Raw genomic sequence first — 72,089 nt, 5'->3', positions numbered from 1 at the left:
ATTTTCATGTTTGCATGTGTTTTGCCATTATGCAAATAGGATTGTGAAGTTTCCTTCAATTATTGATGATCTCTCATCTTTGTTGCATGGGCCAACAATTTTATTTTATCTTGTTTGAATTAGTTTAATCACTATTGTGAGTTTTCTCTATTGTGTAGTTATTGTGGCTATGTTTGATTTGCTATTGGAATTGAACACATTTATTTGACTTATTATTGGTAATATTTTTTCTTTCTTTCAATATTTATGATCTTTGGTAGTTTAGTGAAACTCTTGCTATTTTTAAATGTTGCCTTCTTTGTTGTGATGTGATTCCTCACCAAGATCGACGTAGATAACCTAGGATGAGTGTATATAAGGAATCAAACATTGGGAAAATTTGAGGATAGGGGTAAGTGTTTGTTGTATGGGTAGCTACGATCCACTTGTACATTCTTAGTGATTATTGACGGCTATGTCTTGGAGGCTAATCCCAATAAACAAACAAGGGGGAAGTCATACATAATCGTATGGATCCTCCCTAGTTGTGTGTGGATTCAAGACCATCATTTCATATGGTTACTTTGTGAGACCATGGCATCCTCTTAGACCAATATTTGAGCCTTGTATTGTTATCCCTGCAATGTGGATGAATAAGTGTATGTTAAAATAAATGCTTTGCTTAGAATACTCAAAAATGTCTCTCAGAAAGTTTGCAATAGGCAAACTTTTAGTAAGAATTTGCAGACACAATGCTCAGAAATTCACACAATCAGCTACATTAAATGCGTTCTCTATTAAGTTCAATGTTTTAAGATAAAAAAGAAGAGTTAAATGGTTTTGGTTCGATTTGCAATTTTTGTGAAGCTTTTGCACTGAAGTATCCATAGCCTGATTTTTTTGCCTATGAAGAAAGACCATGTCAGATAATATGAGCAAAGAACAAAATAACGAGACAATTGCTAGATTATGATCTAACTTGAAAAGAAAAGGTGATGGGAAATGTTATTGTCCCTGCAAAATTTGTAAGGGCTTAAAGACTAGAAGACTTCTAATCAAAACAGCTAAGAAACATTGTAGGCAACATGGTCACATTGAAGGGGGACATGATTATCATCCACTGGTAAGTTGTTCATTATATCGTTTTAACAATTTATATACATAAGAAATCACCTGATAATGAGATCATGATCACGGTTTATTTATGTATATCAATTTTATATAGGTGGAGCACCCTGGAGTACATGGTATGGATCAACAAAACCTTGAGAATATGGTTTTTGAAGTGGAGGAACATGGAGGTGTGAATATCGAAGCTGAAGATAATGATCCCATGGAAGATGACGATCATGCACCAGAAAACACAATTGAAGATGATGGTACAAATACATTGATCCTTTACACATTTAGTACTGGCATAGCTGATCATGATGATCAGGATGACCTTGATGTTCATGATTTACCTCTTCTTGAGAAGGCATATGAGCCCCTTTACAAAGGCTCCCAAACAACTCTTCTCTCTGCTGTATTGTTATTGGTGAACTTGAAGGTTATGAATGGTTTATCCAACATAACAATCTCACGTATGTTAAGGTGTGTCATACATGTCATTATAGTTAATAAATGGTGAATCATGTGCCATTAATATTCTTTATATTAACACCTCAAACTTTTTTTTTTGCTGTAGATTGATAGGTGAGTTTTTCTTACCACCATCAAATATTCTACCTCGCTCATACTGAGAATTATCTGCCATTATGAAAGATATTGGAATGGAGTATCAAACAATAGATACTTGTCCCAATGATCATATTATATATCATAAACAACATGAATTTGGAACAGAATGCCCTGAATGTCATATCAGTAGATATCGAACATATCAAATAACAAAAAAGGTGCCTCGCAAGGTTCTTCGTTATATTCCCATTATTCCACGTATGCAACGATTATTCAGGTGCACTAGCTTGGCACAATTTATGGATTACCATGCACGCAATAGAAGTCGAGATGACATTATTTGAATGCCTGTGGATGGTTCAACATTTATGGACATAGAGGAAAAGTGGTCACACTTTAAAGAAGAACCTCGTAATCTTAGGCTTTCATTGGCAGTGGATGGTGTCAATCCATTTGGAGAGTTGAGATCTGTTTACTCAGTATGGCCTATTTTTGTTATCAACAATAATATTCCTCCATGGATGTCAATAAAGAGGGAGCACATAATGTTGGCAATGATTGTTCCAGGTATTTTATCATTTAATAGTCATCTACATTTAATTATAAATATTGCAATAAAATGGTCATAATAATTATGTAATGTTTTTGTTCATTCCACTAGGCAAGTACCAAGTTAAAGATATGAATGTATATATTGAGCCTCTTATTGACGAGTTGTTGGAGTTATGGAATGGTGTGACCATGTATGACATCTCTAGACCAATAGGACAAAGACAATTTCAATTCAATGCAATGCTTGTATGGACAATACATGATGCCCCAGGGCTAACACATTTTTGTGGTACGTTATAGTGTTCAAGTTGAGCATGATAATTATAATTATAAAAATTAACAAATTTAATAGAACTATACATTATCTTGTAGGTCTTCAAACAAAGGGAAAATTTGCATGTCCAGTTTGTGGTCCAAAGATGAAATCCTGTCATTCAAAAAGTTTAGGAAAGCAGGTGTTTGATGAGTATAGGCACTTCCTTCACAAAAATCATAAGTACCGGAATACTGAAAAACATCTTTTCAATGGGAAAGAAGAGACTACATCAAAGCCATGAAGAATGACTCCTCACTTATGGAAGTTGGAATATAATAGAATTAATTGTCAAGGTAATGTCATTCCATCTAATGGTTTATGTTTGGAATTTGAATTTTTCTATCATGTTTTGTTTACTGATGATGTAATTGATGATACTGAAGGTCATCAAGGCATGGATGGCCACCTTCCAAAGGGACTAAAAAGTTATCCCAGACAATTCAGTAGGTTGCCTTACTACGAGCAGCTACAAATTGTGCATTTGTTTGATACAATGCATATTGGAAAGAATATAACAAAGACATTATGGAAAATATTGGATGGAAGGTGTGACAAAGAAAAAATTATCAAAATTTGTAGTGACATTGTGGAATCCAATCATGCAATGAAAAATGTCATTCAATCAAATAGCAATGGAGATCAGATTAATATAAGTGCCCTTCCTTGGTTATTAACGGAGCAGCAAAGCAATTCTATAAAAGAAGTCATACGAAAAATTCGATTTCCCACAGGATTTGCTGAGAACATAAACAATCTCATATCAAAGAAGAGTGAATTTGGGCCAGGGATGAAAACACATGATTGGCATACCTTCATTAAGGTAATTTGCGTTCTTGTGTATTTACTATATATTTGTATACTGTGCATGTACTTTTCATTGTATTATGTTAGAAAACAATGAAAAGATCATTTTATAATTGTTGCAGTACGTTCTACCTCTATCTCTCCCAGACCACTTCGACAATAATATCAAGCAAGTCATATATGATCTTGGAAAATACATGAGGTAAGTAGTGATGTTTGTTCAATTTGTTGTATAGATATTATATTTGCCATTTGTTTTACTTGCTATGCAATATATTGTATATTATTTTGTAAAGTCTCGTTTATATATTTTTGTGTCTTCAATCTCTTTTAGGTGGTTGTCATCTAAAGAAATCCACAAGGAAGATATAAAATATTGGAAGAGAAAAATCCATCATCTAATGTGTGAAATGCAAAAGTGTCTACCTTCAACTTTTTTCAATGCACAAGAACACTACCTCATACACCAAGTTGAGGAGATCAAATTGTGTGGACCTGTACACACTAGGTCAATGTGGATGGTTGAGAGGCACTTGAAATTTTTGAAGGCTTTGGTTCGACAAAGAGCACATCCTGAGGGTTCTATGGTGGAGGGATATATGGTATACCAAACTATGGTGTACATTACTGAATATCTTCCTAAGTTTGCAGCAAAAATCCACGTAGATCGCATTTGGGATCCCAACCCCATTAATAAATTCGAAGGGGAGCACTTGATGGGGAAAGGTAGATTGAAGAAAGTGAGAGGTAATTATAAGATGTTATTGTAGTAAATTAATTCTTTATCTTCTAAATAAATCAGTTTTAAGTGGTCTATTAATTATTTGTATAGTTGGTCGAGAGTGGGATGTGCTACATTTGTATATTGCAAACAATCTTGATTGGATGACGGTGTGGATTGAACGATGTCAACATTCTGGTCGCACATTAACATGGGATGGTGTCGCTTCATTGGTTAAAGAAGCTCATCATAATGGAGATTCCAATGTTACACAAAGGGAAATTGATTTAGCATATGGTTTAAGAGATCAACAGGTACATATAATTTTATTAATCACCCGTATGTTTATCAACTCATGATGCAATAATTTTAATATGTTAGACATATTGCAGGTCAAACACCACAAGGCTATGTGCTGCAATGGTCATAAATTTCGCATCAAACAGTTGGATGACACGAAGAAAACTTGTGATTTTGGGATAACTGCAGTCTTTGAGGTGACCAATATTTCATCTAAAAACGACATACATCCTCAAGTGTCTCAAAATTGATACTATGGCATTTTGGATGATATACTTGAGTGTGACTTTAATTCCTTCAAATTAGTTCTGTTCATCGTCAAATGGTATAGGCTATGACTAAATAAAAATGATCTTGATAGAATTGTTATCGAACATGATAATGGATTTACAATGGTTAATACAAGGTTGTTTGAACGAGTTGGGGATGAGCCCTATGTTCTTCCAAGTCAATGTGAGTAGGTATTTTACTCGGAGGTTCCACATAAACCGGGTTGGTCATTTGTTGTTAGACATGATCCAAGAGGAAGGCTGATAATGTATAATGTGATAGAAGAAGAAGATATCGAAGAAGTAGAAGATGATATAGATGATGATCATGATCGACAGTTACTCGATGATGTTCCTAATGGAAATGTACATGAAGAAGAAGCTGATGATGATGATGGTGCTGATGGTGATGGTGATGGTGATGGTGATGGTGATGGTGATGGTGATGGTGATGGTGGTGGTGTCGGTGATTGTGATGACGATGACGACGACGACGATGATGATGATGATGAGTTGGATGAAAAGAAGATCAATGACATGAATGAAATGTATGAGATGCGATTATTATATTATCTATTTAATATTGATATCTTGATAGAAATTGATTTGACTCATATGGTTACATAAATAATTCACATGTTTTGAATTCTAATGCCATTACTTAATTAATTCATGATGCACCTCTAGCTATGTGATAGATGGTGATTTAAAATACATATGTGATGGATTACATGCTTATGATGATACATGTGACATTTTTTGAACTTTGTGTTTATTTATGGAATGTGGACTACTTATTAGCTATGTGATGGATGGTGATTTATGATACGTATGTGATGGATTACATGTTTATGATGATACATATGTGATTCTTATGATGCTCAATTACATATATGATGATACATATGTGATGCTTATGATGCTTATGATACTACAGTATTTATTCTTTATCAAATTACAAATGTAATGCTTATGATGCTCAATTGTTGGTGCAGGAACCTGAACCCCTTTGACGAGGATCCTGCACAGTCTCATGGATCGACAGGTATAAGTCAATAAACCTTATAGAAATAATATATATTTTTTTAAATTTACAAGAAAAACAAACTTCCTCAGTTTTTCAAACCTCAACATTAGTAGCAAATCTAATACAGTTATCAACACTTGAGGCCCCAATTGGACTTACTCAAATTTTAATCTCAACATCAACTTTATGGCCGACTTCTTCATCAATATTACCCTCATTTTCAAAATATCTCTCTCATTACCAACTAACTCTCTCATTTGACGGTGCACAGGTATCACCAAATAGGTATTTGTCAGACGTGTCTTCCTTGAGTGAGGGAAATGCAGGAATAGAAGAGGAAAGTGAGACATGTAGTAGATCTCAAATAGGGAGATCAACTAGAGGTCAAAAGATTAGAAGAAAATTCAATAAACGCATGGAATTTTTTCTTGCTCAAGGGGGGTCATGTTCTTATGATGATGAGACCAAAGGCAACATTGAGGTACCCTTGAGGTACAAACATCTACTGAAACAATGTGTACCCAAGGAACTTCCTCCAATAAACACTGATTTTTGTGTTAATGAGAGGATATATCGCATAGCACCTTCGTCGTTACATGGTTTGGGCCTATTTTCCATGGACAGCATAAAGGTCTGTTACAACAAAGTTGCTGAGTTGATGGAGTTTGTTGGACCTTGTTACAATAATAATGATTGGATGCAAATTGTTCGATATAAAAAAAGTATGCGTAGGTATGCACTGTCAGCCAATTATATACAAAAAAAAGATAATGATCAAAGTAAACGAGTGGTTGTATACATTTATGGAAGGCCAAAAGCAACAGGGAATATTGCAGGTTTTATAAATAGTACACGACCTGGGTCAACTAATAAGCAACCCAATTGCATATTTGAAGCACGTGAGGGAAATTGTGTGTTTGTATGTGCGATAAAATCAATAAGTGCAGGGGAAGAGCTGCTAATCAATTACAATTTGAATCGTATAGATACAAACAAAGTTACTATCATGGGGGTGGTACGTACTATATATATACCATTTAAGCCAACTTCCAATTAATGAATCCAATAAACCATTATATTATTAAGGTTTTTTGCTAAGTCTATTGGTTTCATTTCGCTAACGTTTTTATATTTTTTCTTTGTCACAGGGCCACATGGATCCACCACATAGCATAGATAGGGGTGTAGGTCCCGACACTTCTATGGAGCAGGTAAACCTCATTGTAATTGTACATATTAGATAGAAGCAAACTGTTACATTATGATCTTTTCTTCAGTGTTTTGAAGTAATTTTGATAGTGTTAATTATATTCTTGTCATAGACGGATGTTCAGGATAAGGGAAAGGAACCTGCAGTACCTCAGCACCTCCATAGGGATGTGGGGCGCTCGACAGTGTTATGCGTTGATGACATCGCACTTAGCGCAATATCTATGCAATTTGTACAAAAGAATATTAGAAAAATTAGGCAAGAGATTGTTGATTTGGCAACCATAAGCCCTCAGACTGATGAGATAACAAAGAGGGTGCAACTATTGTTGACAACAATGGAAAACTTGCAAGTAAGCAGTAATGAAAGCTTTAATCATAACAAAAGTTCAATAATGGTTTATATTTTTTTCTCTTTTATGTCATTAACTAAAATATGTATGTGTTGTTTTTACAGAAATTTATAGGGCCTCATCATCCTGGTGGCGATGATTAGGGTATTGCGAGTAGTTCAGGTGATGACCATGTTCTATATATTAAAACCACTCCTTTGGACTTGTGAACTTGCTTTTTTAATGTTTTACATATTTAATGTATTACTCTTCAGGTGCTGACATGGGTCCGAGGTCGAGCCCAACTATATTGCCAACTGCAATTTCGGCAACACGTAGCATGCAGACATTGTCTGTTGCACCGGCTTGTGTTGACCCACCCACTGGTGGTAGATCCCTCTTTTTCTCTCTCTTTCATTATGTGTTTATTACCCTTGAAGTGTTCTTTCTTGGAGGCATTTCATAGTGGATTCATTTACTGTGGCAGGAGATGCACATGAGGATGCGCCAGAGGCGAGTACTGCTGATAACATATCATCATTTCCTAGATCTTCTCGCATTGTTAGTACGGGAACGTTGCAGGCCACATTGGTGGCGAGCGACGAAGAATTGATTCCCTTGAAGATATAGAAGGTTCCAAGTACTTTAAAAATATTATTATATATAGTCTAATTGTAATTTACTTACCGATCACTCATTTTGGACTAATGATCCCATGGTTTTTTTTGCAGGAAATGATATTTTTTATAAAAATCTTAATGACATTACATTGCAGATATTTGGGCCCACCATACGTAAAAGGTGGAACATCATACGTGAACTAACCCTTATCCACTATTTTGATTTCATATAATTACTAGAATAGTTTTCCTTTTATCCATTTCTTGAACTATATCAAAGGTAGCTTCAGTTTCTTTCTAAATCTAACAGGTTTGTTTTTGCTTTAAAGGTGGAATGACCAAGAAAAAAAGTTAAAAGATGAACTCACAAACCGTATGGTAGGGTTGTTTAGAAATGACACATTCGACAAGACTAAGCTCCTAGAAAAAGCTGGCACATATCTAAAGTATGTGAGGGACCAATACAGGACACATTTAGAGAAGAACGTAAAGTATGAGCGTCCCCCATGATTCCAGAGAGGGAGTGGAAGGACCTGATTTTGGATGCAAAGGAGAGAATTGAAAGGAAAAAAGGAAATACACCACCAGACGCCAGAAGAAGGTATGTGATACTATTAAGAACGTGAATATGTACTAATTATTCATTATATTTATATAATCTAACATATTTCAAACTTTTCATAGATTGAGTGACACGTCAAAGGCAACCAAGGCAAGACAAGAAAAGCATGGGCAACACAAACTTGGCTCTGGTGGTTATATGAAACTTGCCACACGAATTGTAAGAATCAGTAAATTAAGTATCACATCAAAATATTTATAAATTGTAAACAAACTTTTTTGATCAAACAATACAAGCAAAATTCACAATACTAAGCAAAAATGCAGGGCTCTGAATTCAATAGAGCGCCCACGGAAGATGACAAGAGAATTGGCTACCAGCAAGGCTATATAGCCGTGGCTGCACAACTACAAGAATTGAGTGGGCAAACACGAGATTTTGATGCATCTGTCACAACGGTAATTAAGCTAAATGAAAATTATTTCAAATTGAATACTTAACCAATAATCTATTTGATGTTAAGTTGCAACATAAAGTGACTATATTTTTTTTAAATAAGCAAGTAATGAATAACACTGCACGTGACATTGGAATGTAGCATGATAATCATGGAACAGAACCTGTACATGAAGGTCCGTATGTGCATCCTAGTAGTGGAGGTATTCATTTGCTATTCAAATTTTTTTATGTAATTATTAATACAATTAAACATCTTAAATTCAAAATTAGTGTAGTAATTAATGTAACCTTTATTGTAAATATTTTAGAGCATGTAGTCGGTGGTGACCAAGTGGAGCATGATCCGGGTAGACAACATCAGGAACGTGATGTTCCCCAATCAGGTAAAGAGGACCACTGTTATTCCTTTAAACAAATTTAATTGCAATTGGTGTATTGATTAATGTAACGTTTCGTATTTCAACTCTAGAGGATCTAGAGGGTGCTCAGCATGTCGAGGTTGAGGCTAGACAAAATGATGTGGAAGATGATGTGGCCCCATCAGGTAAAGAGTGTAACGGTTGTGTTCTTTAAATTAATGAAATACTTGTAACAATAATAAAAAAATGTTTTGAATTTAACCCAATTCTTTGTTATTGTAGAGGACCCCCCTTTGGTTCAGCATCCTCGTCCTTTGTATAGGACTAGGCATACATCAAGAGCACAAGAAGAGGGCAGAACATCCAAAGATGGGGGAAATGATGAAGAAACTGATGTTCCACTTAGTCTTTTCATAGCTTCAAAGAAAAAACAAAGAAAGAAATGATTGTAATATACCTTATTTGATAATGACTTATTTTTATGTGTTAATGAATGTAATTATGTGCTAATGAATGTTCATGAATGATATGTGTTGATGATTATTGATGAATGTTGCGTTTTAATGAAAGTTAATGAATTTTATGTGTTAATGAATGTTATGTGATAATGAATGAATGTTATATTTTAATAATGGATGAAAGAATGAATGAAAGAATGAATGAATGTTAGATGTTAACGGGGAATTTAGAGTGATGTTAGGGGGGGCGGTAGGGGCCAAATGAGCTTCCACCTTCACGTGGTTGGCCCTGTTAAGTAGAGAATATTAAACTATTCTTGAAACAAAGCGAAGCTCAATAAGATGTGAAATGTTTGAAAGGTGAGAGTCCACAAACAGATGTGAAATGTTTAAGTAGGCCTCCCAATGAAGTGGATCTCATAGACACGAAGAATCCTATATAGAGAATCATTGAGAGCCCTTGAAGAAGAAAATTTGAACTTCGATGAAGCAATACATGATGGAGGAATATCTTGAAAGAGGAAATCAAAGTCATTATGGTGTCATCTAGATCTGAAATGTGGTCTACTTTTCAAAAAAGTAAAGATGCTTGATATGAATGTGTCCTAGTGGGGTGAATCTAGAAGACATATAATCCTATTGCAAAGAATCATGGAAAGTTCTAGAAGAAGCAACTTTTAATTCTGAAGTAGCAACATGTACAAGAGATGTTCTCATTTGTAGATGGGGTATCAAGAGGAGGATCACTAGTCCATGGACCATGTCATTGTTGTTAAATACCTACACTTTTGTTCATAGTCACTTGGTGTAGGAATGAATTCAATGAGATAGGGTAGGAGATCCTACATAATGTAATTTTTCACTATCCCTTGTTTCGAGTACAAATGGTTCTCTGAATTTATCTTGACAACAGAATGTCGGAATTTAATACCATAATCCATGATGAAAACTGTCAAAAATGGAAATTTATCTTAGTTCGCAATTACAAAATTCTTTTGTAAAGGCCTCTTGAAGATTAAGTACATCAAATTGAGACTTTATAAATTGAGTGTATGTATTAGCAATCTCCCAAATTGTTCAATGGTCTCCAAACCTTGTGAATTTTTATTTTTATTTTTATTTTAACTCAAATATGTATGGTATAGGCATATCATTGGTTGTGTGATTTTTTTTTCCTTAAATGCTTCTATGACTAAAAGAGACAAGTTTTAGATGAAAATGGGGTCTTATGGGCCTTTTTGACACAATGGTAGGTTCTTTAGACCTGAAAATTACATCTGCATCAAGGAAAGTAGTTCAATCAGTATCAGCACTCATAAGAGCAGATCAACTCCTAATATATATATCAGCAATCAGGCAAACAGATCAGATATGAAATTATTGTTTACTGCAGGCAATTGTAATCTTACTCCATTTGTGGTATGCAGCATAATAGTACTCTTATGATTAATTATTCTCATATAGACATAGATAATAATATGCAATGCAATATTATACTTGATACATAACCTCCCCTACATTGGATATGAGAAATAATATTGAATATCTGATTCTTAAATTGTTGCAATCAATCATGAGGGGGTTAATAGGGGAATACAAGGAGGGGAAACTGTGATGAGGTCCTCTTCTAAGTACACTGCCCCATGGTGGATGACTGATGTGTCTGCCACATGTGGGCCAAGGGGAGCAAAGGTGTATCCTGCCCTGGGGCTTAGAAGGGAGGGATGCTCAGGACACCCTATTGTGGTTTCCCCATCAACCTCTACCATTGTGATTAAAGGGGTCTCAATCATAGAAGGGTGGATAAGGTAGCATGGATAGGGAGGGTAGGTACAAGTTTACCCACTAAGCACACCACCTCATATGGATGGCGGACTGCCACATGGGGCCAAGAGGGATGGTATATCCGCTCTTGGGCTTAGCATGTGGACAACTTCGGGTGCCCTATCATGTTTCTCATCCAAGCCCTATTATGGTTTAACTCCAATTATGCATTATAGATATTGTGTAGTTCACATAAAATTGAAATAGTTATGAATATATGCTATCTAAACCTAGTTGAAATAGTTGCTCTATGAATTATACTTTCAATACTTGTCTAACATGATTGCAGGTTTTATCTTGATGAAAACATTTTATTGATAAAAATCTGAACGAGGTGAAGCACACCAGCTAGAGGAATATGTGGACTGAAGAAACAAACCTGTGGATAAATCCAAACATGGCAGAATCCTTGCTGCAGCTTTTGTTCTCTGTAAGCATTCAGAAAAAACGTTGAATTTGTGATCTATAATTTATGTGTTTCTCAATTTGGTTGACATCTTCAAAATAGACTCAAAAACTTATTTTTAGTACTGTGTGTTATTATACTTACCTTTTAATGTTCTTTAAAAAAAGAATGGTTGCAGACAGCGAAGTTCCTTGCAAATAGAAGAAGCTCGGTTTTGCTTTTGTGACTTTGTCTGTTATGTCTGATTGTCAACAAAATACAGAGACATAATGAAGACGATTATGGTTCGTGGTTGTTTTTTTAGTTGAAACCATTATTATGAATTTTATGAATTTTTTTTTTAACATTGACATGGTCAAAGCCTTAATTATGCATACTATTCTCTTCAGATTATTATCTTACCCCACCTTTTCCATTTTAATTCATTTTAGTTTGATTCAATCTTTTAGTCAAGTTTAATGATAGTTTCTATTATGCCTTTTTAATAACAAAGATTAGATGTAGATATTTGCTTGTCCTTCTATGTTAGTGTGTTCTTACGAGGTCAATTCTTTCTTATCTCAAGAAACCTCATTGACCTAATTCTTATACTACGCTACTTACTACCACTGATATCTTAACAAAAGCACACAAACATGTAAGGTAAAACTCTCTCCAGAGAAGCCTGAGAAACAATGTAACTAAATTGCCTTGACCTCTTGCCAAGCATTTGATATTTAAAAGTCTTAAATCCTATCCAAATCATAGGATAGACATTCAAATCCTGAGATCATTAATTCCCCTAATAAATGGATCCATGGTAGAAGCCTATAGAAAATGTGTTCCACAACAGAAAGGCAGATTCAAATTCAATTTTGACATTGCTCCAAAGGACAACCCAGGTATTGCAGGAAGTGGAGGACTCATTATGGATAGTGAATGTAAAGCCCTTCGCATTATTAAGCTTTAGCCCTCCACTTTGGCATTAGGGGACTAGAGATAGAAGAACGCTCACTCCTTGTGATCAAAGGAATGCAAAAAAAGGGAGTGACCAGTAGGAGGTTATATAATATTAGAACAGTATCAGTGCTAAGCACACACATAACTTTTGCACATTGTTATGAATAGGCAAAGTTGGCAAACAAACCAGCGGAACTCCTCGTCTCTAGAGGAACCCTTCAAAGAAATCAAATAATTTACTAACCTCATTATAGAACTATCCAAAAGCAAACACTAGATTTCACTTATAAGACAAATAATTTCAATAATTTGAGCGAACAGCTGTCTGACATCCCATGTTTAAACCTTTCCCGCTAGCATGCAAATATGTAAACTAAGCTCTAAGGACCAGGAAAATAAACAACTATAAGCAATCTGTTCTGTACAATAGAAAACTAGGATCATATAGAACCTATGTTTTTGTTCTAATTAATCAACCCTGAACAAATAAAAGAATGTGATAACATAGAACCTATTGTTTTATGCTGAGAAATGACAGTGGAATTCAACTTGCAATACCATTATTTCCAGAGTTTACAAAAATTCTTCCCAACTTGTTTAGATTTTGATGTTCATGAAATATGCAGGGTTGGGTGTTATTAACAGTACAAGCACATTTTCCTTCACTAAAGCCTCCGACATGTGACATGGGAAGTGCATACAAAGCTGTGATTTGCAAGTAGGTGGAAGGTGGGCAAACTATAATACTCTACACTGGTCTATATGTCATGGCTCTTGGTGTTGGAGGCATTAAGGGCTCTTTGCCTGTTCATGGGGTAGAACAATTCGATGAGAATGATGGAAAAGAGAGAAAGCTGATATCAAATTTCTTCAACTGGTTTTTGTACAACATAAGCATTGCACTTGTATTAGCTTTCTTTCTATCATATACACTATATGCAAAATTAACTCGTTGTCTCAGATCAAATAATAGTTTGTTTGCATGATGACATTTCATAATGTACAATAATGGATTTATGCTTTCATCAGGCTTTAATTATTAGCCACTTTTCTACAAAACCTTCTTTCTCCAATCATTGACATATTTTTAATGTTTATTGTAAAATTTACATAGTGTGGCAAAGTTTTATTTACAGTTGTTATACTTATTCTATACACATCCTTTTATAATTAATTTTTTAAGTTGTATATATATTTGCATCCCACCCCGCCCCCTTCGTCATCCCCCTGTCGTCCCCAATCTTAAGCCCTTGGTATGTTAAGATATGAAAGCTCACAATAGTTTCATTTGATATGTTAATCGAGGAAAAACCTACAATATATAGCTTCCAAGATTCCAAATCCATGAGGATCATGAAGAGGCAGAAAACCAAAAAAAGAAATTGCTTATCCAAGTTTCCAAATTTGTGACAAGGAAAAAGTAGAATCTCAATCAAAGAAGGAGAATGTGCAACTTATTATCTTATTCTACCTAAGTAAAAATATTACCTAATTAAGCTTTTTAATAGTGGAATATCACACTTAGGATAAACATATCCAAGGTAAATAAAATATTACATTGATAGGCTTCTTTGGTTGCTCTAAAAGTGGTGCCTTATGAATTATGTTCTTGGATACTAAAGTTTCCAAATTCTAGGCACTCTTGATAGCTTCTCGTAGAGATTGTGATTCAAAGGATTTAACCAAACCTTTCAATGGTTTCTATTGATGTGTTTTTTATGCACTATGCAACACAAAATAAAATACTAAGTATTCTATCCTCTTGAACAAAATCCTCCCAAGTGCTAAACTACATGATCAAATGGGATGACTCCAAGATTCCAATAGTCAGGTCTTGACTTTATATTGCAGATAGACTCAATGATTGTGATGTGATATCTGCTGGAATCACAAGGGGTACTTACGTTGCTTGGGTCAAGACCTATCCATTCTCATGTTTCATGACTGATTTACACTCCACGATTTAGGTCATCCTTGAGCAACATCTTGGCTTAGCCAAATTTTGTTTTTTGTACCCTAATTCTTTAATTTTGACCCCTTACTAGCATTGCCTTAGGTTTTATTGGAATTCTTGCTTCTCTAGCATGGGCACATTTCTAGGGTTCATTCACACAAATTGCTCTTGATGAGCAAGCTAGTATCATGACCATGACTTAAACAAAATTTTAACTTAGTCAAATTATCTCCTCCAAACTTCTATGAGTTCATCGCCTTCATTCTTCATCATTTTGATGTCTTTTGTACATTGGAAGGTAATTCTTGACCACCATACCTCAATCTTGACCTATGCTACCATAAAACCCTACAACCTAGTCATGTTTACAATTGAGATCTTAGTGACTTGATCACTTAATAGAGCTTAATCATGCAGGTCTCATCTAACTCTGACTCCAACACTTAAGCAAATAAACCTTAGCAACCAAGTACTTTGGGAAATATCTTGCAACTTGACAACATGGGTAATGATGGAGGAATGGAAGGTGAGACCTATAGAGGTGAGAGAGAGAGAGAGGGTGAGAGGAAGAGATAATGACCTAGAGAGGGTATAGAAAGAGAAGTAGAGAGGGAGAGAAGAAGAGAGGGATGGAGAAAGAGACCTAGAGAGGGGAGAGAGAAGAGAGATAGTAGAGAGGGATAGAGAAGAAAGATAGAAGAGAGATACCAATGTCAATCTTTTTCTGTAAAAAATTTTTTCCAAAAAATCGGCCTACCGTCGGAATTCCGACATCAAAGGGTAAAAATTCCGATAGAGGAGTGTCGTCGGATGCACAACATCCTCATCGGAACTCTCCTATAGGCCATCGTAATTCCGACACAAAAGGGTTAAAATTACGACGGCCTCCAAGAGAGTTCTGACAAGGATGTTGTGCATCCGACGACACTCCTCTGTCGGAATTTTTACCCTTTGATGTCGGAATTCCAACGATAGGCCAAGATCGGGACGGTATTCTTTCTGGGTATGAGCATCCATGGCGGTCGTCAGAAAGGTTGGAGCTGATGTCAGAATTGCGACGACCACAAGGATAGTCGGAACTTCTGACAAAAAGTTTTCGACGACTTTTTTTGTCGGTAGTGCGATGAAATTGCATCGGAATTCCGACGATTTGCCGTTGAAATTTTGACCCGAATGTACTAGTGGATCTTGCTCGGTGACATCAACAATTTCAATTTGAGATTGTTCACTGACATCTTTTAGTTTGAAGATCTCCTGCCACTTGGCTTTTGTCTCATTTTCCACATCAATGTATAGCCCATTCATCAATTTTAAGGCTCTCTGTTTGACAAGAAATTTAGAATTGTATGTGGTCAAATGCTCCTTGATTTCTGCTACAGACATATCAGGGAATAGATAGACTAGACTTATTTCTCTTATTTGTCTCTCTGAGTCCATTGCATATTTCCATCTGTTATCAATATGTGAGTATAATTCACTCGAAAGTGACTTTACTAGTTCTAATGGAGCTAGCCGAAACTTTAGAAGTGTGTAGATGACAACATCTTCAATTTGTCGCTTCTCATCATTATTCCTAGTCTCATACTTAACATATCTAAATCCTGCAAATCCACCGTATTCTTTAAGATTGGCACAAAAAAATTCAACACTATGAATATTTACCTTTTTGCTTTTTACAATCTGAAATTTGTTTGCATCATCAGATTTTGTATCACTAGACTCTTTTGCCAAAATGAGTCTCCGAGTAGATTTCTTATAGGTCTTGGTTACCTTGGGTGCAATAACACTCTTTGGTTTCTTACTCGGTGATGTAGCTGATGCTCTAGTGTTGGGTCTCTTTATTGGTGGAGTCGGTAGGGCCTTTGAAATGTCCTGTTTCTTTCTTTTCAAGACTTTACCCTTAGGCAACTCTGTACTTAATGTTATTGTTGCCTCTTGAGCTTCTGATTCCTCTTCGGTAATGGCAAGATTGCCTTTGACAAGTGTAGAGGAGGATTCTTCTCCGAATTTCTCAGATAAAACCTTTATCATTTTTGTAGCTTTTCTTGTAGCCTTAGGTACTACAATGCTCATTTTTACTTTTTCCTTCACCTCTTCATATGTTCCATATCTTAGTTTGGTTGCATGCCTTGGCAATGATAAATAGGCATCAATTTGTTGTTGTGTTATATCATAGTCAATCTCATAACCCATTGGTGGCAAAGATTGAGTCCTCAGTTCAATAGCATTCACATAACAATAATTAGTATCTACCTCAAAACATATATTATCCTTATATTTTTCTACCAGCTGTGGTGGAATCCTGTACCTGTTGTGCATCTTCTCTTGAAATTTGTAGAAATAGTCATCCATGATATCATTAAAGTTATCTCCCAGTTTCTTGATAAAATCGTTGATTTGATGGGTGATAGGTCGGTGTAGCTCCCAAGCTACTTTACCGACTGAGGGAAAGAACTTCTCAAAGTAGAAAAACATGCATACAAGAAGTGAACCAAACTTTAGTGTATTTGCCGAGTTGTTCTTCTTTGACTTCCTTATTGTGTTCAGGTTCTCAAACAAGTTCTTCAGTAGCACTTCACATAAATCTACTTTCATTCCCTTCTTCACTATTTTGTAGGCCAAGTCAACTACAACACATGGTACACTGTTTTCCCTTGCAGATTGAAAGAAATAGTAACCAATTACTCTAATTGCAAACTTGAGTTTTGCATCAGTGACATTGTTCAATTTCAGTCCTTGGTAATCAGATTCTACTCCAGTTAGACTGATTAGCTCCTTTTGTGATATCATTTTCTGTGCTCGTACATGATCATAGATAGGATACCCGGTGATCAGATGAATGATTTCCTTAGTGATCTTAAACGGTTGCTCTTGTAGCCACATAAAATCATCATGTACTCTGCTCAAGACAAACTTAATCCACTGGGGTTTGAACACACGGGGATAGGCTAGGGCTTCAGTTAATCCCTTGATTTTGATATGCTCGAATTTGTTATCCATTTTGCCATCAGTGCAAAGTTTATCATATGTGTCACTAATCTCGACATGACCGAGTTCCTCAACACGACATTTGGTGAAGAATCTAACATCTTCAACTAACAAGACTCGATCCGGGATGAGTGAAAATGTTGTTTTGTCATCCGGTTCAGAGGCAACTTTGGGAGTTAAAGAATATTTCAGCGAGGGCTTCTCCACATTTTTGACAACTATGGGATCTTGGATCTTGGGCGCCATTGTAGGTTTCAGGTAAAACTTAGCAAATTATCCTTAGGGTTTACAAACGACTGACGCTTCACACTCGGTAGATAATAGAAATTTGACTAGATCAGAAACTAGCTTAACAGTGTGAATAGATTTGATGTAAATACCTTGAAATTCGCTCTGAATGAAGTTTGATCGCGTTGATTCGCTCTGCTCTACTTCTCGAAAACTTGGTGAATGAAAATGATCGCGAAAATACCTTTAAGTACTCAAAAATACCTTATCGGGCTCTGTGCAAGTTAGGTTAAAACATTAAATGCACTCGGTTCACCTTTTACCGATTTACTCCTTTTTTTTTCATTTTGACCAACTAACCAAATTTCCTTCATTAACCAACTTGACAGTTTTCCTATAAAGTACTTTTAATAGAATTTCAAACTAACTAATTGCATCTTAACTATGCAGATTTTGAATTTTGTACATAATAGAATAGGAACTGTTATGATTTAACCTTTAGAGAATGCAATCCCTTCATACCTTTTCCTGACTAATTTGAAGTAGGTGCACCTAACTCGGTAGGTAAGGTGCTTTCTTCATTTGACATGATTTCCTTCTTTTTCCAAATCATCTTGAATTTTTCTTTTATCTCTTCAGTATCTCTTCTAGGTTGAACTCTGCAATCTCCAGCTAAATGTCCAGCTTTGTGACAATGAAAACATGCCATACCGGGATTTCTCCATGATCTTCGGTTGTTCATTCCAAACCTTATAAAGCAGTTGGCACTTATATGTCCATATCTTCCACAACATTCACACCATATCCTTGTATTGTAATCCCATGGTACTGCAGAATATTGTCAGTAAGGATTTGTGTGAGTTCGGTAACCTCTAGTATTTGCTTGGTGTGCAGACCACATGTGGTTCTTTTGCTTAAACCAACACTTCTCGGTACTATGTCCATATCTATTGCAGTTTTTACAAAACCCTTTGAATTTTGCCTTCTGATATTTGTTAACAGACTTTGTCCTACATTGATTAGATGTGTGACCATATTTATTGCAATTGTAACAATATAAATTGGACTTAGTGATATTCGGTTGCTTACCTTTTCTAATCTGGCATATGTTGGCAGTATGACCTTGATTTCCACAGTAGTAGCAAATAGGCTTCTTCCTTTTGATGTTATTCCTGTTTCCAGCTTGCTTTGATGATTCTCCTCTCTCGGTAGTATGAATTCCTTTCTCGGTTGATTCTTTTCCTTTGTAACCGAGTCCTGCATCCTTGTTGGGTCTTCTTGTATTCAGTTGCTCATCCAACATCTTTGATGCTTCATAACTCTTTTTCAATGTTTCTTTGGATTTCTTCTATGTTTCAAGTTCATTAGTCAACCTTGATACTTCAAGTTTCAATGCTTGATTTTCATCATTCTTTAGAATTGCTTCATGATGTGCATAACCTAGTTGATCTGTTATATTTTGTTGAATACCAGTTAGCCTTATGATTTCATCATTCTTATCAGATACTAAGACTTCCAGTTGTTGTTTCTCTCTTTGTAGATCTCTTGCTTTGTCCCCAGCTATCCTTAATGCATCTAGATTTTTAGTCATTTGTGTACTGAAATGTTCATGTTCCCTTTTCATTGCTTTTAGTTGATTAGCCAATGCTTTATTCTTTTCTTTCAACATTCCAATCATTTCTTCAGTTTCTTCAGATATACTATTCTTAGATGATGTCTCAATTTGTTCCACTAACTCTTGAGAATCCTACAAGTCATCAGATAATCTTCTCCTTACTTTCAGAGATTTTTGCATTTGCCTTTGCATGTCTGCAATCACTTGATTTGCATTATCCAGCTCTTCTTGTAGATACACAATCCTCCAAGATTGTTTATAGCCTTCCATTGATAAGATCTTTCTCTTTAGGTAGTTAAACCCTTTTCCAAGATTCAAGCTCTGATACCAATTGTTAGGCCCAATATGGAAAGCTAATGTACTGAGAGGGGAGGGGTGAATCAGTACTCCAAAACCTTTCTTCAATAATAACCTTACTGTTATGCATAAACAGAATAGTGCAGTAACATAAAATAAAGTTAAAATAAATAGATAACAATCATACATGATTCACTCCATAACACATATATTTTGGTCATGCTGAAACTCTTGGTTAGAGAGAAAAACTACGGTGGGGATGGCACCCACAACTTCACTACTGCAATAATAAAGATTGCTCGGTTAGAGCTACATTTAGCTATTTCTGATAGCTTACCCTGTTAGGAGTAACAAGATCTGTTAGATCTACCTTGCTAAAGGATTTTTACAACATTAATCTGAATGCTACACCTGGTTAGAGGATTTACAGTTTATAGACTTGGTTAGAGTCTTTTACCCTATTAAAGGTTTCTCTTTCAACTTTACAATATTACAATAAAATCATTACAAATATCTGCAACTTTACATCTAAAATGTTATAGCAGATTCTATGTGCTCAGAATAAGATTACCTTGCTTATAGCATACCTCGGTAACCCATATTGTAACTCAGTAAACCCTTCTGTTTACTCTGTTCTTCGACTGTTCTCTGATAAGCTTCTCGGTGACCTCTCTGTGTCTCTGTAACAGTCTTCCTTCATACATACACACATATATTTTACTCTCTTCCCATGTTGTATAAATAGATCTCTTAAAGCGGTGATCTAATTCATTGCATCGATCTTACAAACAAGATTCCTCGAATGAATAACTAAACACAATATTTCATTGGTTAGATTGACCTTGCAATCATACACAATCTTCTAGTGCAATTTCCAATGTAATAACGGTTAGATGTGCCTCGATCTTGTGACACGTTTTCATGTGCATGTCTAGGTTCAATGTATCTGGTAATACGTTTCACTCGGTGAATATAAACTCGGTGAGTTAACTTTACTGCTCGGTAGCCATAAAAAAAATACTTGATAAACAGCTCGGTGAATACTACATTCTATGACTGCTTTCTTCTGTAGCCGACTAGACTGTTCATATCGACTTCTCTGTGTGTACCGACTGCATGATTCGGTAATACTAACTGATTAGAATATATAGTATGACTTTGAATATAAAAACTAATGGCAACTTGATAAGTAGTAACACTTGGAAGGAATGGGGACTTCCCTTGAGCCATTTCTACACTAAGCCTAAGAGACTTACTTGCTCTACTTGGTGGCTCAGGTTAGCCTTTGTGCCATTCTCATCCCCTTCTTGGGAGGGAGGGAGAGCCTATTAGAGACATTTCTACACCAAGCCTAAGAGAGGTTGTTCTCTACAACCTTCTTACTCCACTTGGAGGCCCTTATTTGCTCTCCACATCCTCACTCCCCTACTTATTCTTTGGAAGAAATGGGGTCTTTATTGAGTCATTCCTACACCAAGCATCTACTTGTCGGCCCTTACTATCTTGACCACCATTCTCACTTCCTTCTTTTGGTTGATTGGAACCGCATTGCTTACCTCCTTACAATGTCCCCTTTGGGATTTGCCTTAGTCCTGAGACAAAAATTTTAAATTAAAGTGAGAATTGTAATATATTTATGAATATAATCTTATCAGACTGGAGACATTTTATTAAAAATTAAAAAATAGTTCAGAGGACAAATTTATCTTGATTGTCTTAATAACTTTCCCTTGGATTTTGGTGTCAAAGGTCAATAAACTCCAATCATGTATTAAACCTTTGTATCGACCAAATATCCTACCTCTTGCATTTGCTAATATCAGTCACTACCTTTGTGGGTAATAGCTGATGGTTGTTTGTACTTTATCAACTCCCATTCTTGATATAAATCCCAACATGTCAGTGAGCCCAATCATAATAATTTTTGTTGTTTGAGAAAACCACACCAACTAATATATTGGTCTCATGTCTTTAATTATTGTTTGCTTATATTCATGCCTTATCTATTTTGATGTTTCTCCTTCATGAAAACATTGCTTCTGATTTATTATTTTACCCTGCAGGATGGCAGGATCATGCTTTGATACCACTGTAATGTCCCCTTCTCTAATGACTTATGGAAATAGGGGACAATTAGCTTCTTTCCTCAAAAGTCTCAAATAATGCTTAAATAATGATTATAAAGGTTTACTTGTTTGGAAAATTTATAAATGATAGTCTTTATAAAATATAATTGATACCACTTGCATTCATATATTATATGACATATAGGTATATATGTATAATTATCATTTCTATCTCTGTTAGGGTAATTAAATGTACGTAAGGTGGTCTTGATAGATATATAATCCTTTTCTACAACTTATAATCTGCTTGGATGCTGCTGACCCTAATCTAACTTGAAAGAATATGCTATGAGAGATCCAATCTATAAAACTAAGAGAGAATGTTGCTCTTTCTGAAGTGTTACTGGATAATGTACGCTTCTAATCTCCTTCCTTAGACTACTGCAATAATGCTATTTGAGATGTGTCTGTTTTGACAGTGGAATAATGTTGATAAATTTCCCTTTCACCTATGAATTGTTGTCTTTGATTTATACTTGAGAAATTTGCAATGTCATGGTGCTATCTCAGATGTTGACTTTAAATATGCAACCACTATACCAAAGGCAATAGTATTCGGGTGAGAAGATCCAAATAAGATACTGTAATAAACAAAATCATTTCCCCATCATGAATTGATTGAGGTAGAAAGCCTTCTTATATCTTGTTGTTGAGTTGATAAGTCACACTGGAAAGTACCTATCTCATGCCTCTTCATACATAGCACCCTTCATAACAAATACTAATCTCACCTCTTGAGTTATTGATGAAGCTTGTACTCTCAACCGATCTTGTCTAATGATAATCACATTCATTCATAATGATTACCAATCCATTCCTAATCCTCATCGTTTAGTTCTCCTTGTATATCGTTGTTACTGAAGATAGTAAACTGCTATCTAAATGTACCTTGTCAAATATTATAACATTCTCCTTAATTGATGTCGATACTAATATTCTCAACTAATAAAATATGCATTGATTAGTATGACGGTAATACCACTCCTTGGTTTTCTAGATATCTTACTTAATTGTCTTCTCCCGTGACTTAGTCATTATCATATCATAATCATTGTTCCTTCCTATCCATATCAGTTATGATCATTGTATTATCTAGTATCATTCGATGTCAATATCTATCATTCTTATCTTATTAACTTTGATTGTTTATCTTTTTAATAATAAGTTTATAATCTCTCATATAATAAGAGGATCTTGCAAAAATTTGTCTTCTTCCCCTTGCACATGCAAATTTCATACCCTTTGATAATGATACTTTAGAGGAGCTTGAGTATATCACAAGTCTTGCATGACTTGATAGATCGAAGGCCTATCTTCATGTTCATACTCCTCATATTGAGATCCCATCTCAATCATCTTTATCTTCTATTGTTGTTGATTGTTAGACAATTCAAATAACCAGAAGACAACTGAGAGGGAGCGGGGGGGGGCGGTGAATCAATTGTCATAGATTACCAGAACCCAAAACATTAATACCAGAATAGCAGTTAAACCAATTAAGCATAAACAATAATCACATAATAAATACCATCCACATAACACCAAGATTTGTACGTGGAAAACCCAGTAAAGGGAAAAACCATGGTGGGAAGTCTACCCACAGTCAAATAATACTTCTATAGTAAGTATGTGAATTACAATTGAGGGGCCTGCAGTTTTAGGAAGGCCAACAACCTAGAGTGTATTGCTCATCATAAAAGGAGCCTCACTGACTACAAATAAATCCTGACTACAATCTGGAGAAGTGTTGAACTGCAAAAGATAGCATTTCTTATGCCTGAGTACAGTTCCAATTAAGCTCAATATCAGAGTACTAAATCCTCTTACATAGACCCCCATCGATGTCCAATGATTGACCAATTTCTCTGCTTGAATGATATTACATTATTCGCACATTACATTCCTTCACCATTACCTCTAACATAACCATGATGATCTACAATGAGATATCTATATATACAAACCCTCGACCATAAACAATTAGGTTGGTCACCAGATAATAAACCAATTACATAATTACAAACCATGTCGGCCTGAGACCAAACAAATAATATCCAATACATAAGACATCTCGAAAATACATAGAGAGGCCCAATCCACACGTTACATTAAAGTCAATCCATAACCTAGATCAACTGGGACCCAATATAGGTCCACACGCTACAACAATGATCTCCATCCGCCAAGTCTTGAACATTATCACCAACAACATCCTGAAACTCCACCGGAAGCTGCACCAACACCACTTATGCAATTCATCAAAAGATTTCCACCAAAAGCTCTGCTGGTGAAACCCTCGCCGAAACCAAAAACTAAGCTTCTAAGCAAACAGGCTAGCATCCGATCACCAGACCCAAACCAACTGACCAAATATGAGCATGAGTATCATGAACAAGCAAATTCCATCACCAAACTATACCAGAGCCTACCGGATCATGCCTGATCTAGATCAACTAGAAACCACTCATCCTACTGGGACCATAAGGGTGTCAGTAAAGCATCCAAACAGCTAGTGTTGGCATCAGTGACAAAACATCAATGCAACACATAATCAATTCCACCAAATTACCAACACTATTGTTGTTGATCAGATTGGCATTGGTTCATGCATAGCTCCAATTGATTCAGTGTAGCGGGACATTATTTTTCCAGACATAGCTACTTAGGATTCATATCTTACAAACATGTCATCCTTGTTTGTGGAGTCTCATATCGAAGATCTAGAAGATTATCTTGAGGACATTCATCTCCTCTTTGTTGATAGACACATAAGTGTTGTTAGCACATCTTCATCACCGATGGAGCTTGTTCTTCATTAGTTTTTGTAAGCTCCCAATTTGTCACCTCCTACATTGATTAGGCATGTACCTGATTGGTTTGTGGCATCATCATCTATCATGAACATAGCGGAATTTGATTAGTTTCCAGAGGCACACACAGTTTGGATCTGGATTCCTACATATTTCTATTTATGGGAGTGACTTTCATATCTTCAGTGGATTTGTTTCTTCCTAAGGGGAGAATTGTTTTTGCAAGTAGTGGATCATGTTATATCTTTAGGCATTCATCATTGGCACATGAGATACTTCTTCATTTGGGGGATTCCTATCCTCAATTTCTCTCTCTTATAGGGGGGATATTCATTGTATTATCGTGATAGAAGAAGTCCTTGGGGGTCACATTGAGTCCTCAGTCTTTGCGTCTTTCTCTAATACATTTATTGTATTTTCTCTCTTTTGGAGACGAGTTTTCTCCCATTGGGTTTTTCTCATTTCTCCATTTGTGTGAGTTGAATTGGTTTGTACATGAGTACCTGATCAGGTCTAGTTGTCATGACTCATCCATGCATTCATTTTGCATTCATATTTAGCTTTTTAGCTACTCCCTAAGTTAATCTTAAGTGGGGGTGTTGGAGTAATTAGGAAACTTTATCTAATTATTCATTAATTAGGTTATTTAATTACCTTTTCACTTGAGCTAAACTTAGGTGCTTTTTAAATATCTAGAGTTATGCTTTTCTAGATTAAGTTCACTTTGTGGTACTTTAGTTTAGTTGTAGTTGAGCTTTATTTAGCTCCTCGTATTTTTTCTTTAGTTCTCCTAAATTTAGTTTAGGGCATCTTTGTGCTCTCTAAATCAACACATCATTATGCATTATAATTTTATCCTATAATCTTTGCTTTCAAGGAATATTGCATATTTTTCTTGCTACTCTCGTTTGTGGAAGGTGTTCTATTTTGTTCTTTGATATTGTAGGCTTATGTTGCAAAATTCAACAACATGGAGTGTATTTTTAAATTCTTCATGTTCTTCCTTCTTTTGTTACTTCATTGTGTAACTTTTCACAACTATGAGCATGTCATCAAAACCCCGAGGAATAAAAAAGGTTTAATTTTTTCATATGTGAAATGTTTCCAAATTTCTTTTGTTGAATCTTAGTGTACCCAACATTGATATGGTGATTCTGAGACAATTTTGATGTGATTTTAGATGCTAATGTAGTTTTGGAAAAAAATCCCACTTCTTCAAATGGTTAAAACAAAAATACCTTAATCTATTTTCTTATCTTTTTATTTTTTTTTCTCAACTACATAAAAATACAATTTTGACAAGTTGCAAAAAAAAATGCATTACAAAAAAAAATGCTGGGAAAAATGATGAGAGTTGTAGAGAAGTTGTAGGTTGTAGCTGGGAAAACAACTTGACTTCTAAAAATATCATAGCTTCCAAAAAGAATGCTATCATCCCAATTTTTCATTTAAACTAAAATCACAACTTTTTAAATTTTTTTTCATTATTTCAGAAGAAATGCTATATAAAAATTCAACAAACCCTTTAGTTGAAATTTATATTTTTTTCCCTCGTTAATGGGGCTAGGAAAGTTGATCTTCCTTCAAATCCACATGATGGAATCCAATGGATTGGGCTAGACATAGGATGGGTAAAAGTGAATTTAGATGGTGCTTCAAAGGTTAACCCATGCCCAAGTGGGGCAAGATGTGTGGCACATGATCAAAATGACAAAATCCTCCCATAGAGATCAAAGCATTTAGGCGAAACCACAAACAACATTGTAGAATTCGAGGTGTCTTTGCTAGGGTTGTAGATGGGTCTAGATCTAACTACTAGGTGAATTCACCTTGAAGGCGACTCATTGACAACAATCAATGTCATTTGACAAAATTTCACCCCTAATTGGAAGTTGGATCAATGATTGAAATCCATTTGAGATCTTATTAATAGATTTGACAAGTTCAAAGTGACACATGTATACCTTGAGGGGAATGAGGTGGCAAACAACTTGGCTAAGCTAGGTACGAAAAGGTTGGATTAGTACTGATGGTTGGGCCACATAGATGAAGTGATGACGTGGAAACAATGGTGAATGGCAACAGGTCTTAGGAGGTTGCCATCCCATCATTCTAGAGAAGGACAGATAAATGGATGGAGATTCTTTTTTCCCACAAATGCCATCATACAGTGACAACCTTAGAGTTAGCAAATCAATAAAGGAAAACAAGTTGGTGGTGTGTAAATGAGAGATCGAAGGTGGTGAGGTGCACATCACCCCAATATGTGGCTATCAAAATTATGAAGGTTAGTGCAAGGAATGCCAAGATGTGCAAATATCTGGTTGAGTAATTGATATCTGGACTCTATGCGGATTTGGCAGATTAGAAGTGATGTGAAGGGACTTGGATGGCATCATGACAAGGCAAGCAAGGGAGAGGCCTTATGTGATTGAGATAGATTGTTGAAATCTATTTATATCCTCTGGTGGTTGAGAGTGACTCACTTACTTAGCTCTGAGATGCAGTGTTGTTAGGCATAAAATATGGAAACCCCCATAAGGTTGGTGTAAAAAAAGTGTCAAATGTCTTTCCCAGGAGATGTCTAGGAAAAGCGTCTCAAAACAATTCTCAAATCATCCCATAGTCTGGTAATTCATGTGGTTGAAGTTATATTAGGTGAAGAATTTATCAAGACATGCCACAAATATAGGGTAAACACTAATATTTTAACAATGTTTTTCATGACGCTACTGGATATGGGGGAACCAAAGGCGGTGGCAAAGACTCTATGCGAGAAGGTGTTCAGAAACCACTATCTTGGGGAACTAGATGATGTCCTAGAAAATGTAGATGCAAAGCAGTGAGTCCCTTTACCCTAGGATAGTTATGTGGTTCGAAGATGTGGGAGGGAGGTGCCAAGGCTTCTTGTTACTATGACTATAGAGATAGAGCCGTTTGAGAGTAGGAGGTCAACTGTTGCAAGAAACATTGTGTTTCTTAAGAAACTGATGGGCATTATGCTCGATAAAGGAGGGGAGTGGGTGAAGGGATATTTAAAGAAAGAAGGGCTTGACTACGACAAGGAGGAAAATGAATTTGGCAGTCATAAAGGAGGAGGTGGATGTAGAGGATGTCGAGGAGTAAGCCAAGTGGGAAGATGAGCTGAAGGTCCACAAGGAGTGCAATCCTAATTGCTCAGTGAAGAAGAAGATGAAGATGACATAGGTGCTTTGGTTAGATGTGATATGTAAATATTATGAATACCAAAGTTATTTGTTTATAGCTTGTATTAGCTATGTGATAGAATAATTTATGCAAACATATAGTTATGGTCACCATTTTGATTTAGGGGTGACATTATGATTTAGTACAATTGTAAGGCACAACCCTTAAGACCATAGATGGGTGGGAAATAGGGTTATATGGAAGCCACTATGGATGGAAGACTACTACAAGAAACATGAATGCAAATCTTTTTTGAATTAATATAATGGGTGTTGTCCCTTATCAACTATTAATCTACCGAAAAAATTACAATTTTTTAAAATTTTAATAGTTAATTTATTATATTTTATATATTATATAATATATTATAAAATATAAAGTATAGTTATTCTGATTTAATTTCCCAAAGGGGTGGCATAGTTGGTTAAGGGCTTAGGGTTCATCCCATGTTGGTCCTGAGACCAATTTTGTCCACCTTGAGTTATTTGGTGGCTAGCTCGTTTGGGCCTATCAATCACCTCAAGAGGTTATAGGGAGGATCACCTCGTCAAAGAGCTAAGCTCTAAATCGCTAGACTAACTTATAGATTCCTATCGGTTGCCAAAAAATATATATTAATTTAATTTTTAATAATAAATTAAATATTTAACATTCATTTTTCAATAATTATTTTTTATTTTTTGTAACGAGTGTAATGGCAGCCAATACTAGCTTTATTAGTTGACCCAACTTCAAAACCAACATAAATTCACCTTTGTGTAGACATATATAGATGAATTCAAGGTGGTGAAACATTTGTTTGGATATGCAATATTTGTAATATGAAGTGTACCAGCTCGTACAGTTGGGGAAAAGCCCATTTTTGTGTCATTCACAATCACATAAGCAAACCATGTCTAGGAAAGAATAGTAAAGTGGTACCACCTCATCAAACAATATAATATATTAGAGAGAAAGAGGAACAAGCTGCAAGAATTTCTCATTGCACAAACCATCCTTTGAGGAGAGGAAGGGGATCAAAGAGGTCCCGTGCTTTTTCATCTCGCAATACTTTTCTTGATGTTGTAGTAGAGAGCCGCCCATTTTTGTGTAGAAATGAAGAAGAACCTATTAATGTGAAGAGAAGCATGGTGACATTAGAGAGAGCATTTCAAAATGATGCTAAATGGTTTGCAGATCAAACCGTTGCAAGGTATCTATATGCAAATAGTTTATCCTTCAATGTTGTTAGATCACCATATTAGTGGGATATGTTGAGAATAGCAAATGAGGCTCTAGAAGGGTACATAGGGTTAGGTTAGGAGACGATGGAAAGAACTTTACTAGAGAAAAGGTAAAAAGTATACACAATGCATTGTCTCCCATTATAAACTCATGGAAATAAATAGGGGTGTCTATTGTTTTTGATGGATGGAAGGATGCCAAATATCAATCATTAATCTATATGATTGTAGTGTGACCTAAAAGGGAAATGTTTTTTAAAGGTGTGGACTATGAAGAGTAGGTAAATGATAAACAATTTATTGCTGACATCCTTATACAATACATTTTAGATGTGGGTCCTCAAAATGTTGTCCAAGTAATAATGTAGAACACAACAAATTGTAGAGTTGTGCATACGTTGCTTGAGACATAGTTTTCACATATATTTTGGACACCTTGTGCTATCCATTCTCTCAACCTCATACTATAAAAGTTGAGTAGAAAAATAAATTGGATCAAACAAATCTATGTTGAGGTTGTAGAGATCCAAATGCTCACTACAAACCACCACATGTTGCAAGCCATTTTTAGCTCATTTTTACAGTTGGAGTTGTTGAAGGTAATTGAAACACATTTATTTTTAAAGTTTGAGCATGTTTTGCATTTTGTTTTTAAAATTTTTTGTTGAGACTTGATTTGCATCCAACACAATTGGATTGAGGCAACTTGTGAAGGTGTGAGAGCCACTTTCTAGCATGTTTATTAGTCAAAGTTGGTCCTCATGGAGGTAATCCAATATTAAGAGAGAAACAAATGTAAAGCAAATGATCCTAGATGACACTTGGTGGGAATGAGTGGAATATCTTCCTAGTTTCATCGAGCCTATCACGAGTATGATCCATTTTACTGAGACGGATAGCCCATGTTTAAGAGAGGCATACAATGGCATTGACTCAATGATTGAGAAAATTAAATCCATCATCAATGAAAAAAAACAAGATCCTAATTTTTTTTTTTTTTAAAAGGAGCAAACAATTTGTGTTGAGAGGTGGAACAAAATGACCACCCCACTTCATCTTCTTAGATTTGCATTGACTCCCAAACTTTATGATGATGAAATTATTGCTCTGTTGTCAAGGGTGGCACCATACATAGATGTAGAAGTCAGTGAAGGGTACAGGAAAGCACATCATAAACTCTTCCGTTCTCCGTGGCAAGTATAGGAAGGATGCTCATGCTTGATGGTACATCAATAGCCATGCATCACTACACCTTCAAACTCTTACATCAATTTTTAACACAAGTTTCTTAATTCTTATTGCACCCTTTAAATTTGTATTGTTTATTATTTTGAAAATAATAAAATTATTAGCTTCAAATTTGAATTTTGATTTATAATTTTATAATAGTAAATTTCTCACTTTGTTTCAATAGGTTGCTAGTTTCTCTTCATCTAAGAAAAGTTGGAGCACATAGTCCTTTATCCACTCAGTGAAACACAACCAATTGACAAGAAATAAGACAAAAGTGCTAGTTTATGTGCATTCCAACTTGCACCCTATTACTCTAACATAATAAATACAAGAAAGGGGTCATGAAGTTGTGGGATGTAAATCTTGAGCAAACTGATTTGGAATTCTCAGCTGCCACACAATAATAACTTTATGTGGAGTTGGATACCTAGCATGTTTCTAGTGCAAGTGACAATGAGGTTGCATGTGATTCTACTAAGCTACTTCCATAATCTAATATTAATGATAATGTTGATGATGATGATTAATTGTATTTTTTTAATATTGAATCAATGAATAATGAATTCAATATATCTATCATGACATTCAAATTTTGACAAAATGATATTAAATTAATATATTGTATTTCAAATTTGTAATATTTATGTTAGTTTTGTTGAGCATATTATATATATATACACGAACATACCCAATCCGCTAAAATTTGTTTTCCATATTGGCATACTGTACCCACGGACCCGTAACTGATTTGGCAACTAAGTCTCCAATAGCTTCCCTGTTTAGTTCATTTTTTCTTTCCCCATGTAAGATATTATGCTTGATGTGTGGCATTGTTTTCAGCGTTGTGAGAAAATTGTTGTTAGTGGTTGTTGTCACCAAAGGTGTTTGTTGTTGTCTAGGAATGTTGCTGCCCTGAAAGGATATTGTTGACATGATTGGTACAGTTCACTGTCATCAAGCACACATCTCTGTCAGTAATTGTTGGTGTGGGTTCCTCCATTGATGAATATAAACTTTGTTGGCTGAACCCGAATGCTTGCACATATCAGCTTAAATCTCCACTATGCTCATTCTAACTTTCCATGCAAATGGATAAATATATATTTTGGTCATAACTGAAAATTTATCTCAACAGGGTGATTAATAGAAATAGTGTCATTCCTGGATTTGTAGAAAAAGATATAAGAAAATAGGAGATTGCGGTTGTACTTGATAGAGTGAGGAATTAGCATTCCATGCCTTAGAAGTGGATAAATACCATACCTTACCTTACACCAAACGCGGTGGTCACTTTTTCCTGTTTCAGGGTATATTTACATAACTATGTCGAGGTAGACTATAAAACATGGTTTCAAAAGCATCATGCTATTGTTTACTAGAAATGCTCAAACTCTTTAAATAGAGTTCTATACTATCAAGGCCACATAGAGACTTAATGACATCCATGGTGGCAGGAGAGTCCATTCGGAAGTGTTTGTTGTTATTAGTTGCAAGCTCCTTGCGTGCTGCCCTTATAGCTTCTCTTATTGCACAGTGAACAGATGATGCTAGAAGCAAAGGTGGTTCACCAGAAGCTGTAACACAGTGTTAATGTACAAAAAACTGTGTTAAATCAATATAATCATATTAGTTAACAGATCCTATGTTGTAATCTACAAAGTGAAAGTTTCTATGGTGCTGAAGAAGGATTCAAAGCAAACCTTTTGAAGAGAGAATGCGTGCTTGATGTAGAGGGCTATTAAGTAGCTCCACATTAAACTTTTGAGGTATGGTATCAATTGTAGGAACTTTGTATGTCCATGTTCCATCAGATACAAGCTTTCCATTCTTGTCAACTACATGTTCCTCCGTCATGAAGAATCCAACTCCTTGAACAAAAGCACCTTCAATCTACATCATAGGATGTCCTTCAAATATGAGTTGATCACAAGAACTAACTCAACATTTAAATCCCTCAAACAATGACAACATAAAGTCAATTTCTAGAAGCTAGTGGCTACTATTGCATGATTATCCTAAAATTGATAGAATCCATTGGCTTATTAGGTATGAAAAGGAATTGATTACATACGAAAAAATGGTAAGTATTGAACATAGGCAAGGCATGTAAGGAAAATAAGTGGGGAATACTGCAACTCAAGTCCCGAATAAAATTATTCTTTTCTAGTACCAATAAGAAAACTTGATTATATCCATTTTGTATAACACACTAGGTATTAGAGAGGCAAATGGTGGAAAGACTGGGTCATGTGAGCACAGGATGGAGATAGAAAAGCACTTACCAAGAAAAGCACTTACCAACTAGGAATTTGATAAATTATTACAAGAAAACATTGAAATTTATGAAACAAGTAGATCTAGGCATCACCATTGCTTGACAAGAATCTATTATGATTGTTCAAATTTATTTGTAGATCTTTCAATATATACTTCCGAAGCTATCGAAGGGATAAATTTTATTTTAGAAATATAATGTGCAAATTCTTGAAGTGCCATGCTATTCCCAACTTGCTTTCTTCTTTTAGAACTTATAAAATAGCAGTAGGATAGCATTTACTTTTACAATTATCACTCTTATCAAGCACCAATAATTACACTACAGTACATAGATATTATAAAGTAATTGCATTCAAGAAGAATTCTGATTGAAATGAAACATGTAGAGAGGTCAAGCCCTGTTTGAAAGTAGCCCTTTGCCAAGTTATTGCAGGAGTTTAATATTGCTTTGGACTTGTGGAAGTTGGAACCTTTCCACGATGCAAATTGCCAACACATGAAGATTTGTTGGGGTTCATGTCACATGAGTTGCTGAATGCAAGAAGATTTAACTGGTAGGTACTGGTGACTATGCTTCTTCATAAGCACCTTGAATGTGGATAGTTGGGTTAACACTGGATGGTTGCAATATAGTCAAGAGATCCCACAGATGCATATTCTCCCTGTTTGCAGCATTGTAATTCAAGAATGACTGCAAATATCACTATACAAGGCCATTGTCACCAAGTTGGATTTTCCACTGGTCAAACAATGACAAACATATGATTCATGTCACTGGACATTCGATAAAAAAAGCAGGGCAATTGAACACAAGTCTTTTCCTTAGTTAAATTTACATGAATACATATCAGAGTATGATTAAGGTGTTTAAGAGATAATGGGCAAAAAATTCATATTTGCATAACTGTGGAGGGTAACAGGTTTACCCATCCTAAATTATGAAATTGATAGCATACGTATAGTTATGATTTTCAATCTGATTAGAGAGAGAATCCAGAAGCAAAGAAATTTTCAGTGGCACCTGTGCACATATGATCGGTATTTTTCATTGACTGCTCCAGATTTTTTCATTGTAGGCATATAAAATTTAGAACGTCAAACACAAAGAAGGATTATTCAAATTTTAGACAAAGAATTTTTTCTAACACTGCTTAAATCAGAATAATTCAATATCCATTCAGCCAACCTGTCCAAGGTCCACAGCAGGATTCAAGCTTCTTCCGCAGTCATAAATGATATCTGTTTGAATTATTGTAGTTGCTCCCGAAAGGAGATCAACCTCAACCTGCCAGATAAGTTTTGACATTAGTACTTCTGTAATTTTATTATAATGATAAAAGTCAGGAAGATAATTTGCATTCTCACCTCAGTTGCTGCAGCACCATAATTGAGATATTGTGAAGCACTTGAATCAGGAACCCAGTAAGTTTGTGCAGAAAGATCCACTGATTGGAGTTGAGCCTGTATATAAGAAAAAGCCCGAGAGTTTCGGTTCCACAAGTATTTGAGGATTTTCGAAGTATTTATCAAACTAATGCCTCTGTGGCAATATACATACTACTAACATCTTTAACCTTTAATTACAATGACTATGATGTGAGCTTCCTTCCAGAAAAGCCTATTGATATATTGAAGTATCTGATCTTTACTTATGAAATATATTATTGCAATGTTTGTAGTATTTAATTTATCATTAAAGTCAGAAAAGAATAGTGTCATCAACAAGTTGATCACATTTGTGTCTACATCCACCTTACACTCTAAGAAGTCCACGAATTTTTCCATCCTCTTGTGAGGATTTTAGGAAAGGAAAGGGATTATTCCCCATTAAATAAATATAGATAGGACTAATAGAATTTTTTTTTTTACCTCACCAATTATAAGAATGTCTATTGATTGAAATTGGGAAGGTAGGAGTTGTGACGAATCTTTTGAACCAATTGATAATTTCATTTCTAAATCCAACAGTCTTCACTATTTAAATTTTAGACCCTGAGTTGAAAAGGCCCATTCTTAATATTAAAGGCCTTTGAGACATCTAATTTTATCACTAGATAAACTATGCTGAAAATTGGTCGATGGAGGAGTTCGTGGAGTGCCATGATATTGGTTGACATTTGTCTCTATAGGAGCAAAGCTGTTTTCTTTTTAGAAATCATTTGTGGTAGCAGAGATCAACCTTTCAGGCAGTTAATTGAGATCACTGTATAAACTATAGGAGCAAAGTTTGGAAAATAATTACAACAAAAAGTGATTTCTTAGGAATTAAACCATTTCTCCATTTTTCTCTACCGAAATTCCAAGTTTTTCTAGGAAATTCTCTGTACTAATTTGCAGATTTCACTCTATTAAACTGTGAAAAAATTACATATTCCTGAGTTTTGGCAAAATCTGCAAAAGAGGTCAAGAAACTACTTCATGAGCTCTTGGAGTTAAGGTCATTTGCCCAACCACTTTACCATGTGGTTCGCCTATTTGCCCAACTGAATTTATGCTTTTAGACAGGAGACAGTTACAAAACGTACAGAGCAAAAACAGAACCCACTGTCTGATGGCCATTGAAAGTCTCGTCATGAAGAGTGGAATTTGGAATTTGAAATGAACAACTGACTTTTCCAACTCCAATTCATTCTCTGGATACTTCTAGTGCATGAGGGTGTGTTCCAACAGCTATATAATGAGGTGAAGATAGGTTTGATCATTGGGGGCTTGTGTGGGTGTTGTCGAAATCATGCAGCTTGACAGTAAGGATAGGTGCAATCTTAGTTGTATCTACTATTTGTACTTATTCTTGGAGATTAAATAGATAAGGTAGAAGTATATTTACAGCTGCAAGAATTCCATGATAAGTTTATGAGGTTTATGATAAATTTCTTTCATTTCTAGCGCTCTAATTCTCTGTTTCGAGCAACATTCATCCCCCTAAGTATAGCCAATGGCCATTTGTGTAGACAAGTAGAATAGTAATTTGTTTCATGTTCTAGTGAATTTTAGATTGCAATTTTGAGAATTTACGAATCAATGGAAGGGTATTGGTAGGATAGGGCAGCGATATATTGGATATTTAAAATCACAAATAAAATATTTCTATCAAAGAAGTCAACCATCTCAGTGGAGTTCAGTTTCATCTTCTTAAAGCCCGAGTCATCTTTCCCGACATGGTAGTGATATCAAGTTATCAACTATTATATAATAAGTGACTTGCAATCATAATTCATCTAAAAGACTGAAAGCACGCAAGGAAACCATCAACTCTTTCCCAGAAAGAAGAACAATTTCAGCACATCATACTTTCGTTGTTAAATCTCAAAACAGACAAACAATAAGAATGCAAGCAGATCTCTTCTTCGATGCCAATAATTTCTAATGCAATGAAAAACTTTATGCTGAAAGGTGAACACACTAAGCTAGGCAAACAGTTGACCACAACTAGGAGAATGATATACTTAGATTTCAGGATTTAGTATTTAAAATTTGACAGTATAGTAAACTTTTACGAGTTAGACAAGAAATGTTCCAATTGTTTTTCATAGCTAGGATCCTTTATGATTAGATTTACAAGCATACCTGAAAAATCAAATCCATCCAGGAGAAACCATTTGGATTTCTCTTATTTAAGAGTGTCTGAACTGGTTGAAGTCTCTCAATTAATATGTTACAAGCTTGTCGAACTGCTTCACAGCTTTGCTCAGATGTGGTGCTTGAAGCTGTAAGTCCTCCATGTGCTAAACTGATACTGTCTGCCTGAATTATTCTAACTTTTGCCATAATATCTCCACTTAAACCTGGCCATAACTGCCCAAGAGCATATGCTGTCATCTGCTTTACCTTAGTCCAAATTCCCTGACCTAACTCAACCCCTCCGACCTCTACAGCAATAGAGCCATCTTTAAATACGGTTACTCTTGCTGGTCTAGATTGAAGCCTAACTGGATAAAAGCACGGTACCCAGGATAAACCTCTTTTAAACCATCTGTTAGCAACATTAAAATCTCTAATATTCTCCATTCTCTCATTCAAAGATGCAGATTGCTTTAGTTTCTCCAATATTGAAGGAAATGTATAATCAATAGAACTCTTAACACAAGAGCCATAGAAGAGCTTGGTACTTTCGAGTGTGTGCATGTTCTTCTCTCTCACAACAGCTGGATCCAAACTTAGAATTTCGGCAACATGCTCAATAATGGTTTCAGCAATGAAAGATCCCTGTGCTTCTCCAGGGGCCCTCATTGCAGATTTACTCGGTAGATTTGTTTTACATACTTTATAGTCAAATGAAAGAGCCCCCCAGTTATACTTCTTCATTGTTGATACTATATTTAAGGGCAACATAGGGCTTAAATCGACTGTATGTCCAGCATCGATGAATAAATCTACATGCATAGCTGTAATTGATGCATCATTTTTTAACCCGACTGTATAAATTGCCTTGATAGGGTGCCGTCCACCAGTTATGATCATGTCTGTTTTACGATCAAGGTACATCCGGACGGGGCGCTTCAGTTTGTATGCAGCTAATGCACATGTAACTGCAATCTGAAAATGTAAAAGGAGAAATTGAATCTAATGCAATATACACTTTAAAGGAAATTGATCCAATTTGTGTGCAAGTATAGTAGTTCATTTGAAATTAAATATATGAAATGAATTATATTATCTCTCCAAAGAAAATATTGTAATAAAATTGGTCGGGCTGCAAAATTGTGAAATTACACCATATACTGAAAAGTAAAATTTGACAGTTAACATAAAACTATATTACTTTTCAATTCATTGGCTGTTATTTGTTTCCTGCAAGAAGAGGATCCGATGAAACTATTGATAAGATCCAGGTTTGAGGATTGAAATGGATGATGAGTTATAACATTTTTGAGACTTTTTATATGATTTAAAAAATATAATATTTTTTTAAATTAACCGTTATATTTATTATTTTTTAGGTGTTTATGGATATCGATCTTTTAAAGCTATTAGATTTCCACAATCCAATAAAAATGATTTTTTAATAAAAAAAAATTCTCCAGAGTGAAAATAAACTTAATTAAAAAAAAATATTTACTGTATATCAAATTGGGTGTGTTTTCTGATTACTAGTTATTTATCAAAATAACCTTTATAAGGAATGATTTCGCTTGCAAGGGACGCAGGCATTGTGCAAACTAATAATGATTGTATGTGGTATGCATTAATGCTCATTCTTGGAGGTGGTGGGAAGTATGCGAGGGGAGGATTTTAGGCGGCAGATTGCAGTCATTAGTCGACTTTGGAACCCTACTTCTGAGATTAGTGGTATAGAATGGCTTGGGGTTCGCAGGTAAGCAAGGGGAAGCGCATGCTGTAGGTGTGCAGCTTGAGGCTACAAAGATTTTCAATGTTGCTTCAGTCTCTGCCAAGTTTGTGGATTATATCACACAGGAAATTACCAACCCGGCCATTGGGATTTGGATGCTAATGCATGTGGGCTCTGTAAAAGGAGATGGACGGCAAATCCTCTGTCGATGTAAAGGTGGCTACAGCGGACTTTATTGAACCTTAACTAGGAGATTAACTGTCAGAATATTTTTGATGTAGCGCAAAGCGTTAGCTGCGCCAATATGCTGTGCCTACTTCTTATCTACTAAAAGAAGATTTTGAGAAGGTTCAAGAGCAAGAAGGGCACAATTTGAAGAAGATTGTTCATCACATGCATTTACCATTGGAGAACTGAGGTAAGCTCTCTCGAGGAATGTAGGATATTGCTGCATGTTTTGAAACATTCACATTGTGCATTAGTCCAGGGAGAAATTAACTGTGTCGAGGAAAATGATGACCCTCCAATAGTCGAGAGTTGAAAGTTAATATGTACTAGGGTTTTTCCTAATCTGCTTTCCCTTCCCATTCTGTAACTAAAGACTGAGGTGTTGGGATTCTGATGTTAACCCTCGCTTGGTTAAATGTGAGAATCGTCTTTAATTAGCAGATAAATATGTTTATTTTGGGATCTGGTAAATAAGGTATCAGAATCCCCTGCTTTGATTTTTTCCTTTGGTGACTCTTGAATATTTTACTCCAATTATTAATAGTAAATAGAATTATTGATAATGATATTAAAATTAAACTATATAGAAATTATGTATAGAACATAATAAATTAAAAGATGTTTTCATGGTACTTGTATAAATTTGTGACATGAGTTAGATTTGTGTTTGAAGATCAATATTTTTCTGACATTTTTTTATAGATGTATTTAAATATCTATGTTAGTATAAATTAACAACACATTCTACATATACACAATTTTCTCAATTATTTCTGATTATTTTCAATTAAATTCCAAATCATATCTTCTTGGAAGTGAGCTCTATCGAAGAGCATTGTTCAGGCTTGAATATCTTGTCAGACAATCAGCCAATCAAATTAATGAATATATATCTCAAATTAAATTTCACCTGTGAAGTTTGAAGATTGAAGACATCCTTCTTCTAGGGATATAAAATTCTTTTAAATTTCAATTGAAGCAAGGAGCTAGATCACTAGTTCATTCAGCTTCCTTGTAACTTTTGAAGCTCGAAGACGCCAAGATTCTAAGGCACATTGATTGTAAATTGTAATAGAAACATAGAATCTTACGATGTTTCCATTCAAGCAAGTGGTATCACTAGAAGTGTTCATTCAATTTTCCTATACCCTGTATTCATTTATCGTTGCACATGCTTCGGCAGCTTCTAGAATTTATAGAATTGAATAATAGATTATCTAATCAGATAATGATACCAAATTGAATGTTTCATAGTTGATACAAAACCAAGACTTCAATCGATGTTAGCTTCTTTGATGAGAGCTTCTAATTACACAGAATAGCTTAGGAACTACAATGTTTAGAACTTAGTAAAATGCAAATCCAAGACACGCCTTTTTAGTTCTAAAGGAGATAGAAGCTACTAAGTCACACAAGAAAATAGCACAAGATTAGAAAGTTGCAAAAATTTACATTTTTCAATACCAAAGGGTCGGAAATCAACAACATATCAACCTTTGAATCTGAGCAAGGTGCTAGAGAACTGGTTCATTCAACTTCCTTGTAACTTTTGAAGCTTGAAGACCATCCTCCACTGGCCAAGATTATAAGGCACATTTATTTTAATAGGAATATAGAATCTAACGAAGTTTCCGTTCAAGCAAGTGGTATCTCTAGAAGTATTCATTCAACTTTCCTATCCCCAATATTCATTTCTCTCTGCATATGCTTCGGCAGCTCCTACAGTTTATAGAATAGAATAATAGATTATATGTAATCAGATAATGAAACCAAATTGAATGTTTCACAGTTGATACAAAACCATGACTTCAATCGATGTGAGCTTCTTTGATGAGAGCTTCTAATTACACAGAATAGCTTAGAAACTACAATGTTTAGAACTTTGTAAAATGCAAATCCAAGACGCACCCTTTTAATTCTAAAGGAGATAGAAGCTACTAAATCGGACAAGTAAATAGCACAAGATTAGAAAGTTGCAAAAATTCACATTTTTCAATATTTCTTTATTAAAGAATAATGAAATTTATTGATTTGTAATCAATTGCGTTGGTTGTTGCTAGCGACGTTAATGATTGCAAAATGCTGATTAGTTCAATATGATATGCACAATTTGTTTTGAATGTGAGATTAATCTACATGCTTGTAAAGAACATGACAAGTTGTCCTTGGTCTTGGATGGAAACTAGAATGTTGTTATAGGTCATGTGGATTGTGATGAATCATTGCCATGGATGGAACTCATAGACATAGACGTAGCCATGTAAAACTCTCTAAAATGTTAACGGGAGAAACATCAAATACTGGCTTGTGTTTGATGTCTTGAGTTTTTTTGTTGAGTCATATACTTTACAACTTTTCTTTGTTTAATCCATCCAAGAAAGTAAGGTCATGAATAAGTTGTAAACATTAAATGGAGTTTCTTCATTATGTCAAAGGTTGTTGGTAAGTCTAGCATCTTTTTCATGTTTAATAGTTTGGATGGGATTAGTAGTCTAGACGGGATCAACCCTACCAATTGATAAAAAAATGCGTTAATATTTTTGGACATTATTTGGGATATATTCTATTTTCACCCATAATTTAAATGCGTTAATATTTTTGGACATTATTTGGGATATATTCTATTTTCACCCATAATTTAAAGCACTCATGTTTAATACAATATGTAAATCACTTTCATTACCTATTTATTTCTGCTCATGCTTAAGGGTGAAGTAAAAGAGATTTATTATTGTACTGGAGAATGATAAGTTTTTGTAATACTGAAATTTTACTGTGTTGGGTTTTTAACTCTAAAGAGTTTCCGTGGGTGAAAATATTGTGTATTGCCTTGATTTTCCATTTTTTTTTGTTATTTCAGATTGCATATGCATTATTTCTATTGTACAAATTTAGAAACTTGCAAAGGTTGAGACACCTTAATCCCCAACAAGCATCACCTAGATGCAATGAGTGATAAGTGGACCATTCATTCTCATGAGAGATGGGTTTGTTTTAAGTTCCACTATGCATGAAATATGAGTCAATGAGTTTGAGTAAAAAATAATGTAGTTAATTCCTAATATAAATATCATAATCATAAATTATTTTCATACTTTATAATAGCATTCACTCTTTATGAATCTTAAATCTTTTTTTAAATATATTTTTTTGTAATTCATTTGCACTTCACTTATTGTGTAAGTCATAAGGTATGTTGATACAAACTCTCCTAGCCTTGGAGAGATTTGTGAAACATCTGTAGTATATTTGGGAAAATGAAGCAAGTCATTCATAATAAAGATCCTACCCTGGAAGTTTATGAAGAGTATATTAGGCCCATTGTGACACAATAGTGAAATACCATGAACACCCTATTGCATATGGCAATTTAAGCTTTAAATCTCAAACGTTATGTAGTTAGGTCTGTCAGAGTGTCTCTATCTCATGATGAAGAGGTGAAATAGAGACACTCTGACAGACCTAACTACATAACGTTTGAGATTTAAAGCTTAAATTGCCATATGCAATAGGGTGTTCATGGTATTTCACTATTGTGTCACAATGGGCCTAATGTGTCACAATTTGTGAAACATCTGTAGTATATTTGGGAAAATGAAGCAAGTCATTCATAATAAAGATCCTACCCTGGAAGTTTATGAAGAGTATATTAGGCCCATTGTGACACAATAGTGAAATACCATGAACACCCTATTGCATATGGCAATTTAAGCTTTAAATCTCAAACGTTATGTAGTTAGGTCTGTCAGAGTGTCTCTATCTCATGATGAAGAGGTGAAAAAGGGCTCATGAAAGCCCTTCCAAACATGTATACTAATGAGGAGTCTATTATACTTCACACATAGTGGCTAGCCTTTGTCAATCTTGGTGGTCCAACTTTCAACAAATCATAGATGAGGATGGATAGAGCTACGTTAGTTCAATCAATCCTATTGGTTGGCGGATGTGGCATGACAAAGATGCACTACTGTTGAGGATACTTGTCACTCACCTCCTTTCACAATTTACCAATTCTTCTATTGCGGAGAGGAATCAAACTATAAATAATTTTCATTATTCAATCAAGAGAAACAACCTTACCTCTATTATGCAGAGGACAAACAACTTTGACAAACCAAATGTGATTCAAACTTTACAACCCTACCTTTTGCAAGATTTCTTACAACTTTTGCTCTAGGTTTAATTCCGTAGGACGGCCTAATTGGGTCTTCACTCAATTTTGTGCCCACTCAGGTTTATCAAACCCTCACACACTCCACTTGGACTCTACAACCCTCATTCTCCTGAGACAAACTCAAAAAGATCAAATTTCTCATTAAACCCTCATTCACTGGGGTTTACAATTATAACAGTCTCTCTTGTTAATGTCACACACAGACCTGCTTAGCTTGCACCAATGATCGAATAAAGAGTTTTCCTTTGGTAGGCACCTGGGCAGAAATCTAATGAAGGATTTCACCAAGTTTCATTATTTTTTAACGATGAATCAAAAGTTATGAATTGTTTTTTGCTTGCTGGGAACCCTAGCTCTGTGACAGGGCATTTTTTAGTGTTTTTACCATATCTTGATCAAAACACAATGAAATCACTTCAAACCAACTGCATTTGATTCTTAAGACACAACAATAACTTTTCCAACCATCTTCAGGCCTGTCCTGTTCCGTACAAGGCCGTACAAAGCAAATCTCAGACTGTTATATGAGAAAAATTGTCATAAAACTGTCAAAAACTTCTTCACAGCTTCTTGGAGAATGTTGTTTCATTCATTTCAGGTGTAAAAGAACATCAAAAAACAGTTATCCACTGAACAACAAAAACCCTAATGTGTTGTTATGACTTTTGCTTTAACTTGCAAAATTATGCCCTTGAACACTACCTAGGACTGAAAAACATTGCAAGGAGACCCTACATGGTCTTACATGATCTTCCAAACAAACCTAAATCTAAGTTTGAACAAACTCTCCCACAAGCCAAAAATGCACTAGGAAATTCAAAATTGTCATTTTGGTGGGAAAATCCCTAATTTGAATTCCTAGGCCTATTTACACAACTTGAACCATTGGAAATGATCCCAATGGATCCTCAAAGACCATCCCAATGGATCCTCAAAGATCTACACTAACTCAAAAGGACTCCTAACATCAAAATGAGTATAAATGCACCACTAAGGTGATGCTCCTGCATCACTCTAGACGAGCAAAGAAGTCGTTAGTTGTGCATAAGACTCCTAATATCAAAATGAGTATAAATGCACCACTAAGGTGATGCTCCTGCATCACTTTAGACGAGCAAAGAAGTTGTTAGTTGTGCATAAGACTCCTAACATAAAATGAGTATAAATGCACCACTAAGGTAATGCTCCTGCATCACTCTAGACGAGCAAAGAAGTTGTTAGTTGTGCATAGTGTCTTGAGGCTTCAAGTTCAATAGATTCTTGAATATCATCAAACTCCAACCGTACATTGGGATGTTGATCTCAAAGATGCCATTCAAGTTGATGAAAAGGAGGTTCGTGAGGGATTGATTTCCATTGACTCAAACTCTCACTTTATTTGATGCATTATTACCAAATTTTAATTAGAGATATTTGTATACTTTTTATTGTTTTGTTTTTTGTCTAGTTAAAAATTGTAGCCTTTGGACATTTTGTTGTAATTTTTATATAATATATACATAATGACCTTGAAAGCAATTAAGTTTTGTTAATTTGTTTTTCATCTCTTATGTGAAATCTCAATTCAAGTCTAATGTTATGTATTAAAGGTTTGTAATGTCTATGATGAATGTCAATGTTGTCATATGAATATTGAAATTCCTTATTTTTTACTTACATAAAGACCTCCCAAAAAACCTATCCTAGAAATGCATCCCCTATCCCCAATCCCCTATCCCCTGCCATCCCTATCTCAAAAACTGAGTGTAACATAACCTATTTTTGTTTACAATAATTTATAATAGATAATGAGCTGTTATATATATAGTGTGTGGAATGAAAATTCCTTTTGTTAGCCTAGAAGATTCCTATTTTTGTGTTGAGCTAACTTCCTCATTTAGGTCCGCTTGTAGGAACTCGTTTTATCACTATTTCTGAGATTAATGCTGGCTTCGTTTTAGTTGTTTCTCATTTATTTTCTTCAGTACTGTGATTTTTTTCATGAACTAGACTTCTATTCTATTAAACATATACATACATATTGATTTATATGAGTGTAAATTATTGAGTTTCTCGCCTACAAGGGATGTCTCCAATGTTGGAGACTACAAATGGCTTTGTACTTATGATATTTGTTTGTGACCATTTGAGTTTTGAAGGACGTCTTTGACTCCGGGGCTTCAACTGTTGTCTCTATTTTGTAGCTCCTTTTTTTCTTAAATTTGTACTAGAGATGCTAGAGGCACCTTCTAGCTTTGTTGCTTTTTATTTCTATTTCAATGGTTTTTACTGGAGATTAATTAGCCTCTCTTCTCCAAATCCTTTCACATCTAACTTCGTACAGTCCCATCGACCGGTTTTCATATTTCATATGGTCATTCCATTGCTAATTTGTGAGTGGCAGAAAACTTTGTCAGCATTGGTAAGACAAATAGAAAAACTAACATGTTGCAATACAGCACATTTTATGAATCGATTTGCTTGCATATGAATGTTCAATGCATTTATACAAATGTATAGGTAGTTGTATAACATTCAAGGTAACTCTATAGGTACTTTAAATAGAATTATAGAACATGGACCAAAATGAAATTTCGTTTTGCAAGAACTTACAGGCACAGATCTGCAAGCCTTTCCGCCAAATCCACCACCTACTCTTCTTGTTATAACCCGCACATTATGAATAGGAATGCCTAGACACTTTGCAATAGTTTTTTGTATAATATCAGGGCTCTGGCATGCACTATAGACTGTCATGCACTCGTCTTCATCCGGTATAGCTAACACGGTCTGGGTTTCTAGATAGAAATAATACTGAGATCCCATTCTGACCTGTTGAAACAATTGTTTCAAGTTAGATTTGATTTCCAAAAGTTATTTTACATGTATCTTAAAGGACCTCTGCTTATCATCCCATCATAGACCTTAGAAATGTGTTTCAATTGCTTTTGCAATGAACAGTGCATCGAGCGTTTAGTTAACCTCAGAACATGAAGATGAATATTTGCACAAATTACCTCTGCAGATTCAATCCTAATATCTGCTTCTGACATTCCTTTTGCAAGATCTCCTATTGGCTTAGGGGCCATCCATCCAGGAACTTGATAGAAACTATTTTTTGCAACTGCATCTTCTACAGATAGAATAGGAGGACCTAATGTCTCACAATCATAATCTATAGTCACTTTATCAGCTGCCCTTTTTGCGTCATGCCAAGTATCTGCAACCTATCAAAATGCATGCAAGTAATGTAAACTTGTTAAGGAAAAAATATAAAGTAAATGAAGTAAATGCTGAACAATAAAAAGGATTTTAAAGGTGAACACTGAAATCTAACCAAGCTTGTGATAAGCAGAAAATACAATGAAAGCACTAAAATAGCGTTCTATATTCTGTATCGAATTGTAAATATTTTGATAGCTCTACAAACAATCCCTGGTAATGTAATTACCATAAGTCCTATCGGTTGACCAAAGCACTCCACAGTTTCTTCAGCAAGTAGAATATCTTCGCCAAAAAATCCATCAAGGCCTATATTTCTTCCTTGTTTAGGAATATCAGTAAAAGTTATGTAGGAAACTACACTAGGAGATTGAAATGCATCTTTTACACCAACTTTCTTAATTAATGCCAAAGCCTTTTTGCTGTAAACAAATGCCCCATATAGGCAATTATCTGGAGAAGGAATGTCATCTACAAATACAGCTTCCCCTGCACATTTTTAAGGCAATGTCAGGCAATTCCATTAAGCTCGCTATACATTTGGGACATAATGAGATGCACATCTTGGAAAACTAAAGTTATATGACATGATATCACCAATTGTACTTTACTTTGCAAACAAATTTATAGGATCCTTTCACATCACTCAAATTTGAGCTGAAAATACAAGTTTCTTTAATGTGTTACCGATGCTTTTTCTAATTTATGTACTAAACAGTATGCAGCATACACGAACTGAAGTTTGAATGGCTGCTTTTCTTATGGTGGAGATTTTCCTTTCTTTCTTATGCAAAAATCTCATATAGAACAATGGACTAGAAGAAATTGGAACCTTGAAGGGGGATTTGGCATTCAAGATTTGATCTAGTGGAAGAGCTCCCATCTAGATTTGCCTCCTTAGGCTTCCAATAGAATTTTGGAGACAAGACACCTTGCAATCCATAGGCAACAATTAATATGTCCTTCCCACCATATGTTCGATAGAAAATAACTTTGGCATGTATGTGTGATTGAAATTAATTCGAATAATCCACTTCTTGAATCTTTGGAAATCAAATTAGGAAGCATGAATTGGATCAAAAAATTGATTATGAAGCACTACCCTTTTGTTATTGTGCATGTTATGCATATGGACACTCACAAACAAATTGTTCAAAATTGGGACCTAAACTTTCTCAACCCTATCCTAAGATGCAAGCAGTTAATTTGAAAGAAAAAGGAAAGGCCCCAACACAAGAAGATGGGCTAGACTCAAATGGATTTACTACTATGAAATCTTGCCTAAAGGGGAAGTCTATTTATCGCCAACATAAAGATGATTCTAAAGGAATTTATAGTAACAAATTCAATGTACTCGAAAGCTTCAAGGATATTGTTGCAATGGAGCATGGTGATGATTTGGTCGGTCATGATTTGCATATATCAAGCTCAAGTACTATATCTAATCCTTCTATTTCAATTCTTGCTTTGAGATGCTAAGGACATTGAAGAAGGGAGATGTCATAGTTTCTAGTCAAATTGAGAAAGTTGAAGGGGTACAAGAGGTCACAAAGATACATGTAGTTGGGGTATATTTTGTACCTTTGATAATGATTCAAATGGAGTCAAATGAACATGATGCTTTATTGAATTTTATGCAAGTTCTAGGTACAAGAGAAGATGGTAAAAAGAAAGCAACTTTTTTGTTAGGTCTTCAACAAAAGAACATCTAGAAGGGATGCTCATAAGATATCAAAAGCAAGAAGGAAAAATCTAGTGTTATAAAAACATTTTACTCATTTCTCTAATTCTCTAAAATGATTGTTATCTCTTGGAATGCTAGGGGTTTGAGTAGCATCTTTTAACAAGAAATTGCTTGAGACCTTATTTGTGAACATAGGTTGGATATACTTTCATTCAAGAAACATAGCTTTCAATGATAGATGTGGCAAGTTGTTTTTAGAGGATTTGGATGGAGATCAATGTCTATATATTGGTGCTCAAGGTAATACTATTGGGTTGGCTTGTCTTTGGGATCCTTGTTATATCATCTCTTTGTGGTGGTTAGGGAGTAGAAATTCAATTTCAATAGTGGTTTTGTGCTTTAGTTTTGGAGAAGCTCTCTTGCTTACAAATATTTATGCACCTATTAAATTTTTTGGTATGGTTTTTCTTTGGTCTCATACTAGATCTATTTGTGTTGTTTCCCCTCCTCTCCCTTGGATTTTAATTGGTGATTTTAATGCTATTGTTAGCATGTATGAAAAAAGGGGGTTCAAATCTTATGGGCCCTTCTTCCACCTTGATGAGGGATAACATTTCTTTTCTTAATTTGGTGTACGTGATACCAAACAATGGAATATTTGCCTACAATAATAGAAGATGTGGAAATGATTCTATCTTAGAAAGACTTGACAAGATTCTTGTCTCAAACTATTGGATTGGTAATAAGTGAACTTCATTTTTAGATATTTTGGGGTGGAAAGGGTTCAATCATAAGCCCATCAAATTTCTTCCAACATGCTCACAATACCTAAACATTCTTATTTTGACTTTCAACTTATGTGGCTTCAAGCCTCAAATCTATACAAGCTAATGGAAGGATGGTGGATAGAAGGGAAGCCTACTTCTAGAATAGGTAAAGATTCTTTTTAAGGAGACTTAATTTATTATTTAGTATAAACTTAAGATGTGGAATAGATTTTCATTTGTAAATGTTTTTCAAACCAAAACTCATCTTTAGAAGTAGTTGGAGAGAATCACCTATCAAATTAACGATGAAGGGTATGATTGAGGAACTTTAGAGGGAAGAATCTATATACTATAAGGAAATTTTAGAATTAGACCTTCATCAGGAGATTTTTGAAAATAAATACTTTAGATCGATTGGCTTTAGGAAGGTGACAAACACACATCTTTTTTTCATACCATTATGAAAGAGCGAAGAAGTGGTAATGTTATAGCTTCCCCCATTTCAGCCTAGGGAGAACAATTGATCTCCTTTTAGAATATTTCTAAGGAAGCTATTAGACTTTTTTTCTTCATTTATTGAGCGAGGTGCTTGGGAAATTGAAAAAGTGATTCATTCTTGATTCCTTCCCTTATTTGGTGTTAGAGGATATGAAAAAATTACTCTTAGATCACATTTCTTTGAAGAAGCTCAAGACTATTGTGTTTTAAATGAAGAAAGATAAAGAAGCTCTAGGGCTTAATGGCTTTCGCAAAGAGTTTTTCTAGGAATTTTATGTAATTTCAAAGTTTGATCTATTATATGTTGTTTTATAAAATAATAAGAAATGCTTAAATCCATCAACTCTACTTTTTTGGTGCTTATTCCTAAAAGAAGATCCTCTTATTTGATTGTTTTCGTCTTATTGTTCTCTACAATTTTACAAGATAATCATCAAGCTTATTGCAAAGCGCTTAAAGAATTGTTTGATATCTCTAATTTCTCTTGACCAAGGGGTATTTGTGAAAGGGTGTTAGATCTTGGATAGTATTGTTGTGGATGTTGAAGCTATACATTATTTGTCTATCTCTAAGGAAAAAGCAATGTTCATTAAACTTGATATGTCTAAGGGCTATGATAAAGTTGGTCATTTATTTGTAATATTTTACTGGCTTTTAGGTTTTTCCCCAATTGGGTTGATTGCGTTATGATTTGTGCGACCTAGACTTCCCTTTCTATTCTAATCAATAGCCATTCTTTCTCCTTCTTTTTTAGCAACTGGGGGCCTTAGACAAGGAGATCCTTTATCTCTATATCTATTCATTTTAATGGCAGAAGGATTAGGTCATTTGTTGAAGCAACATAAAGTAAGAGGTCTCATTCAAGGTTGGTCTTGGGTTTGACATCTTGACCCTTAATCTCATCTTCAATTTGTTGATGATATTGTCTTGATGGGAATGGCTAAAACTGGGAGGCTACTAGCTTTAGGAAAGTTTTCAACATATAAATAGTGGTATTTGGTCAGCAAATTAATGAGAATAAATTTAGCATATTCTTCAATACTCCTAAGCCTATTCAATATAGATTTGCTAATATTTTTCACTTTCATAGTGGGAGTCTACCCATGTATTATCTAGGAATGCCCCTTCTTATTGGAAATATTAAAATAGAGTAACAAAAGAAGATTTTTGATAGATTTATTAAAAGGGTGAGCCATTAGATCTTTTCATGGTTTTCCTTTGCTAGTAGATTGGCTCTTTTGAAATTTGTCTTGCAGTCATTGTCAAATTATAGATTTTTTATTTTAGCTACTCCCAAGAGTTTTTCATAATGTTTTTAATGCTCTTTCAAGAATTTGTTTATGGGGAAAAATTTGGAAGCCTAAAATGGAGTCTTGTGAGCTAGGACTTAGTATGCAGATCTAAGAAGACTGGAGGTCTTATTTTTTGGCAGTCTAATTTCAATTATCAGTTCCTTATGGCCAAACTGTATTAGAGATGGTGTAAAAAAACCATATCAACCATGGGCTAAAATTCTCAACTCTAAATGTTTGGGAGAGGTGACAAATGAAGATATTTGATAGATGGATTTGAGTGTGGAAAAGGTTCCTTGAATTGGAATACAACTAAGAAGCAAGTTGTGCCTATAAAGAAAGGCCTATTCTAGATGATTATCAAAGATAATAATGCTTTGTTTCGGGATGATTCTTGGGATAATCATCCTCATATTCTCCCATGTTTTCCTCAACTTCAACGTCATTGTGACATCTTTTTAGAGGTTAGATGGTCCAAAATTGTTAATTTAAAGTGCACCACTCCTTTAGGGAGGTCCTTGGTTCCACGATGGAGGCAGTCTTAGAGTTTTCCAAGAGAAGGTTCTTCAAAGGATTGTAGTAGTCTTGCTTAAATTTTGGCAACTAGACCTTGTTCTTTGGAGGACTCTAATATGCTTACCTCAAAGGTGAATAGTTGGTAGCATTAGGCTATCTCTCTTCAGAACAACAAAAAGAAGGGTATGTAGAGCTCCAGTAGTGGAGAAGAATATGGAACAAATATAGCTGTCATAAATGTAATTCTTTTATGTGGTTATTAAGCCAAAATAAATGCCTAACTTGGGAGAACATCAAAGAGAGAAGATTTTATGGGTCATCCATCTATATTCTCTATGGTATTGTAGGCACCTAAATTCGTACATACTTAATCACACTTGATCTTATCCCATTATAGCCAATTAAATAAATATATATTATTTATTTAATTAATCCCTTATTTGTACCCCTCACCCTTAATTAAATAAATTTACATTTATTTAATTATGTCTAATCTTATCCCACTAAATCAATTAATAATTCACACTAAGTTAATTGATTTAAGCTAATTAAATCTCATTTCCATTTTTCCTATTATTAAATTCCACCTCACTTCAACCCTTGACCACTCAATCCTAGCCCTTGAATCCATCTACATGGATCGAGATCTAAACTTTCCATCATGTGACAAGTGTCCCTGTCCTCCTCTTTCTCACACGTGTGAGTATGAAAAGTCACATTATAGCCACCCTACACGCATGTCTCTTTCATGTTCTTCCCAATGTGTGCTCACACATCTGTGAGCACACCTAGCTCTTACACATCCCTTCTCCTTGTGACACTTGTCACAAGGCTAAGCCCTCAATACATGCCATCTCTCTCAATCCATCCTAGCCATCCATTAATCATTCAATCATAGCCATTGATTCTCCTCATCAAAAATCTATAAATTTAGACATTTGGTCTCATTTTTATCTATCTTTTATCATCCTACCCTTATGCTACTATTTTCTTCTATCAATTCATCATAATGCTACCATCATGTTGGTAGTTTGAGCAACCACACTACTCCCATCAACAACAATCTAAAGGAGCAAATCAAGTGAAGGGAGCCTTACTTTGGCTCAAGTAAGAGGAGAAGGTATAATGGGTTTTGTGCTTTAATTCTTCTTGTTTTATGCATTTATCTATCATATTTTTCCACATTCAGTTTTGTACACCCAGTGAGACCCATATCCCTTAAATTCTAACATTAATTTTGATTCCTTTTTTTGTGAATTTTCACATTCCAGGTTGTGGATTAGTGCATGCATCTGCATTTCGGTGCATGTTCTTTTCGACGTCTACGTTTCAACGCACACACTTTTTAGCGCATACGCTTCTTGATCGATGCCTCCACTTTAATTAGATTCTAATGCTTATTGGTTGTAGGGTTTTTGATATTTTGGCATCTAATCAACTTGTAGGACTAACCTGGATATTGTTTTTATTTTTTAGTTTTGTGCTTTTGGCTTGATATTTGATCAAAATAACAAGTGAACTTGTATATTTTAACAACTAATTGTGCAAGTTCTATGGATCAACATATACATTTGTGGATTGGCCCCTTTGTTTTCAACACATACACCTATGAATTGGCACCTACACTTCCTATAAAAATATTTTTTACAAAAATGAGTGTAACTTTTTGTCGAGTTATTAGATTTTCAAAATTCAAAATGTGTTGGAAAGAAGACTCAAAGATCTACAATGGGTCTTAAACCACTTTTCCATATCTTGCTTCAAAAATAAGTTGCATGCATTCAAATTCAACCCTTTATTTTTTGTAATCTTAAAAAGCACATAACTTTATCATATGAAATCATTTTTTAGTAGATTTTTGTAAAAAAATATTAAAAAGACATAAAGAATCAATTTTTTCAATTAGTTTTTTTTATACTATCTTTTTGGTGTGTTCTCCTCACATTTGAAAAATGGGCTTAAAACTAACTCCTCACATTTGGATTTTGGATCTAAAAGGAACAAGTGTCTTTTTAACCCAAGACCCACTTATTAATGCTTTGCTCTTGTTAGACTTAGGGTGACCTTGAGTGCAATAGAAATAAGTGGTCTTGTTTTCTTTTCTTTAAGAGGCTTGCTTGGGGATTTGATCACCCCAAGGGATGACCTCAACTCTCGTGTTCTGACAGAGTATAAAGAGCATGGGGTGAATCAAAATACACCCCTCTTAGAAGTAGAATCGTGTCAACCTTGGCTAAGTCCTAAAGAACTATATACCTTTGGAAAGTGAAGGTGGAGATTGGGTTACTGTCTCCTCCTGGCTATTTGACATTATTCTTTTTCAACTATTGATTTGGGCCTCACATATCTTGCGTGTTAGAGGACACCCCTTAGTTGAGCTTGTGAAGCTTAGTTAAGAATTTTTGGCCATCTTTTCTTGTGGTGCCTTTTGCATACAAGGTTTGATAATCCCATTTGAGTAGGCTTGTTGGTGTGTCATATGTAATTGAATGTTTAGATCACCCTCCCCACTTGAAACCACAAGGGGACATGCCCAAATTGAGCCATAAGATTTTGTCTTTTGAGTCATTTCTTTGTGTCTTTATCTTAAATAAAATAAATCATAAAATTCAAAAGTCCAAAAGATTAAAAAATCAAAACATTTTAGAAATCAAACAAATCCTTTGTTTAAGTCTAGGTGTCCTCTAAGTCAAGTTTTCCACATCATCTCCAAGTCAAATCTTTCATCTATCAACCTCATCCTAATCATACCTCTTATCATAATCATCTTCCTAATCATTCCTCTTCATCTTAATCGCTCCATCCTAGTCATCCACAATCTTCCTAATCAAATCAAATCCTTCCTCTTATCTCAATTATCCCCAATCCATAGGCAATCCATCATTTAGGAACCTAATCCTCATCAATTTTCTTAATCCAATCAATGTCCTAATTCTTATCCTAATCATCCTCCATAATCCACATCAAAATCCACTTCTCTTAATTTGATCTCATTATTCATTCTTAATCCTCATCCTTCATCGTCATCATTATAATCTTGTGTGCGGGAAAAGTGGTGCCAAGAAACGAAAAATTCGGTTTCAAAAAGGTCCACACACCAATGGGACTCTTGGTGCAAGTTATAGAGCTATATTGAATAGCTCAACTCCCCAAGGGACGTTCCATTGTTCTCTATCTCACAGGATCCCTCAAGTCAATGCCTTTTCTCTCAGATCACTGAGCAAAGTGACTTCAGGAATGACAACTCCAAGAATGAGGGATGCTTGATCAACTTAATATGAATGCATTCCTAGTTATGCATGATATTAAATCTAATATGATTTAAACTAGCATGGATATGATGATAAGATAAAAGATTAGTAAAATCTATCCTAACATGATATACTAGTCTAATATGAGAGTGCTATGATAATGGAAATGTTTCTTAAAATGCTTATTAAGATGATTTCTATTCAAAGAGAAGCTAAATGTTTGATTTAAACATGATTATGGATTAGATGCTTGAAACTTGGATACTTAGTAAAATGTCTATAAGTTTGATGCTAAAGACTTGGATATTAAAATGAGAGAATGAGAGCTCTATTTATAGGAAAAATAGGGCAATGGATCGTCAAGATTGGATAATCTTAACAAGGGCCAGGATTGAAAGTTATCAATCCATGTTCACAATTCTCACCAATGAAATGGTGACAATTGTCAACAAAAGACTGCTTGAGGGGAGATGTAAGAAGCATTAAATGCTTGAGAAGACATTATGGTTACCTTAGGAGGTAATGGTTAAGGTTAGGTTAGGGTTATCCATTAGATAAATCTTTTACCCAGAGGATAAACTCTTGTGCAAGGGTTAAAGAAATAACCATGGTCAAAGCCACCAATGCTTGATGAGACCCTTGAGTTAGATGAAGGTTGAGTTAGAGAGAAAGTCTCTAATCATGCAAGAAGGTTGAGTTAACCATTAATGGTTAGGAAGACTTTAAAGGTTAACTTGTTGAAGACATAAAACCTTTAATGGTTATTGAAGACTTTGAGGGTTTGAGAAGTGACTTCCCTTTGCTTAGGGATGTGACAATATTTAGGAGATGGATTAGGCTAATTTATAAGTGATTAGAAGAATCTAGAAAGGGGGTTTAGAGAGGCAAGTGGGAGATGTAGGATTTTGCAAGTGGATGGAGGAGAATTTTAATTAAAATAAATTACTTTATTTCAACAAAAATAGATGCAACTTGCATAAATACAAGTGGGGGATTAAAATAAATAAATTAGATTTATTTACTTGCAAGGATCAATTTAATTAAATGTAAATTTAATTAAAAGGAGAGAAAGGGAAATTAATTAAATAAAGTGATTTATTTAATTAAAGGTTATGAAAGACTTAGGTTAACTTAATTAAATAAACTAAGTAATTCATTTAATAATATAGATGAATGTGAATAATTTAATTAAATAGAGGAATGAGGTTAAAATGAATATTAAATATTCACTTAGGAAAGTGGTCATTTTTATATGTCTACAAATCTTAATCTAATCCCCTTGTAAACCTAATACAATTTCAACCAAATCCTAATCCAAACCATCTACCCCTTCATCCAAAATCAAGCAACCATTGTCCATTCACTTTTCGCAATCAAACCTCCAATCCCCAATCATCATTTGACAATCAAATTTTTAAGGTCTTTACTTTTGATCCCAAAACATCCATCATCCTTCATCCTCCAAATCTCATCCATCCTCCAAATCAAAATCCAACTCTCCCAACCAACCTTTCGTCTATTGCCATATTCTTATAATCCCTCTCCAACTTCCTCATCTAATCCTAATTCAAAACAAACATCCAAACATCATGGATTGGTTTGACAAAATGGTTATGGAAGTTCAAGCATCTATGTCAACCTCCATTCCTCAAACCATACCTCTAACCCAACCTACCTATCAAACATGCCCATCCAACTCATCCATACCTCAAAGCCATCCAACTCCACCTATTCATATATCTCAACCCAACCCAATTACCAAGTCAATCCCATAACCTCACATCCATCCACCATATCTCCATCCATTTTACCTCATCAAATTACATCCAATCTCAATCCATCTCCCATCCGTTATCCTTCCTCTACCTTTGACAAGGAAAATCCATATTATTTCTCGTCCATGTCTCCATATCACCTCTTACCCACATATCCCTTCCATCTAACATCTATACGTCCTTCTCCCCCATCCACATCCCAATCCCCATCTTTGTATAACCTCTTCATCACTCCACATGTAATCCAAGTCCCTTATACTATAATCCTCCAAACCATAATCCTAATCTTCCATCTAATCCTAATTATCCATTTAATCCAAATTTCCCTCATAATCCTAATGTTGCACTTAATCTCCCAACCCTTAATCATAATCTTCCAATCCATAATCTCAATCTTTCATCTAATCCTAAACCTCCATATAATCCTAATCCCCCCAAGTCCCAAATCAACCCATCAAAATCCACATCATCCTTATCTAAACCAAGACCTATATTAATAATCTTATCCAAGGACTACTAGTAAAGGAGACTAAATCCCCACCTCCAAACAAAGTTATGCAATCTACCCAAGTCTTACATCCAATTTTATATTCTCCAAATCAAGACACACCTCAATCCCATAAGCTTCATGAGACTCCCATCCCTTCATCTAGCCAAGTTAAAGAGTCCATATCGTCCCCCATTAAACCATCCACATAATTCCAAACATTCTGAGAGCTTGTTCCAAAGCATGCTACCACAAATACCCATTTAAATCAAGATCAAAGCATCCCTTTATCTAATGATCTCATTCCAAATAAGATCAAATCACTCCATCTCATAATCCTATTCGATTTCAAGAACAAAATATCACCTCCACTCCATATCAAGATCCAAGCATCCCATCAACTCCATCCCATGATCCCCTTCCATCTCAAGATCTAATTATCCACATAATTCCCCTCATGATCCCTTTCCACCTCATGATCCCCTTCCAAGTCAAGATCAAAGTATCCCCTCATCTCCATGTCATGATCCTAATCCATCTGAAGATCCCAATATTCCTCCTAATCTCCCTCATGATCCTAATCCTCCACAAGGCCCCATCACACCTATCCAAGTTATCTATGAATCCCATACTTATCAACTTGGCTCTTCCACCTTAATCCATTATAGTGTCCTCCAAGAACTCACAATTCCTCACACCTTCTCTCCCCCTCAAAATGGACTCACATCTTGTTTCCAAAATAATAAGTATGCAATTGGCAAAATAAATTGTGAAAAAATGAACTATCAAGGAAAAGGGTTAGGCCTCCATGAACAAGGCATATTGGAACCCCTTCAAGTCAAAGCAAATCCAAGTTCATATGGCCTTGGCTACCAAGCTCATGCTCAAGACATTAGTATATTGTACATCCCTTCTAAATCCAAATGTTCTCATCCCCCATCTTCCAAATCCCTTTTAGGCCCTTATATCCCAAAGCCCATTCATTCCTCATCCACATCCATTTTGAGTCCTTATGTTCCAAAACCAAATCCTTCATCCCTTCCATCCATATTGGGTCCTTATATACCTCTATACACCACATCCATTAACTTTATCTCAAAATCCACCACTCCATCACCTCAAATACCTAAATAAGATCAATAAAGGAAAACATCCTTGAATGCCTTCTCATACTCTCCTTCAACTACCCCACCTATAAATCTCCAAGTCATCTATCCTAATGCACCCCTACCATTGCTATTGGGAGCAATTTAGATGTCAAATCTAAAATGCATAAAACCAAAAAATCCACAAAACTCCAAGGATCAACATGTCCCATCAAAAGGACATGCTAAAGAAAAGAGAACTATGATCCAAAAGAAAGAAAATTCCAAAAGGCCACAAATGCCCAAAAAGAAAAAAAGAAAAACCATGTGGATTCCCAAACTACTCATAGAAGAAACACGTCTTAAAGGGAAATCCAAATTGGCATCCAAATTTGCTAATCCAAAATCTTGCTACACTCATAAGATCTCGAATACTTCATTTAAAAATCCCTCAACTTCTAAATCCAATTTAGGCCCTTATGTTCCAAAATCCGCCATCCCAAGTCCCTTATCTCCATTTATTTTGGGTTCTTATGTCCCAAAATCCACATTTGATCCTCCATCTAATTCAAAATCTTCTCCTCCACAACTCCACCACCCCTCAAAGTGTGTTCCAATGTTGTTCTTCCCAACATCCCCATCCATTTAACCACAAGTCCTTCCAAAATCCCCATCCATTTGTCCACTAGTCATCCAACACCCCATCCCTTATCCAACACCCATTCTCCATAATCCCATCCCTTTTATCCAATCCTTTGCATAAATCCTTATCCTCTTCCATATCCCCATTTGTTCCATCTCCCCATCCATTTCTACCAAATTTCTATGATCATACCTCCAAATTGCCTTGTTCCATTATAACACATCTTTAAGCGAAGGGATACCATCCACATAACTAGATGCTTGAGTCCTTCCTTTACCCCCCTACCACACATCCACTATCCTCTGAATCCACTTATATACATCCACTTATCCTCATTCCTATCCATCCAAACTATTCCAAAAAGCCAAAAAAAATGAAAAAAAGAAGAAAAGGTAAAAAGTAAAGAGAAAAATCCATCCAATGGTGAAAACCACTTCTTGTGGTGCCTTGGGTAAGTACCATAATGAAAACTTGGTAAGCGAGTGTCATACGTATGTTGGCATAACTAATGGAGTTGATATGATGAAGATGACTGGTAAAGTTGATGGAGATTGTTGGCTAGATGATGATGATATAGTTGTAAGTTGTTTGATGACTTTATTTGTGTTGTCATTGATGGTAACCATGTTTGTTTAGCCATCTAAGTCATCTAGACCTATTGCATCCTCCTAGTAGTAATTGGATCCTTATAATAACAACGTAATCCCCCATCCTATTGCACTATACACTTGGGGGCAAGATTCACCCATACTATCCTGACATCCACATCCTCCATATCCCTTATCCTCTATCCATCATTCTATTTAAGTCCATCAAATTTTCCCATTCTTTGATCTTGACTATCATATCCATATCCTCCATCTCATATTCCTCATCCTATCCAAACCCATCCCATCTTTGATCTTGATAAAAAACTAGAAGCAAAAAAAAATGTACATGCATGCTTTGGACAATACAAGCCTTAATTCCTCTTTCATCCATATCCCTTGTGCATTATCCTTCCATCACATACATCCATTACCATCCTTCCATTCTTAATTCAACTACCTCTTGTGTGGGGCATTTCAATCCTTCACACCATAGCCCTTGGGTCCTCATTCCCTTATCCTCCATCCTTTAGTCCTCCATCTCCCATCCCTATCCATTCGCTTAATCTCTCCATCCATTCCATCCAAGCAATCTCTCCATCCATTCCATCCTTTTACCAAGCCTCAGTTCTCCCTTGTCATTGGTTCAAATTCATTCCTCTATCCTACCAATCATATCCACCATCTCATCCCATCTTATCCAATCCCTTTATTCTCCTACCATCCTATCCAAACCTCCATGCAATCTCATCTCATCCAATCCCTCCATCCCTCAAATCTAAAAATCCCAAATCAACCAAACCAAGTGAAATCAATCCTAATCCATGCAATCCAATCTTGTAATCTATCCCATCATCCTGAATCAACCCATCATCTTGATCCAAATCAATTGATAATCTAGTGATCATCTTTAATCTAATCATCATCATGGGATGTATCTTTCCCAATCCTTTGGATATTCATGGTTCTTATCATTACTATCCTCTTCAATCAATCAATCCATTGGTTTTTATCTTGACTAGGGGCAATATTTTGGTTTGCTTTTGGTTTGTTGTGCATGCTTGATTGTTGCTTGTGTGTGTTGTCATTTTTTGCATTAATCATGCTATCTGCATCCTATTGCCACAAAGGCATCATGGTCTTCCATATTATGGTGTCATAAGGCATATGTTTTGATTTGACCTTTTTTATCACACACTTGGCACATTGTCATCTAGGTTCCTCATACCTTGGTGCATAAAATTACACACAATATCAAATCCAGGTTACTTATACCACTGCAACATGATTCTCCTTCATTCTTCCATTGATCCATCCCTTCATCATCCATACCATTTTCCTCTTCATCTTTCATCCTATATTCATGTCCATTTCAAGAGCACACACATGTTCTTATAATCTGCATGTCCTCTGAAGGGGGCATACCACCACCTCATCATCCTTCCTCATCATACCAATGATTGGGCGTCATGCTACTAGTTCTTATCCCTTTCTATCCACTATGTTTTACTCTTCTTTGATATAACATCAACTCATGATGCTATATCAAAGAGGGCCAAAATGTAGACACCTAAATTTGTCCATACCTGATCACACTTGACCTCTTCCCATTCTAGCCAATTAAATAAATATTTATTATTTATTTAGATAATCCCTTATCTTTACCCATTACCCTTAATTAAATAAATTTATATTTATTTAATTAAGTTTAACCTTCATCTTTGTCCTTCATCATTAGTTAAATAAATTTGCATTTATTTAATTATGTCTAACTTTATCCCACTAAATCAATTAATTAATTAATTTAAGCTCACTAAACCTCATTACCATTTTCCCTATTATTAAATTCCACCTCATCTCAATCCTTAACTATTCAATCCTAGCCCTTTAATCCATCTACATGGATCAAGATCTAAACTTGTCATCATGTGACAAATTTTCCTATCCTCATCTTGCTCACACATGTGTGAGCATGAAAAGTAACCTCATAGCCACCCTACCTTTTAAACGCCATAGAAATGTCACTTTCCAAGCCACCCTACCTCTTACACATGTCATAGACATGTATCTTTCATGTTCTTCCCAATGTGTGTTCACAGGTGTGAGCACACCTAGCTCTCACACATCCCTTCTCCTTGTGGCACTTGTCACAAGGCTAAGCCCTCAATCCATGCCATCTCTCTCAATCAATCATATAGCCATCCATTGATTATTGAATCATAGTCATTGATTCTCCTCATCAAAAATCTATAAATTGAGACATTTGGTCTCATTGTTATCTATTTTCTATCATCCTACCCTTATGTTGCTATTTTCTTCTATCAATCCGTCATAATACTAATATCATGCTTGTGGTTTGAGCAATCACATTCCTCCCATTAACAACAATATAAATGAGCAAATCAAGTGGATAAGGGTGCCTTTACTTTGGCTCAAGCAAGAGAAGGTATAATGGGTTTTGTGTGTTAATTCTTCTTCTTTTATGCATTTATCCATCATATTTTCCCATCTTTGGGTATTAATGGAGTGTGTACCAATCACCTTCTTTTCAGTGTCCCTTTTTAATGGAAATTTCAAGTTTATGGTGGAAGCTATGGAACAGGCCTATAATTTATAAAAAATCCTTGTTTGAGTTTTGAAATAGTTTGGGTTATCCCCTTGCTTGGGACATTGGTTGCTTCAAACATTGCTCCTTTTATTCTTTGGCAAATTTGGTTGGAGTGAAATCATCGAATCTTCCAAGAGAGGTGAAATAGGATCATGCCAATTTGGCATAAAATCAAGTGTATGCTAAATAGACCATTGAGGCTAAATTCTATATTGATGATCCTCCTATCTCTTTTAATTTTTGTCTTTTAGATATCTTGGAGTTGTCCTTTTCCTCTTCTTCACAAGCTATGTCTAATATGAGAGTTCATATTTCTAGGGAAGTGAAATAGTTAGCTAAGCAGTCCTCTCCCCACTATGGTTTTCTTAAAATAAATATGGATGGTCCCTTGCGGGGAAATATAAGTGATACAAGGATTAGTGGTGTTGATCATAATAGTAAAGGCTTGATTTTTTCTCTTTTCTTTTTTATGGGCCTTTAGTGTAATAATAAAATGGATTCTTTGGCCATTCTAATAGCTCAATAAAAATCTTGTGCTTTGTGATGGAGAACAAATATTTGTAAAACTGACTTTATGATTATGACTCCACTTCTAAACTTACTCTATAATTATGGCTTTGCTAAGCAGATTCTTTGTCTATCCACAAACTTTGAATCAATGTCCTTTGTTCATATTCCCAAAGAATGGAATGAGGTTGTAAAATTGACTCTATGATTATGGCTTCAATTTTGAACAAGAGGAATTTACAAGAGTCCTCTTGGAAATTAGCTTTGGTTGCTAAGCAAATTCTGTCTATCCACAAATTTTGAATCAATCTCCTTTGTTCATATTCCCAAAGAATGGACTAAGGTTGTTTATTATTTAGCTTAATGAGCCTTGGCAGGGTTGTACAATTAGAATGTTAGGATTGAGGTGATTTGGATTAGGATAAATCTTAGTAGATTCTTCAACTTTTTCATGAAGATCAAGAGGATCAATTTAAACTTGTTAGGATTCAAGACGATGAGGCTTGGTTGGAGATTTCATTTTTCTAAGTATTTTCATGGGTAGTATTGTAAGATTCCTTGTAGATTCTTCTTCTATTGATTGTTATGATGCTATGGACATATAGAAATCTCTCTCATGTGTTTGTACTTAATTCCCTTTGATTAAGAATTTTGTTCCCCCAAAGATGAATCAAATTTGCAGTTAATGCCCAAAAGCTACAATGGTAGTAAGATGTGGAGCATAATGGAATGAGTGTGATAACAATTTTTTATCTTTTATCATAGATTTTACAACCATTGTACATCAAAATACTAATATTTAATAATAAACATATTTAAAAAAAAAAAAGAAGCATCATCAACTTTAAGAAAATATTTTGATTTGTTCATTTGATATTACAATTATATAGAAGTCATAAAGATCAAACATAAATAAAATTCTGAAATTAAACTACTAGCATACCTATCTTTAGAGGAATATAGGTAAAGTATGTTGAAAGATATCATATTTGTTCATTATTCCACTTTAAAATATCATTATATATTATATTGTAATTAATATTAAATCATTATTAAGATATGATTATATTAAGATTACATTATTATTATATTATCATATCATTATATTGTTATTTTATATTAATTTTTATCCTTATCCTTGAGAAAAAGTTGACTTAGCCATCAATGTCCTATAGCTAAGACTAAATATGATGTACAAAAAAAAACTAAAAGCAAAATATTATTGAGGTGGGAGGATGACAACCAACAAGGATGAAATTTTTTAAGGCTTCTAGTTTTTATTGATGGAGGATTTTGCATCCATTATGTAAGTGTAATATGCCTTCGACATAACTAACCCTCACCTTATCTACATTAACTTGTATCTTGGTGGATGGTGTGGTCTATTTTCATCCTAATCAATTGAACTATAATGCCTTGATACATTTACTTAATTAGGAAATAAAAATTAAAAATAAAATAAAATTAGAAGGAAGACAAAATATATAGCCACATGATAAAAAATTTATGAAGTAGTGACAATATAATTTCAAACCTACTCTTCATCTTAGCTAAAATTTCATATTTTCAATTATAAGAAGAATTCAAATTATCATACTTGGTTATTAAATATTTTAATTTGCTTCCTATTTGGATTCGACTCCCTAATCTACCTCTTCATTTTTGGTGTGAACCCTACTATGAGGGTACTGGTAACTCTATGGGTTGTTTCATCAAGGTGGATCACGATACTACAATTTTTTCTCACACCACCTTCACTCATATTTTGGTGGAAGTAGATCTATTCAAGCCTCTCTCAATAGAGGTTTTTTTTTCAAGTGTTGGATTGTTCTTGGAGTTAAAGCCTTTGGATTATGAAGGTATCCATTTTCATTGTAGAAAATTCTTTACCATGAGACTTTTGGCACTTGATTGCCCATGCCACGAGGTTACTCAATCTTCCATTTGGTAGAAGAATTATCTTTACAAATATATTATAGTGAATGTGGTCAAGAATGATTCTTATTGAAGGATCTAGAGCTTTATGTTATTGATGGGATGTTGGTCCTTCCTCCACCTAGGTTGTCTGATGATCTTGTTGTAGCTTCTTCACCTTTTTTAGTAAGTAGTGTCAATGTGTCTCCTCCTATTTGTGTTGTGACTTCCACTCAAGATTTAGTTCCTCTAGTTAGGCACTTCTCTCCTCATGTTTCATTTCCAATTACATCCTTAGAAAGGGTTTCCCCTCCTCCCTCTCTCAACTCCATAGATTTGGATGATGATTTTCCATGAATGTAGTTTGATGAAGGAAGAAATTTACTCCAAAAACATATCTATGTCCCATGCCTAAATTAGGTGTGTGCAATCCACTAGGTCTAGTTATGATATCATATAGTTCTTTTTCATGGCTTGTTCTTAGAAACTTTGTTGGGGTGACATGCCTATTAGGCCTTTGATAGAATTAAATAAAAATAATTAAGAACTAGTTATCTTAATATTAGAATATTTGTTTTACTAGTATTGTTTTCTTTAGATGTATTAAGATATAAATTATATAATATTACTATTAATGGAAGTATTCACTTAACTCATACTAGAAATTTTTAGGTAAAAAAATTATTTAAAATTGGCATTAATTTTTAATATAAAGAGAACAAAATTTTAAATTATACATCTACAATTTAAATGTAGTAATACATCTTTATATAAAATAGATTTCAATAAAATTTATATGTATATATTAAAAATTAAATAAATATTAAAATTTACTAGTCACATAAAAATTAAAAAATTCTTTAATTCTTTGAATACAAGTAAAAGTAAATAATTTATTTTCATTTTAAGTAAAATAAGTCTTCAATAAAAATATGTAAGTAATACAAATAAAACAAAACTATTTCTATATATAGTAAATACAATAATTTTTAACTAAAATAAAATTGATCTTAAATAAATAAAATAGTCTTTAGTAAATAGAATCATCTATCTATTCATTTATATGATCATATGTACTACTAGTAATTTAAATAGATATTTAAATTTATTAATATAGAAAATAAAAATACTTATTCAAGTATAAATTTTTCGTATAAATATAGAGGAATTTATTTGAACCATTATCCATTAAATATAAAAAAAATCAATAAATAAAAGACATTGGAAGACCAACATAACTACAACACAACTTAATGAGAGATTTAAAGGAAAAAAAAGAGTCAAACGAAACATCTATAGTAATAATACGCTAATACAAGAAAGACACAAAATTCTCAAAAAATTAAAGGCAAGAGATGGGGAAGTCAAACCTCATAAATGACAAAAATATCAAATAAAACAAAGAATGATAAGTAGGCAAGTCCCTAACCAACCAATTCCTTTGTAGCCATTTAAAATAGATTCCAAAACCCCCAACATCACATTCTAGCCTTGAGCTGCAATAACCATCTATGTAGGAGCCATGTTGCAAGCACCACTAGAGTCAGTGGGAGTGTCAAAATAAACCTCATGAATAGTCTCTTGATGTTTCTTATTGTAAATGAGGCCACTTTCAATGAAATGAGTGTAAAAAGCACTTATTTGACCTCTAAAGTTTTATTTATTTGTGAATATTATGATTATTGTAAAATAAGGTCAAATTTTTGTTATCATTCAAGAAATACTAAACTGTTTATTGTAGGGTCCTAGATAAAATTCCTTTTATGTTCTCGGATAGGTTTGTGGTCATGGGAATATTCTTGTGGTTATAGACTCAACAAATTCAAATTAGGTAACTCTTCCCTTCCTACCTAGGCCAACCAAACACAAATTTTTGCAATTTGTTGCCATGTCATTGAATATAGAGGCATTCCATGCATTCATTTTATATATTGAATATTCAAGAGACTAGGAAGCAGAGACATTTGAATTTTTCAGACTAAAAGAATCTACAGTAGCAAAAATATTTCTAAGAGTATATGTATGGTTAAAGAATGTTGTTTTCAATCTTATACACAGATTTCAATAGGTTGGCCTAAAGACCATATTCCCTTATGACAGAGCAACCTAACCAAGGTACTTATAAATATGGTTAACCTTCAAAATTCAAAGGGCAAAAAAGAAGTTAAGTTAAACCAAGGAAGTGAAAAAAAAAGTTTGTAGATCCCACATTACAAATTTGAAGACATAGAGCAAATCCACAATCACAGACTTATCCCTAATCATCAAACCCATCCTTGCTGAAAGTGAAAAAGATATTTTAAATCCTAAACAAATGTTATAGTTTTAAAACATTCATTTAAATCATTCCACTATTAATTATAAATTTAAATAAACAAATTACTAAAGTAAAAAAGTTATCCTTTACTATTTCTAATTAACCTAAGCTAATTATAAGTAATTAATTAACCTAAATTAAATTTAAATTAAAAACAATATTTTGATATCCTATGAATCATATAACTAATTAATATTCTACAACTATTAGAAAATAAAAAAATATTAATAAATTGAGATACACAAGATAATTATACAACAAAGATAGTCAAATTAGTCTATAATAGGTGATGTGAGAAGCGTCAAAATTGATTGGAATAGTGGTAAATGCAATATTAGTAAATTGAGATTCACAAAGAATTATACAACAAAGATAGTTAAATTAGTCTACAACGGGTGATGTGTGAAGGGTCAAAATCGATTAGAATAGTTGTAAATACAATACATTCTCCCATGTAACATCAAAACAAAAAGGACCATTATTTCTCCCCATCTTGGGAAAGCTGATGAGCATGAAGGAAAATATTTGGTCTTAGCAGTTGAGTCCTATAGGAAAAAACTCGGGGGTCTTCTTTATAGAGAAGTCTGTCTTTTGGTTGTGTCTGATTTTTCTTTGAAAAAGAAAAGGAGTTGAACATTGCAGTTGTGGGTCCTATTGGACATGTGAGAGGGTGTCCCTTTAAGGAAAAGAGAAATCAGAAGTTATGATTATGTGACTTTTGGTTAAGATTGGTTCTCAAAAAAGAAACATTAACCCCAATAGATCAAACTTTAACTTCAATTCAGAATTCATTGGTGAGGTATGGATTCATGCTCCTTCATTGATCCTTTCAAAACCATCTTCCCATTCATTCATAAATCTTTTGGAAAGCATTACCCTAATAAAAAATATTTAAACCCCCTTTCTCCATAAGAAAGGAAGAAAGATTCTTTCTGCAGGGCAATCTGTATATGAGTCTGCAGATGGCTTATAGTATATGGGACTACCCTTTACTCCGGGTGGGAGGCACCTAACTGTGCTATAAAAGAGGCATACATATCTTACCCGTGGGATTTAAACTTGTGACCTTTCTTTAAGAACACAAGTTCTCCACCACTAAGCCAACTCAGACTGTACATGTGGGTGGCTGCCGATCCAAGATTAGAAAGCGCATTGCAAAATTCTGTATTCAATTCCTTTTTCAGAAAAGGAAGCTATGTCCATAGGGAAGGGGATGGAGACTAGGCAGGCCAAGAAAGTTCCTCATTTACTTCTGGTTAGTCTCAAGAACATACTTCTAAACCAGCCAGTTTACCTTAACTATTTACCCTAGGATTACCATACATTCTTTGCTAGTATTAAGAACCATCTGCACAAAAGAATTCTTGGGTGATCTGATAGTCTCAATTTGTCATGCAGATGTAGCATTCGCTGCGATTGTGCAGATACCTACTCTTGAATGGTGTTTGTAATTTAAAGTGAATAAGGAAAGGAAATTACCTGATGCCTGAAGCTCTGCTGCAACTTTTGGAGAAGGCTGGCCTACCGGATTGTACTCATGATGAAATTCCATTGTTTGTTTACCAGCTGTAATGCTTTTTGGTTTGCAGGGCCATTTCCCACAATTGGGAGTATTGCCATTCTGGCTATTGTTAACTTGCACAGAATCAATGATGCGAGGAGGGACAACTTCTTTTACAAGAGGACTTAAAAAGTCAAAAAGAAAACCCACCGCCACACTTTGCCTGTAAGCAGATTTTCGGGTACCTTCCACAGGAATGACATGTAGTTTAAGCATTTCTATTGCCTCAAGAAGAATAGCAGGTGATATAGCTCTATCGACTAAGAATTCTTCTACACTGGTAGCCCTAATAGCATGCCTCACCCCAAATGCACCAAAAGCAAGTCGAAGACTCTTTGCAACCAGATTTCCTTGACGTCTACTGGGATAAATTTGAGCCAGGCAAGCAGCATTGACATAAGACACTGCATTACCAAGCGGGCGAGGAGCTGCCCTATATGTTTTGAACAACAAATTTTCACAAATATCAGAGTTCCCATTGATACCACTGTCTTCAACAGGATTCCTAATTTCATTCCAGTATGGAATGTATACTGAAAGCAATAGTGTCCCTGAATCAAGACAAGTTTTATCAAGGAATTCCTCCATGGTTAACAAAGATTCTGTTCTCTCTGATATGATAATTTTGACTGATGCATTAATTCCAAGGAGAATGGTTGCAACATCTGAATCAAATGAAAATTTCTTGGCCATAATTATGTTGCCACCAATGCTAGCTGTATTTCTAATATATCCAGAGGCTACCTTTTTCAGGTGGTTGGCAATACCCTCAAAAACTAAATTTCTAGTAGGGATTACTTTCCCATTATCCAGAACATCATCTGCAATGGCATTTGTATCCTCCAAGGCTTCTATAAGCTTGGAAATGGTTACAGCTGCTCCAACTTCAATCTCAGAGTCATGTCTTCTAATAACCTGTAGCTCTGAGATGTTACTGATATCAATAAAAACTTTAGGTTCTATGTTTTTGTAGATTCCAGCACTTGTGTTACCTACTACAAGCTTGGGTTCAACATTTTCCTTAACAGCCTTTTCCAGGGCCCCCAAAATATCATCCAAGCTGGATGGTCTGATCCAAACACGTTCTTCTCCACTAAACTCATCTTTATAAGAAAAATTCAATGTGGGTCTTATAGAATCTTCACAGCTTTTTCTACAGAATTTGGAATTAGTAGAAAGTCCAATTGAATTGTATTCGGGCAACTTATTTGGATCAGGAACTTCATTTTTCTTCCAAAAGGTGTTGAGACCCAAGTCTTCCAAATCAACATCCCCTGCAAAACTTTTACAAACATCAGCAATGGGTCTGTAGCCAGTACACCTGCATAAATTCCCTGCAATGGCTTTTTCAGCTTCCAAAACTGAAAATTTTGAAAACCCTTGTCTATGATCATGTTTTCCTTTGGCTTCAGCCTGACGAAGAGCACCATAAAGAGACATACACCATCCTGGAGTGCAGTACCCACACTGTGAGGCATGAAAACCTGAAACTCTTTTGTGGATAGCATGATGCCCATCCCTGCAATTTCCAAGCCCTTCAGAAGTTGTGATGGAACAACCATCTATAGATCCCAACAGTGTCAAGCACGAGCTTATTGAAAATTCCTCTGTCTCTTTTGTATCAGTGTTGTATTTTGATAAATGCACAACACAAGCTCCACATCCCCCTGAAAACAATCAGACGATTTAAGGCCAAATTGGTCTGTAAAACCTGCCAAAAGTTATCTAATATCTACTAATTTAGATGGTTGTTCATTATCTGTTTCTGGTTCTGAAATAAATTCATCAAAGTTGGTTTGATTTTCTACTACTCTCCAATGATTTGTACGTATCTGTTTCTAATGATGTGTACATATATGTTTGTAGTTTTATAATAGAAGTTAAGATTTTTACAAAATTCGATTGTGTGATGTTTCAGATTACACACTATAATCCATTAAAAAAAATTCATCAACATTTCCGTCTTATCTAAGATTTCATCTATTTGGGGTTTGTTAAGATATAAGTATGTTACATACTGTAAAAGCTCAATTTGAACTTCGATAACAGTTTTCTTGGGTGGATATGTATACAAACAGTCTTGCCAAATCAAGAAAACCATATTCTCTAGAAAATCCATAAGAATGGTATAAATTTGCATAAAGCAAAAGAGAGAATACAATTTAAATTTGATTCAAAAATCAAAAGAAAAAGTTTGTATAAATGCCTGCACAAAGTAAAACAGAGTATACAATTTTTAGTAGATTTTGTTTATGATAAGATTTACCTTCTCCACAGCCAAGTTTGGCTCCTTTGTACTGAGTGTGACAACGAAGATAAGAAAGCAGAGTAGTTGCTGGGTGGATTTGAGATAAATCCACCTGAGTCTTTTGGCCATTCAGCACAAAAACCAGTTTTTTTGCTAATTCCATAATGCCAGTACTCCTTTCTGGGTGTGCTGGAGTTAAACAGTGTTTATTTAAATTATACTGAACACATCAGATTTGCTCAGCTACTTTTACAGTCACAAACTGTACTCGGCCAATTTTGACCTTTCAAGTTCATATCATTATCATTATTCCTCTGAATTAGCTTTCAGTAACGTGGTTTTTTCAGAAACACATTTTTAAATTGGTCGTGTAATATTTTTTTGATCAATCAAGGGGCAAAAGTCGATTTTATTAATATACATGTTTGAATACAGAGGAAATATAGTTGTGTGATTTTTAATCTAGAAATATTTCTTCATTTTAGAAATGAAGTGATTTCAATTTTTTTAATTTGAAGTGAAATTAAGAAACAGTTTTAGAAGATGTTTTTGATTTTATTCTATGAGAATAGAAAGTTTTGAAAAAAAAAAAATGTTTTAGGGGTTGAGCTTAAGGGCTTGGAGGGGTTTCTATTGTGGAGACTCAAGTTCAATTTTCAATAGTGATTTTTGAGGTGCTATAAACGAGACACACATACCTTACTCCCTATAAAATTTATAATTTTATATTTTTTATTAATAAAATTTGAAATAATTTTTAAAAAATAATTCTTTTCATTTTAAATTCATTTTAAGTCTTTTATTTGTAGATATGTATAAGAACACCATCTTCCTCAAAATTTTGAGTCTAAAGTTTTAAGCTTACCTTGTTCACAAACTAAGACCATTTATTTGTAAATATTAAAAAAAAACTTTATCTCACAAAAATATTTTAACAAATCCTCTACCACTACAATTTTTTCTTCTTCTTTCTTTCAGTATCAAATTACACACCTGCTTCACCATATTTTTTATCATTATTATATTAAAAAAACTCTATATTACAAATATTATTATTTATATTTAATTTTTAATAATTTAGTACATAATTTTACATTTAATGTGTATATTAAGAAACCTCAAGTTCCATATTATTAATAATCTCATTTAATTTAATTTTTTTAAATTGTATTATATTTTTTATAGATTAATGTAGAACTGTATTCTTCATTACTTAGAAATCCAATAAATTATTCACTATATCATGAAACCTTTGTGTTCATAATGACATAGTGTGATTTTTAAGTTGTGTCATGATTCTTGCCACAAAGATTCAAACCTCTATTGAGGTGATATTGCTCAGTGTTTAGTTTGGGAGATGAGGTCTTGTGTATGTGGCCTCAGCGGTCTCATCAAAAGCATTTCAATATTTTGTTAAGTTTTTTATTTTGTTTTTACATTGAAAAGTATAGTAACTACTATATACTTATATGTAACTTTTTAATACTATTATATACTTATATATAACTTTTTAACATTTTATTTGTGGGTATTAATATATATTTTAAAAATTTATGGCTTTATATTTTAAAAATAAGTATCAATTCTAAATAGTTTTATTTTTCTTGTGAATAGAATCATGCATTACACTTCAGCCCTTGCTACCATTATAGGTTGTTTTTCAACATAAGTAGTTATCAATTCTCTTAGACATGTAAGTAATGTCAACAAAACTTGAATCCCAATTATTATTATGTCAAGAGGCATCTACAATGACATCAAAGTGTCCGTAAACAAAAATTCAATTTTGAAACAATTTGACATGCAAATGACAGGTAAATGTATGAAATATGTAATCTTTTGGTTTTCGTGGAGGTGCTATTTTATTACTCCAAATAAAATAGAACCCTTGCCACTTGTCTCCAACTATATGAAACCGTTTCATTCAAATGATAGTGGAAGAGTGCCATAATATTTAAAAGGGAACAATCAATAAAATCAAGTAGATTCCTTTCTATTATAAGATATCTCTCAGCATAATTTACCTATATTTTTAAAATATAGATATACTAGTTATGCCGAGAGGTATCTACAATGACATCAAAATGTCCATAAACAAAAATCCATTTTTGAAACAATTTGACATGCAAATGACAGGTAAATGCATGAAATATGCCATGTTTCAGCTTTGTGAAGGTGTCATTTTATTACTCCACCCTTGCCACTTGTCTCCAGCTAGATTCACAGCTTTTTGCATGCATGACTTTAATGGATTTGTATTCTTGGTGTTTAGTATTTTAGAAGAACGTTTATTTTACAGATGATTCTCTTCTATTATAAGATATCTCTCGACATATTTTACATATATTTTTTAAATATAGGTATAAAAGTTTTAATATTTTTTCATGTAAATAATTGAGTGATTATGGGCATGTATTTATTTACATCTCCTAAGTCATTAGAATCATCACGACTTAAGAGATCACACTATCACTCCAAATGCATTCAATGATAGAGTATCCATAGCCAAATTTAGCTAGACACCACACTACATGCATCATTACATCAACTCTACATCTTTATCACATGCTTTCTATGAGTGCAAATTTACATGTCATCTTCAAAAGGCTTGAATTGCTATCAAGACAAGCCTAAGACATTTTTCATGTTGAAGCAAGTTTTGAGATAGGTGTCATACATATT

At 34.6% G+C, this 72,089-nt stretch overlaps 1 protein-coding gene across 2 annotated transcripts; it reads right to left on the bottom strand.

Moving 5' to 3' along the window:
• Positions 1–31,207: 31,207 nt before the first annotated feature.
• On the bottom strand, positions 31,208–69,754 carry LOC131033171 (indole-3-acetaldehyde oxidase). Of its 2 annotated transcripts, XM_057964315.2 has the most exons (10): positions 69,426–69,751; positions 67,078–68,826; positions 45,897–46,156; positions 45,463–45,672; positions 45,059–45,277; positions 36,342–37,310; positions 34,140–34,235; positions 33,961–34,059; positions 32,198–32,387; positions 31,211–32,071 (listed from the first exon to the last, which is right to left on the bottom strand). In XM_057964315.2, the coding sequence occupies exons 1-10, from the start codon at positions 69,568–69,570 to the stop codon at positions 31,863–31,865; spliced, it is 4,146 nt and encodes a 1,381-aa protein (XP_057820298.2). In that variant the 5' UTR covers positions 69,571–69,751; the 3' UTR covers positions 31,211–31,862. The 2 variants fall into 2 exon arrangements, with proteins under 2 accessions (XP_057820300.2, XP_057820298.2); XM_057964317.2 differs by lacking the exon at positions 36,342–37,310 and having other exon boundaries at positions 31,208–32,071; positions 69,426–69,754.
• Between the last annotated feature and the right edge of the window lie 2,335 nt (positions 69,755–72,089).

This window comes from Cryptomeria japonica, chromosome 6 (assembly GCF_030272615.1).
Source record: "Cryptomeria japonica chromosome 6, Sugi_1.0, whole genome shotgun sequence".
Classification (NCBI taxonomy): domain Eukaryota; kingdom Viridiplantae; phylum Streptophyta; class Pinopsida; order Cupressales; family Cupressaceae; genus Cryptomeria; species Cryptomeria japonica.
Note: the sequence above shows the minus strand (reverse complement) of the source record. Positions and strands in the feature narration are given on the sequence as shown.

Bases quoted from the DNA above. Each gene is read 5' to 3' on its own strand.
- LOC131033171 (XM_057964315.2), bottom strand. From the start codon at position 69,570: ATGGAATTAGCAAAAAAACTGGTTTTTGTGCTGAATGGCCAAAAGACT. The intron at 45,673-45,896 runs GTAATTACATTA...GCATTTTGATAG, and splicing joins GTCAACCGATAGGACTTATG to GTTGCAGATACTTGGCATGA. The intron at 34,060-34,139 runs GTGAGAATGCAA...CTTATCTGGCAG, and splicing joins ATGGTGCTGCAGCAACTGAG to GTTGAGGTTGATCTCCTTTC.